General features: G+C 58.7%; 5 protein-coding genes, 1 long non-coding RNA gene and 1 pseudogene across 8 annotated transcripts; 4 read left to right on the forward strand and 3 right to left on the reverse strand.

Annotated features, from left to right (window-relative positions):
- Nucleotides 1–792: 792 nt before the first annotated feature.
- TET3 (tet methylcytosine dioxygenase 3) lies at nucleotides 793–28,079 on the forward strand. 2 transcript variants are annotated; one of them, XM_088068290.1, is made up of 10 exons: nucleotides 793–903; nucleotides 16,959–19,188; nucleotides 20,483–20,573; nucleotides 21,157–21,250; nucleotides 21,561–21,769; nucleotides 22,450–22,600; nucleotides 22,950–23,039; nucleotides 23,141–23,278; nucleotides 23,623–23,959; nucleotides 24,276–28,079. In XM_088068290.1, exons 2-10 carry the CDS (start codon nucleotides 17,004–17,006, stop codon nucleotides 26,006–26,008), a joined length of 5,028 nt encoding a protein of 1,675 aa, XP_087924416.1. In that variant the 5' UTR covers nucleotides 793–903; nucleotides 16,959–17,003; the 3' UTR covers nucleotides 26,009–28,079. The 2 variants fall into 2 exon arrangements, with proteins under 2 accessions (XP_087924416.1, XP_087924415.1); XM_088068289.1 differs by lacking the exon at nucleotides 793–903 and having other exon boundaries at nucleotides 16,929–19,188.
- Nucleotides 7,138–15,773, forward strand: LOC148182432 (uncharacterized; annotated as a pseudogene).
- A 2,295-nt stretch (nucleotides 28,080–30,374) lies between the features above and the next one.
- Nucleotides 30,375–34,318, forward strand: LOC148182433 (uncharacterized). The gene is given in 2 exon segments (XM_088068205.1): nucleotides 30,375–33,321; nucleotides 33,324–34,318. Coding segments are annotated over 2 exon segments (3,042 nt in total). The 5' UTR covers nucleotides 30,375–31,274.
- A 2,987-nt stretch (nucleotides 34,319–37,305) lies between these two features.
- On the forward strand, nucleotides 37,306–39,639 carry BOLA3 (bolA family member 3). Its single transcript, XM_014261520.2, has 4 exons — nucleotides 37,306–37,383; nucleotides 38,314–38,437; nucleotides 38,586–38,674; nucleotides 39,522–39,639. Exons 1-4 carry the CDS (start codon nucleotides 37,354–37,356, stop codon nucleotides 39,585–39,587), a joined length of 309 nt encoding a protein of 102 aa, XP_014116995.2. The 5' UTR covers nucleotides 37,306–37,353; the 3' UTR covers nucleotides 39,588–39,639.
- A 65-nt stretch (nucleotides 39,640–39,704) lies between these two features.
- Nucleotides 39,705–43,961, reverse strand: MOB1A (MOB kinase activator 1A). The gene is made up of 6 exons (XM_005532965.3): nucleotides 43,634–43,961; nucleotides 42,849–43,015; nucleotides 42,152–42,245; nucleotides 40,993–41,126; nucleotides 40,749–40,912; nucleotides 39,705–40,285 (listed from the first exon to the last, which is right to left on the reverse strand). Exons 1-6 carry the CDS (start codon nucleotides 43,645–43,647, stop codon nucleotides 40,208–40,210), a joined length of 651 nt encoding a protein of 216 aa, XP_005533022.1. The 5' UTR covers nucleotides 43,648–43,961; the 3' UTR covers nucleotides 39,705–40,207.
- A 15,698-nt stretch (nucleotides 43,962–59,659) lies between these two features.
- Nucleotides 59,660–61,348, reverse strand: LOC148182434 (uncharacterized). The gene is made up of 4 exons (XR_015774733.1): nucleotides 61,249–61,348; nucleotides 60,872–61,163; nucleotides 60,487–60,782; nucleotides 59,660–60,406 (listed from the first exon to the last, which is right to left on the reverse strand). It is a non-coding gene; the product is annotated as an uncharacterized LOC148182434 (long non-coding RNA).
- A 568-nt stretch (nucleotides 61,349–61,916) lies between these two features.
- Nucleotides 61,917–65,314, reverse strand: LOC148182435 (uncharacterized). 2 transcript variants are annotated; one of them, XM_088068431.1, is made up of 5 exons: nucleotides 64,928–65,314; nucleotides 64,744–64,840; nucleotides 62,483–62,591; nucleotides 62,083–62,399; nucleotides 61,917–61,993 (listed from the first exon to the last, which is right to left on the reverse strand). In XM_088068431.1, exons 1-5 carry the CDS (start codon nucleotides 65,027–65,029, stop codon nucleotides 61,989–61,991), a joined length of 630 nt encoding a protein of 209 aa, XP_087924557.1. In that variant the 5' UTR covers nucleotides 65,030–65,314; the 3' UTR covers nucleotides 61,917–61,988. The 2 variants fall into 2 exon arrangements, 1 of the variants encoding a protein (XP_087924557.1); XR_015774732.1 differs by lacking the exons at nucleotides 61,917–61,993; nucleotides 62,083–62,399; nucleotides 62,483–62,591 and adding an exon at nucleotides 64,105–64,659 and having other exon boundaries at nucleotides 64,744–65,314.
- Nucleotides 65,315–66,135: the final 821 nt, after the last annotated feature.

The following is a 66,135-nucleotide window of genomic DNA, read 5'->3' on the forward strand; positions in this document are numbered from 1 at the left end:
TCTGTGTCCTCTCTGTGTCCCCCTCGTGTCCCCCTCAGTGTCCTCCCCGTGTCCCCCACTTGTCTTCCTCCGTGTCCCCCTCGTGTCCCCTCAGTGTCCCCCCCCGTGTCCCCCCCGTGTCCCGCTCATGTCCCCTCATGTCCCCCTCAGTGTCCCACTCATGTCCCCCCCGTGTCCCCCCCCGTCCCCCTCATGTCCCCCCCCCGTGTCCCCCTTATGTCCCCCTCAGTGTCCCCCTCATGTCCCCCCGTGTCCCCCCGTGTCCCCCTCATGTCCCCCCAGTGTCCCCCTCAGTGTCCCCCTTATGTCCCCTCAGTGTCCCCCTCATGTCCCCCCCCCCCCCCGTGTCCCCCCGTGTCCCCCTCATGTCCCCTCAGTGTCCCCCCCGTGTCCCCCTCATGTCCCCTCATGTCCCCCCCCGTCCCCCCGTGTCCCCCTCATGTCCCCCCTGTGTCCCCCTCATGTCCCCTCATGTCCCCCCTCATGTCCCCCCTGTGTCCCCCTCATGTCCCCCCTCATGTCCCCCCCGTGTCCCCCCCGTGTCCCCCCCCGTGTCCCCCTCATGGTCCCGCTCCTGCGCAGCGCAGGGAGCGGGCGGGCGGTGCCACTGCGTGGGGAAGGGGGGGGGGCTGCGCGTGGGGGGAAGAGGAGGAGGAGGAGGAGGAGGAGGAGGAAGGAGGAGGAGGAAGAAGGAGGAGGAGGAGGAAGGAGGGCAAGAAGAGGAGGAGGAGGAGGAGGAGGAGAGGGGGGGAGCAGGGATGCGGCGCTCATTCCCCCCCCCGGCTGCAGCGGGGCGGCGGTGAGGGAGCGCGGAGGAGAGGGAGACAAGATGGCTTCCTCCTGAGGGCCGGCGCCGTGCGGGGCCGGCGGGGGCTGCGGGGGCAGCGCGGGGGCAGCGGCGAGGTAAGCGCACCCCTTCCCCACAAAAAACACTCCCTGTGCACCCCCCGACACCCCCAAAAAACCCCGATCGAGCCCCGGCTTTGCGGGGCGCTGCGGGGGAGGTTAAAGGCCGCCTCCCCCCCCCCCCCCACCCGCGGTGCGGCCGGCCCCGGGTGGCCGCGAGGCCACAGCGGCGGGGCCGGGGGAGGGCCCCGCGCCCCCGCCCCCGTTTTGGGGCTGTTTTTCCTTCTTTTATCCTTTTCCTTTCCCTCCGGCATCGCGTCGTGGGGAGTGGGGGGGGGGGGGAGGGGAAGGTGGGGGGGTGGTGTTAGGTAGGGGTGGGAGGGCCACACACCGTAAGGTGCACCCCCCTTCACCCCACATCGCTATTCCCCCGTGTGCTCCTCGCCTTTATTAACCATTATTTCTATAAACCCATCCCGGCCGTCCCCCAAAATGTGCTGAGCTCAGAGGTGCGGCGGGGTGATGCCAACAAGGGCGATGAGGCTCCCCGCCGTGACGTCACCGTGACGTCACCGGTGGCAGCTGTCATCCCTCGGTGTGACGAGGGACCGGGGGTCCGGCTCGGGCTCCCCCCGCTTTTTCCACCACGGAGGTGGCCACAAAAAAAAAAAAACCAGCTCCTCCTCAAGGTGGGGGTATCATTATTTTGGTTATCCCATCGCCAAGAGCGGCGCGGTTTTGGCAGTTTTGGCACCCGAGCGGCTGCGGGTGCTGGTGGCTTCCAGGGGACGTCGCCGAGGTCAGGGGGACGGCATTGCCAAAAAATAAAAATAATCGTGCGGCCGGCACGAAGTTTGGAGTCGGCGGTGAGCGGCTTTTGGCAGCACGTGTTTTCGCAGGGATGGGGATGCTTTTGGATGCGGCCGCCAACGCCGGAGCTGCCTCCGGAGCGGCAGATGCTGTGCCAAAAAAATAATCAGAAATCGTATTAAGAGCCCGTGGCAGGTGCTGGGGCGGTGGGTTCCCAGCTGGGATGAGGTCGGTTCTGAGCTGGGATGCGGTGGGTTCTGAGCCGGGATGAGGTCGGTTCTGAGCTGGGATGAGGTCGGTTCCCAGCCGGGATGAGGTCGGTTCCCAGCCGGGATGAGGTTGGTTCCCAGCCGGGATGAGGTCGGTTCCAAGCTGGGATGAGGTCGGTTCCCAGCCGGGATGAGGTCGGTTCCGAGCTGGGATGAGGTCGGTTCCCAGCCGGGATGTGGTCGGTTCCAAGCTGGGATGCTGTCGGTTCCCAGCCGGGATGTGGTCGGTTCCGAACTGGGATGAGGTCGGTTCCCAGCCGGGATGAGGTCGGTTCCCAGCCGGGATGCTGTCGGTTCCCAGCTGGGATGAGGTCGGTTCCGAGCCGGGATGAGGTCGGTTCCAAGCTGGGATGCGGTGGGTTCTGAGCCGGGATGCTGTCGGTTCCGAGCCGGGATGCTGTCGGTTCCAAACTGGGATGAGGTCGGTTCCGAGCTGGGATGCTGTCGGTTCCGAGCCGGGATGCTGTCGGTTCCGAACTGGGATGAGGTCGGTTCCCAGCCGGGATGAGGTCGGTTCCGAGCCGGGATGCTGTCGGTTCCGAACTGGGATGAGGTCGGTTCCGAGCCGGGATGCTGTTGGTTCGAGGTCGGTTCCGAGCCGGGATGCTGTCGGTTCCGAACTGGGATGAGGTCGGTTCCGAGCCGGGATGCTGTCGGTTCCGAACTGGGATGCTGTCGGTTCCAAGCTGGGATGCTGTCGGTTCCGAACTGGGATGCTGTCGGTTCCAAGCTGGGATGAGGTCGGTTCCGAGCCGGGATGAGGTCAGTGAGCGATCCCGAGGTTGCATCATGCTGGGAAGGGCTGGGAGCAGAGTCCTCGCAGGTTGTTACGGTGGCCCCATAAACGAGGCCCGCTCTTGGCCTTTGGCACCTCGTTAGCTGCGAGGAGGTTTGTTTTGCGGATTGCCCGACATGGACTCTTTTTCGCAGGTAATTAAGGGGGAAGGTGGCTCCAAAGAGGAGACGGTGGGGTCTGGGGAAGTGTGTTTCCCCAGAATTTTGGCCTTTCCTTTGAGGAGCTTTGCTGGCCCAACTGGGAATGGAGATGGCAAAGTGGTGGCACGATGGCTCTGGGACACATGGTTGTGCTTTGGGTCTGTGTCCCAAAAAGCCCTAGCTGGGGTGTCCCTGGTGCTGGCACACTGGGAGTGAGCTGTCCCCATGGCACTGGGGTCCTCAGTCCCCTGCCTGCATATGCTGAAATCCCCAGTCCCTGTCCCCATGGCACCGGGGTCCTTAGTCCTGGTTCTGCATGTGCTGCAGTCCCCAGTTCTTGTCCCCCATGGCATTGAGGTCCCCAATCCCCTTCTGGCATGTGCTGCAGTCCCCAGTTCTTGTCCTCACGGGGTCCCCAGTGCCCTGTCTGCATGTGCTGGGGTGCCTGGTCCCTGTCTCCATGCCGTTGGGATATTCAGACTCCTTCCTGCACGTACCAGTGTTCCCAGTCTCCCTTCCCACATTATCGGAGTCCTTTGCTGGTGTGTGCTGGGATCCCTGCTCCCCATCCGTGTGACATCGGTGTGCTCAGTCCCCTGCCTGTGTGTCCCCTGTCCCTGTGGCACTGTGTGTCACTGTCCCCATAGCACTGGGGTTCCCTGTGGCACTTTCCCAATCCCTATCCCTGCTCCATCAGGATCCCTGGTCTCGTTTGTGTGTGTGTCCCCATCCCTATGGCAGCGTGTCCCTTGTCCCCCACCTGTGCACGTGTGGGTCCCTGCTCCCTGTTTCTGCAGTGCTGGCATTCCTAATCCCTTTCCTTGTCCCCATTCCCATGCCATTGGTGTCCCCAGTCCCTTCCCATGCCATTGATGTCCCCAGTCCATTCCCTGAGTGGACAGGGCTCCCCTGTCCCCATTCCCATGCCATTGGTGTCCCCATTCCCCTGCCATTGGTGTCCCCAGTCCCCATTCCCCTGCCATTGGTGTCCCCAGTCCCTTCCCTGCGTGGACAGGGCTCCCCTGTCCCCATTCCCCTGCCATTGGTGTCCCCAGTCCCTTCCCTGCGTGGACAGGGCTCCCCTGTCCCCATTTCCATGCCATTGGTGTCCCCAGTCCCTTCCCATGCCATTGGTGTCCCCTGTCCATTCCCTGAGTGGACAGGGCTCCCCTGTCCCCATTCCCCTGCCATTGGTGTCCTCATTCCCCTGCCATTGGTGTCCCCAGTCCCTTCCCTGCGTGGACAGGGCTCCCCTGTCCCCATTCCCCTGCCATTGGTGTCCCCATTCCCATGCCATTGGTGTCCCCTGTCCCCATTCCCCTGCCATTGGTGTCCCCAGTCCCTTCCCTGTGTGGACAGGGCTCCCTTGTCCCCATTCCCCTGCCATTGGTGTCCCCATTCCCCTGCCATTGGTGTCCCCAGTCCCTTCCCTGCATGGACAGGGCTCCCTTGTCCCCATTTCCATGCCATTGGTGTCCCCAGTCCATTCCCATGCCATTGATGTCCCCAGTCCCTTCCCTGCGTGGACAGGGCTCCCCTGTCCCCATTCCCCTGCCATTGGTGTCCCCTGTCCCCATTCCCCTGCCATTGGTGTCCCCAGTCCCTTCCCTGCGTGGACAGGGCTCCCCTGTCCCCATTCCCGTCCCCCTGGGGTCCCGGTGCTCTTCCTGCCTGTGCTGGGCTCCCTTGTTCCTGTGACATTGGGGTTCTCGGTCCCAGCACGTGCCAGCTGTCCCTGTGGCACTGGGGTCCCCATTCCCTGTCCCCACCATGTCCCTTGCTCCACGTGTGCTCGGGGAGTCCTCTCAAGGGGATGTCACGAAGGGGCCAGCACCAAAACCCACTGTCCCCGTCCCCTGGCTGTCCCCAGTGCAGGTGGGGATGAGAGAGATGCCCCCAGATCCCTCCTGGGGACATCCCTCTGCTCCCTCCTCTGCCAGCGCTTTAATCTCGGTGCTTTGAGCTCTGTGTAAAAGGGTGCCAGACCATTTCTGAGGATGAAAGAGCTTTTTTTATTTATCCACCCCGCTCCCCGGGCCGGCATCCAAGGGGAGATGAAATGAAACGGGAAGAGGCTGGAGGTGAAACAGCTGCGATCAGCTCCGTCCCCGCTCCACATCTGCCCGCCACACCGCTGCCAGCCCCGCAAACCCAGCTCAGCCCCAATTTTCTCCTCTGTCCTGGGGCCAAAATCCCGTTTTCCTGGCCTGGGATTTGCAGGCAGGGCTGTCGGAGGGAGCTGTGTCACGGGGACAATGCAGCGTGTTTGTTTGCTACAGCTAAAATGGCAGTTCTTAAGAGGAAAAAAAAAAAAGAGAGCGAGAGCGAAGTGCTTCTGTACATCCAGTCACCGCATCTTTTGATTAAATGAGATTTTGCTGTCGAAGGGGGGAGCTGGGGACCACGAGCTCCTGAGCCTGCAGTTCCCATCGCAGCCAAGTGAGGGGAAAAAAAAAAATTCTGAACCACCCTGAGCCATGAAAATGCTGTTTAAAGAAAATAAAAAAGGATTGGAGCGAGTTGTGGTGGGATGGAGCAGGGAATGGGGAGCTGGAGGAGGAGGAGTGAGGGGCTCCGAAGATCCTGAGCCTCTGAGGAGCCTGGTGGTGTCGTAATTAAAGCCTCTGCACTTCAGGCCTTGCGTTGAAGCCACTGCAGTTAAAGCTCAGGCGCCTAAATCCGCACCAATTAACGCCGTTGCAATTAAAACCCTGGCACTTAATTAACGCCGTGGCTGTACCAGCCCTGGTGGCAGTGCTGGCTTCTCCCAGCCGTGCCAGGCGTCTCCATGAGTCTCCCTGGTGTTGGAGCAGACTGGGAACGCGTTGCTGGCACACTGGGAACAGCCTGTCTGTCCTTTGGATCACACCGGGATCACACCGGGATCACACCGGGATCACACTGGGAACAGCCTGTCTGTCCTTTGGATCACACCGGGATCACACCGGGATCACACCAGCATCACACTGGGAACAGCCTGTTTGTCCTTTGGATCACACCGGGATCACACTGGGAACAGCCTGTCTGCCCTCTGGATCACACTGGGATCACACCAGGATCACACTGGGAACAGCCTGTCTGCCCTCTGGATCACAGCGTGATCACAGCGTGATCACACCGGGATCACACCGGGATCACACTGGGAACAGCCTGTCTGTCCTTTGGATCACACTGGGATCACACTGGGAACAGCCTGTCTGCCCTCTGGATCACACCGGGATCACACTGGGATCACACCGGGATCACACCGGGATCACACCGGGCTCACACCGGGCTCACACCAGGATTCACACTGGGATCACACCGGGATCACACCGCCTGCTCTCTGGATCACACCGGGATCACACCAGGATCACACTGGGAACAGCCTGTCTGTCCTTTGGATCACACCAGGATCACACCGGGATCACACCAGGATCACACCGGGATCACACCGGGATCACACCGGGATCACACCGGGATCACACCAGGATCACACCGGGCTCACACCAGGATCACACCGGGATCACACCGGGATCACACCGGGCTCACACCGGGATCACACCAGGATCACACCGGGCTCACACCGGGCTCACACCGGGATCACACCGGGATCACACCGGGATCACACCGGGATCACACCGCCTGCTCTCTGGATCACGCTGCCTGCCCGCACACGGCTTTTTTTAGGTTTGCAAACACGACGGCCCCGTGCACGCGCCGCTTCCCCCGCTCCTTCCCTGTGAGTCATCACCCACCGGGGCCGGGGAATCATCACCGGGGAATCATCACCGGGACCGGGGAATCATCACCCCCCGTGTCACCGGGGCTGGGGAACCATCACCGGGGAATCATCACCCCCCGTGTCACCGGGACCAGGGAATCATCACCGGGGAATCATCACTGGGACCGGGGAATCATCACCCCCCGTGTCACCAGGAAATCATCACCGGGGCCGGGGAATCATCACCGGGACCGGGGAATCATCACCCCCCGTGTCACCGGGGCCGGGGAATCATCACCGGGGAATCATCACCGGGACCGGGGAGTCATCACCCCCCGTGTCACCGGGGCCGGGGAATCATCACCGGGGAATCATCACCGGGGCCGGGGAATCATCACCCCCACCACCGGGGCCGGGGAAGCCGGAGGCGGCATTGGCGCTTTCCCCCCCGTGGTGCCGCTGACCCCAGCGAGGAGGGGAAGGAAAAAAAAAAAGGCCAAATCAGACTCTTTTTTTTTTTTTCTGTTTTTTCTGTTCTTTCACCGTTCCCGTTTCTGTTTTTCTCTGCGGAGGATGCGGGTGGCGACCGTGGCTGTGGGTGGTCCGTGGTGAGGTGTTTTTGGAGAGGACCCGGCGCTGGTTGGAGTGTGGGAAGAGTTGAAACATCCCCGGATTCCCCGTTTTCCTCCCCCTTTGTCGGTTGCATTCGTGTAGCGTTGGACCGAAGGCGATGCCGGTCGGTGCGGTTTTGGGGGATGGCTGTGAAAAAGCTAAATGAGACCCCAAAATGTTGGCAGAGGTGCTGGCAGGAGATTCCCGGGGGCCCGGCAGTGCCAAACCCCCGCGCTGAGCTCATGGGCTGAGGTGGCTCTGGTGACTCAGCAGTGCCGGTGCTGACTCAGCAGCCCCAGCCCCCAGGGAAGCAGTGGGATAACGGGAGAGCTTGGAATTTTTGGGTAGAAAAAGGGACTTCTTTGTACGGCGCTCTGCGGTTTGCTGATGCCGAGCCAATATCCGCGCTGCCAACACGTTTTCCTCCCCGTGCGCTTTCCTCCAGCTTTGGGAAAGTGATTTCATCCAAAGGGGTCGCTTCTCCCACCTGCCGCGAGATGTTTTTCCCCCACGGGAAAACGGGTCGTGGTGGCAAAACCAGCTCCGGGTTTGGCAGGGGCGGCGTTTTCCCTTGCTCCCAGATGGGGCAGGGCCCGGCTCCCACTCATCTCCCGGCTCCTGCCCGCCGGCCGTCGCGCCGCCGACTTGCCCGTGCTTGTGGGAGGGCGGCGGCACACGCGGTTCCTCTCCTCCTCCTCCTCCTCCTCCTCCTCTGCAGAAGGTCGGGCTCTGCGGCGGCGTGAGGAACCCCACGTCCTGGGGAGGGTGGGCACGGCAGCATCCCCCAGGTATGAGAGGATGGGGGAGACCTGGAGTGGGGCTGAGCACCCGTGGGTGGCACATCCCTGACTGGTACCTGGGGACCAGGAGGGTGCAGGGGCTCCTCCTCCTCTGTTCAAATCGCGGGGGTAAAGCCTTGAAAAGCGGGGTGCAGTTTGGTCAGCGCGTGGCTGTGGAAAACCTTTCCTCCTTGCTCCTCAAAATGTGCCTTTTTCTCCTGAAAAGTGCAAAGCCGTCGGTGGGGTGGACATGTCCCTGCTGGGGCTGGAGGGGCCAGGAGGGGACACAGCCTGCTCCTGTGGGGAATGCTGGCAGCAGGGCTGGGAAATTGGGCTGGAGGGGATGGGAAATGGAGCTGGGCCGGGTGAGAGATGAGGAGAGGCCCCAGACCTTTCCTGTGCAGAGCCCATGTGCTTCCACTTCCTTTCCATGTGGGTCCTCTTCCTTCCCTGCCCCTGTCGCCTTCCTCCTTGCCCCTTTCCCGTTCTTCCCCTTGTTTCCCTTCCTCCCCATCCCCATCTTCCTTTCCTATCCCCACTTCCCCTCCTTGCCCATCCCCTTTCTCCCATTTCTTCTTTTCTTTCCTTCCCTTTTTCCTTTCTCCCCATTTCTCTTCATTCCCTTCTTCTCCTTCCCTATCCTCTTTTCCCCTTCTTTCCCTTCACCTTGCCTTTCTCCTTTCCCTTCATCTCCTTCCCCTTATTCTCCTTCCACTTCCCTCTTCCCCTTCCTCTGCCTCCTCCCCTTCCTCTTCCCCTTCCTCTCCATCCCTCCTTTCCCTTCCCCAGGCCCGGAGCAGGCGCGGTGATTCAGCCTTGCCAATCTGGGAGCCGGCACGAGAGGAGCCAGCTGTGTTTAGGGGGAAAAAAAAAACCGCTTCAAGAAACAAAAATAGTCCCGTCGGGTTTTGTTGGCTTTTTAAAACTCCTCCTTTACCCTTTCAAGAGCTCGGCTCCCTCGCTGTCCGCCCGGAGCCGGCAGCCTGACGCGGCTCCGAGCTGTGCCAAGCCTTTCCCCCTGCCCTGGCCAGCTGGCGGCTCCTGGCTCGGCTCCGTGCCACTGCTGGGGACACACGCCGCGGCTTGGCCGCGGTACCCGGCTTCCCAAAATCCGCTCCGCTGGGAGCATCCGCTGGGAGCATCCGCTGGGAGCATCCGCTGGGAGCATCCGCTGGGAGCAGTCTGCAGTGCTGAGCATCCCTGAGTGTGCCTGTCCTGAGTGTCCCTGCCCTGAGTGTGCCTGTCCTGAGTGTGCCTGTCCTCAGGGTCTGTGTCCTGAGTGTCCCTGTCCTGAGTGTGCCTGTCCTGAGTGTCCCTGCTCTGTGTCCCTGTCCTGAGTGTCCCTGCCCTGAGTGTGCCTGTCCTCAGGGTCCCTGTCCTGAGTGTCCCTGTCCTGAGTGTCCCTGCCCTGAGTGTCCCTGTCCTGAGTGTCCCTGCCCTGAGTGTGCCTGTCCTGAGTGTCCCTGCTCTGTGTCCCTGTCCTGAGTGTCCCTGTCCTCAGGGTCTGTGTCCTGAGTGTCCCTGTCCTGAGTGTGCCTGTCCTGAGTGTCCCTGCTCTGTGTCCCTGTCCCGAGTGTCCCTGTCCTGAGTGTCCCTGCTCTGTGTCCCTGTCCCAAGTGTCCCTGCTCTGAGTGTCCCACTCCCAGTGTCCCTGTCCCAAGTGTCCCTGTCCTGAGTGTCCCTGTCCTGAGTGTCCCTGTCCCAAGTGTCCCTGTCCTGAGTGTCCCTGTCCCAAGTGTCCCTGTCCTGAGTGTCCCTGTCCTGAGTGTCCCACTCCCAGTGTCCCTGCTCTGTCCCTGTCCTGACTGTCCCTGCCCCAAATGTCCCTGCCCTGAGTGTCCCTGCTCTGTGTCCTGACCCCAAACATCTTCACTCTGAGCATCCCCCCTCCAAACATTCCAACCCCAAGCCCTCACCAAGCATTCCCGCTTCCAACATCCCCTTGCTGAGCGTTCCTGATCGCAAGAACCCTCACCCCGAACACCCCAACCCCGAGCATCCCCACTGTCGAGCGTTCCCACCCTGAGCATCCATTCCCCAGCCCTCCTGACCCCGAACATCCCACCTCAACCATCCCTTCCAAAAGGAAATTACTTTTCCTGGAGGAAACGAGGCGGTTGGAGGTGGGAACAAATCCTTTTTTCCACCTTGGAAAAAATCCTCCATCTCTCTCGGAAGCCCCCGGTACTGGTGGGATGTCGGTGCAGGAGCTGGGAGTGGGACAATGTCACGTTTGACCGGCTCATCACACCCCAAAGGAGAAGGGAAAGGGGGTGGAATGGTTGCTCCAGCGCTGTCCAGAGAGGGTTGTGATCATGGGGGTCCCCCAAAATTGCTCCTGGGACTGGAGTAAAGCAGAGCCGAGCTTCCCACAGCGTAAATGAGCTCAGCTCCCTCAGCATCGCCGTTATTCCGGCTTTTCTCCAGGCTAAATGAGGACAGGAGCGAGCAGCTCAGCCCCAGCGCTGGGGTCAGCCGGGGCCATGGAAACAGCTTGGAAAACAAGGCGGGAGAGGCGGCTGCGGCCGCTCGCGGCGGCGAGAGGCAGCGGGACCGCGAGCCGTGGGTACCCCGGGGGAGCCAGGGGGGGAACCGGGGGGCTCTCACCGCTTGGCCTTCCCAGATTTCCTTAAATTTCCCTTTCCAGAGGCATCGAGTTGGATGTAGGTCACCTGCTCCTCTCCGGCTGGCAGCTGGGGGTTGTGCTGATGGGTTGGGATCGGGAAGGGGTTTCCCATCTCTTGGGGTCTGGAGGTGCAGCACGGTGTTCACCAGGAGAATCATTCCTGGTGGGATTGTGCGTGTGATTCCTGCAGTGCTCGCCAGGAGAGTCATTCCTGGTGGGAATGTGCGTGTGATTCCTGCAGTGCTCGCCAGGAGAATCATTCCTGGTGGGATTGTGCGTGTGATTCCTGCAGTGCTCGCCAGGAGAATCATTCCTGGTGGGATTGTGCGTGTGATTCCTGCAGTGCTCGCCAGGAGAATCATTCCTGGTGGGAATGTGCGTGTGATTCCTGCAGAATTCCCGTCCCTGGCACGGCCCTCTGGAGTCAGCAGCACCGCGGGTTGTTATTGTAGGGTCTCCAGCGTTCAGGGCTTCCCCCGGCGGTGCCCCCAAGCCGCCATCCCAAGCGAGGATGCCCGGGGTTGTTGCCAGAGGAGGAAAACCACAATCCGAGTGCCGGAGCTGGCCGGGCTCCACCGGAGCGGGGCCGGCAGCCAAAATTCCCTCTTGGCCGGCCCGTGCCGCCGGCTGGCAGCGGCTCCCGGTGACCTCCGCAGCTGCCGGCCGTGCCCTCGCCGCAGCCCCGGCACACGGTGCCCCCAAAGCCACGCCGGTGCCACCAAGGTGGCTCAGCATTCCCACCGAGCTTCCTCCGCGCTCCTCTGGCCCCCAAACTCTTCACTTTTATTCAAACCGTGGGGTTTTCGCAGTGGGGTGACATCAAACGTCCGCTGTGCGTGCGCCGAGCTGCTCCGTTCTCCGCTGGCTCCCGACCCGTTTGGCTCCCGCCGAGGGGTTTAACAAAATCCCAAAAGATTTATTTTTGGGGAGTTTTTGGGGTCCTGGCGTGGGGAATCACATTTGGGAGGATGAGGGATTTAAAATCCATTTCCCTGCTGGTTTTGGGTGGGTTTAGTTTGGTGTTTTGTACCAGCAAAGGGTTGAAAGGAATCATTTGGAAAAGTGAAAAAGGGGAAAAATAAAGGGATGTGAGGAGGATGGATGGATGGATGGACGGACGGACAGGGTGTCTGTCTGTCCCACCAGGGACACAACTTCTCCCTGTTTTTTGGCTCAGTTTGATCCTGCTTTGGGATTTGGATTTATAGGGCTGTGGAATATCCAGATTCCTGACCATATAGGATGTCTGGGTCGCTGGATCTATAGGGTTGCTGGCTATATAGGACTCAGGAATTTAGGGCTGCTGGTTGTTTAGGGTGGGTATATGGGATTGTGGAACATGTTTTGCTGGATATATCGCTTCCTGGCTTGCTGGATGTATAGGATTGCTGATTTTATAGGGCTGATGGATATATAGGGTGCTGGATGGATAAAGCTGCTGGATGTTGTTGCATATATGGACTGTTGGCCATATAGGATTGTTGGATGTGTAGGTCCCTCGCTTGGCTGCACAGGATGTTTAGGGTTGCTGGATATGTGGGATTGTGGAATATTTAAGGCTATATAATATTTATATAATATATATATATATATAATATTTAACGAATGATTAAGCTGCTGGATATGCAAGAGATTGCTGATTGTGTAGGGGTTTTGTGGATGTACGGGTTCCTGGTTGTATAGGTTATATAGGGTGGGGGGATGTATAGGATCGCTGGATTTGTGGGTCACTGGATCTATGGGGCAATTGGATCTATAGGGCAGTGGATCTCTGGGGCAGTGGATCTGTGTGTCCGTGTGTCCATCCGTGTGTCCGCGTGTCCGTGTGTCTGTGTGTCCGTGTGTCCATCCGTGTGTCCGCGTGTCCGTGTGTCTGTGTGTCCGTGTGTCCATCCGTGTGTCCGTGTGTCTGTGTGTCCGTGTGTCCGTGTGTCTGTGTGTCCGTGTGTCCATCCGTGTGTCCGTGTGTCTGTGTGTCCGTGTGTCCATCCGTGTGTCCGCGTGTCCGTGTGTCTGTGTGTCCATGTGTCCATCCATGTGTCCGTGTGTCCATCCGTGTGTCTGTGTGTCCATGTGTCCATCCGTGTGTCCGCATGTCTGTGTGTCCATGTGTCCATCCGTGTGTCCGTATGTCCATCCGTGTGTCCGCGTGTCCGCGTGTCCGTGTGTCCGTGTGCCCATTGGTCTGTGTGTCCGTGTGTCCGTGTGTCCACGTGTCCATCCACCCGCGTGTCCGTGTGTCCATCCGTGTGTCCGCGTGTCCGTGTGTCCGTGTGTCCGTGTGCCCATTGGTCTGTGTGTCCGTGTGTCCGTGTGTCCACGTGTCCATCCACCCGCGTGTCCGTGTGTCCATCCGTGTGTCCGCGTGTCCGTGTGTCCGTGTGTCCGTGTGCCCATTGGTCTGTGTGTCCGTGTGTCCGTGTGTCCACGTGTCCATCCACCCGCGTGTCCGTGTGTCCACCCGTGTGTCCGCATGTCCGTGTGTCTGTGTGTCTGTGTTCCCATTGGTCTGTGTGTCCATGTGTCCGTGTGTCCATCCACGTGTCCGCGTGTCCGTGTGTCCATCGGTCCGTGTGTCCGTGTGTCCGTGTGTCCGTGTGTCCATTGGTCTGTGTGTCCGTGTGTCTGTGTGTCCATCCACCCGCGTGTCCGTGTGTCCATCCATGTGTCCGTGTGTCCATTGGTCCGTGTGTCCGTGTGTCCATCGGTCCCTGTGTCCCTGTGTCCCTGTGTCCGCGTGTCCGCGTGTCCGTGTGTCCGCGTGGGCGTGTGTCCATCCGTGTGTCCTTCCATCCGCATGTCCGTGTGTTCACCCGCGTGTCCGCGTGTCCGTGTGTCCATCGGTCCGTGTGTCCCTGTATCCCTGTGTCCGCGTGTCCGTGTGTCCGCGTGTCCGTGTGTCCGCGTGTCCCTGTGTCCGTGTGTCCGCGTGTCCGCGTGTCCGTGTGTCCGTGTGTTCACCCGCGTGTCCGCGTGTCCGCGTGTCCGTGTGTCCGCGTGTCCGTGTGTCCATCCGTGTGTCCATCCATCCGCATGTCCGTGTGTTCACCCGCGTGTCCGCGTGTCCGTGTGTCCATCGGTCCGTGTGTCCCTGTATCCCTGGGTCCGCGTGTCCGTGTGTCCGCGTGTCCCTGTGTCCGTGTGTCCGTGTGTCCCTGTGTCCGTGTGTCCGCGTGTCCCTGTGTCCCTGTGTCCGTGTGTCCGTGTGTCCGCGTGTCCGTGTGTCCGTCCTTGGCCGGCCGGTCCGTACGTGCGCTGTGTCCCGGCACTAATGGCTCCCGCAGCCGGTTTGGCAGGGGAGGGGGGCGGGGAGGGCCGGGGCTGCCGCGGGGGCTCCCCGGGCCCCGCCCCTTCTCTCCTCCCGGGACGGTCCCGCCGCCGCCCGCGGCTTCTCCCTGCACACCCGTGAGTGCCGGAGCCGTCCCGAGCCCCGGCAGCGCGTCCGTCCGTGCGTCCGTCCGTGCGTCCGTCCGTGCGTCCGTCCGTGTGTCCGTCCGTGTGTCCGTCCGTGTGTCCGTGTGTCCATCCGTGTGTCCGTCCGTGCGTCCGTCCGTGCGTCCGTCCGTGTGTCCGTCCGTGTGTCCGTCCGTGTGTCCGTGCATCCATCCGTGTGTCCATCCGTGTGTCCATCCGTGTGTCCGTCCGTGTGTCCATCCGTGTGTCCGTGTGTCCATCCGTGTGTCCGTCCGTGTGTCCGTCCGTGTGTCCATCTGTGTGTCCGTGTGTCCATCCGTGTGTCCGTGTGTCCATCCATGTGTCTGTGTGTCCGTGTGTCCATCCGTGTGTCCGTGTGTCCGTGTGTCCATCCGTGTGTCCGTGTGTCCATCCGTGTGTCCGTGTGTCCATCCGTGTGTCCGTGTGTCCGTGTGTCCATCCGTGTGTCCGTGTGTCCATCCGTGTGTCCGTGTGTCCGTGTGTCCATCCGTGTGTCCATCCGTGTGTCCGTGTGTCCGTGTGTCCGTCCGTGTGTCCGTGTGTCCGTGTGTCCATCCGTGTGTCCGTGTGTCCATCCGTGCGTCCCGGCCGAGCCGGGAGCGGCTCCGGACCATTCCCAGGGAGCTGGAAACGCTCCAAGCCTTGCTCAGCCTCTGCGCTTATTCATTTATTTTGTATTTTTTTTTATTATTATTTTTTTCCCATCCTTCCCTCCGTTTCAGCCGTTTAAACTCGGAGGGGGATGGTGTGGGTGGAGAGGGGTGAAAGTAAAAACAAAATAGAGGGAAAAAATAAATGTTTTTGTCCTCACGGGGGTTTTTCTCCCCTTTTATAGCGCCCCGAGGATGCAGAAGGGGATGTGCGGGAGCACCTGAGTTAACCCGAGCCATATCGCTTGGTTTTCTTTATTTGAATTAATTTCCTCCCCGGTTTTTATCCTTTCCCGGGGCGAATGGAAGGAGGTTTTTGAACAGGCAGGACTCTTTTCCGAGGAAAATAAGGCGGAGGAATTGTTACCCACGGCAGCGAAGGGGGAGATTGCTGCGGATGCCTCGGGATGGGGAGGGGGGATCGATTTTTGGGGAAAAGCTGCGAGGTGTTTCCATCTCCCAGGAACAAAAGGAGCTGGATGGCAGAGCCAGGGAAAAAAAAATTATATATATATATATATTTTTAGTGGATATATTGTATATGTGTGTGTGTGTTTGTGTGTGTGTGAAGTTTTGTTTCCCTCCACTGATGTGGGGAAGGTTGTGGCTTTCGGGTTAACCCCTTAGGAGCAGCGGGGGATGTTTTCTCTCTCCTTTAATTCACACCACGAACTATTTTCCGGCATTCCCAGCCCGCTTCCATAACCCAGTTTACGCCATGGAGCAGTGCAAAGGTGCCTCGGCTGATTTTTGGGGCTCCCCCTTCCCTTTCCCAGCAGGTTCCTCCTTGGGGAAACCCTTGGGGCCGCAGGTTTGCCATCCTTTCCCCGAGCTGGCATCAGCCCCGCGACTCTTCGGGGCACCACCGTGTCCCCCCGAGCCCTTGGGGGGGTTCATCTCCCCGGCACTTGGGGAAAATCCCCTTTGGCTGGGCAGGAGGAGGAGGAGGAGGAAGATGACGGCGTGGGAAGGCCGGGCGAGGCTGGCTTTGCAAAGGAGAGCGGAGGCGTGCTGTCCCCACCCTGCCCGGGCTGCGCTTTCTCCCCAGACCTGCCGGACCGGTCCCATCGCTGCCGGCTCCGCCGAAAGGCACCGGAGCCCCTCTAAAAGCCCCACGGGGCGATGCCGGAGTGGAGACGGAGCGATCCGCAGCAGCGCTGTGTTCCCCCGGGGGTTTTCACCGCCGGGGAAGAAGGGGATTTTTGGAAAGAGTCGCGCTGGGAGTGGTTCCTCCGCGGTTTCGCCGGAGTCAGCAGCGTTCTTATCTCTCCAGCCTAGCGTTCTTATCTTTCCAGCGTGGCTCTGCTCACGCTCTCACCGCCAAGGGTGAAGGACTCTGCGCCGAAGCCGTGGTGCTTGAAGGGTTAAAAAGGGCACTTTTGGACTCCGGCTTAACTCGGAGCTGCAACTTTGTATTTCGGGTCTCCCCACGAGTCTGAGCCGCGATCCTTCCCACCAGCCAGCGCCGTCCAGAGGCAGGAAACTCTGCCCACAGCCTCTGCTTGCTTTGGCGTGGTTTTTCCAGTGAACTTTGCCGTATTTTTAGCTTGCCGGAAGCTCCCCCTGGTTATCACAAACGGCTCGATGCGCTGCTCAAATCCCCGCTGCCGAGGTGGGACAGAAAGAGCCCCTCCATCCCTGGTGGATCCCCTTGGAGGGTGTTCATCGGGGTGTCCAGCGCACATTTGGGGTGTTGGGTTCCCTGGGTGCCACCACCTGGCTCTGGGTGGGTTTTCTGTGTGTCCCTGGCGCGGCAGCGGTGCCACCAGCACTGCCGGGAGCCCTGGCCAGCCGTGTTCATACAGACACGAGGTTATTTGAGGTGAAAGAACCCCTGGCACCGGCGTAGCCAACTCGGCGTCTTCCTGCCGTGCCGCGGCTCCCCGGCGCAGGGCTGCTCCCGGCCAGGATGTTCACTCCTGGCAAGGCTCCAAAATCCCCCCTTTCCTCCTTCTCTGGGGGCAAACCGTGTCACCGCAGCCAGGGACGCCCTCGCTGGGTGATGGAAATCCCGAACGCTGCCGTGAGCGATTTCGAAAGCCGGTGGCGGGGTGGGGACGTGGGTGGAGAGCGGCCGCCTTCCGAGCCGAGCTGCTCCTCGCTCAGCCGGGCAGACCCCGCTTGGCTTTGCCGGTGACGATCGGTTTCTCGCGTGGCTCGTCTGTGTTTTCATCCCCCCAGTCAGAAAAAAAGAGACTGGGAAAAGAGAACTAAAGGGAACAGAGGGGAAAAAAAAAGGTTTGGGGGCGATGGCACGTGGGGATGGATATTCACATCTGTCTCTCCTCGCAGACAGGTTCGGCGGGCGACGCGTTTGATGGACCCAGCAGAAGCCAAATGGAAGAAGGGCCAATTAATTATGTGGAAGAAAGGCGGCTGAAGGAGGGCAGCGGGCTCAGCCTGGCGAATGGGGGCCGGCCGGAGGTGGGGGGTACGGTGCTGATGGAGCCCAGCGGCTGGTCGCCGGGCCAGCCGCCCGCCACTGGCAAAGCCCACTTGGAAGACGTCCGGAACCTGGTGGCCTTTTCAGCGGTGGCCGAAGCCGTTTCCTCCTACCGGCTCCCGCTGCCGGGGTCGCCGTCGCTGCTGTACGAGAAGTTCGACTCGGAGATGAGCCGGGGCGGGCTGGGCACGGCAGACGGGGTGCCGCGGGGAGAGGACCTGCACGCCCTCAAGGCCGCCCTGGCTTTGGCCAAGCACGGTGTGAAGCCCCCCAACTGCAACTGCGACGGCCCCGAGTGCCCCGACTACCTGGAATGGCTGGAGCAGAAAATCAAGACGGCTCTCGGAGAAGAGCTGGCATCACCGCGGCCCCGCTCCGCCGCCGTCCCACCGCCTCCTCCTCCCCCAGAAGGTGCTATCGACCCCCAGCCGGTGCCTGAGGCTGCCGAGCCGTGCCCGCCCGACGGCCTCCCCTTTTCCCAGAGCGCGTTGACCATCGCCAAGGAGAAGAACATCAGCCTGCAGACCGCCATCGCCATCGAAGCCCTCACGCAGCTCTCGGCCGCTCTGCCCCAGCCCGCGGGCGATGGGCAGCCCCCGCCGCCGCCGCCGCCGCCCGCCGTCCCCTTCGCCCCCGGCCCCCTCGGCCCGCCGGGGGCCGCGTGGCAGCGAGGGGACGAGCCCCGATACCCGCCAGAACCGGGAGCAGCACCTGAGCCATTTTTCGGCGCGGCACCTCCGCGGGGGAACTTCGCGGCCTCTTGGGGGCTGGAGGCCGAGGGGGCAGCGGGGGCTGGAGACCCCATGGCAGAGCTGGAGCAGCTGCTGGGTAACGCCGACAACTACATCAAGGCGGCTTTCAAGAGACCCGAAGCGACGGCCGGCAAAGTGACAGCCCCCAAAACGGAACCCCCCGAGCGAGCAGCCAGCAAAGAAGCACCGGGCGGCCCCCATTTGCCATCGGCACCGCCGGAGCCCGACCTGCACAAGAAGACGCAGCTGGTCCTGCAGCAGCATCTCCACCACAAGCGCAGCCTCTTCCTCGAGCAAAGCCTGGCGACGGCGGCGGTGGCACCCCCAGACCGGCCCGGCGGCTGGTGGGCTCCCGGCACCCCGGCCGCGCCCCCCAAACCCTTCGAAAAGCAGCCCAAAGAGAAGAAGAAGAAAACGCCGCCCGAAAAGCCCCCACCGGCCAAACCTCTCCGCAAGCAAGTGCAGATCAAGAAGGCGAAGCAGAAGGACTCGCAGCCGCTCTTCCCGCCCCTCTGGCAGATCAGCCTGGAGGGGTTTCGGGCGCCCGCCGAACCCCCCGCCGAACCCCCCGCCGAAGAGATGCAAACGGAGCCGCCGCCGCCGCCGGCCTTCCCGCACCAGCCTCTTGCACTACCCCTGCCCTCCGCATGCCCCCCGCCACCAAAACCCCTGGACGGCGTCCCCCCGGCTTCCGACTCTCAGGAAAGGGGTGCCCCCGGGGGGGGCCCCCAAATTCACTCGGCGCCGGCGGGCTCGGCCGGCTCGGAGGAAGCGCCGGCTGCACCCCCGGCGGCCACCTCAGCCCCCATCATGGTGGATGACAAGTTGGAAGAGCTGATCCGACAATTTGAAGCTGAGTTTGGGGAGAATTTCAACCTGCCGCCCCCCGAAACGCCTGCGCTGCTCGCTCCTGGGGCTGCTGAGCTGCCGGGGGAGCCAGCACCAGCGCCTCAAGGGTCCCCCGCCGCCGCCGCCGCCGCCGCCCCGGCCCCGAGCAGCGCTCCCCAAGCCGGACCCAAAAGCATCTCTCCAGGGAAGGGGCTGCTGTCAGAGCCACCCTTCACTGCCCGCTCCCCCAAACAGATCAAAATCGAGTCTTCTGGTGCTATCACCGTGGTGTCTACCACGTGTTTTTACTCTGAGGAAAGCCAAAACCCGGACGTGGACGACGTCGACAGAACACCCACCAAGGACGAGGTGCCGCTGACGCCCACCCTGAGCGGCTTCTTGGAGTCTCCGCTGAAATACCTGGACACGCCGACCAAAAGCCTCCTGGACACCCCGGCCAAGAGGGCGCAGGCTGAGTTCCCCACCTGTGACTGCGTTGGTGAGCGAGCGGCCGCGCTGGGGGGTGGTGAGGAGGTGGCTTTGCAGGGTGGGATTATTGACCGTGGCACCAGCAAAGACCCCGTTTTTGGGGAGGTGAAACCCTGGTGCTGTGGAGCTCCCTTTTGTTTTCTTTTCTCCTCTCTTACATTTGGATGGAAATCTCGAGTCACTGCAGGGGTGGTGCTGGTGCGGGGTGCCGGTGCGGGGTTTGGATGAGCAGCAAAACCAAAGGAACGTTGGGTTTTCCTTCTATTTAACTTAAACCAGCTGAATCTCATGAATCCATGGTGGCCCCAGTGCCAAAATCCACCTAAACCTCCCTCTCACCTGGTTATTCCTGGTACTTTCAGCCAAATTAGCTGGTTCAGGTTGCTTTGAGTAACCCAAACTTTGATGCTTGTGCTTATCACTGGAGAAATACTTGCTGCTGCCTTCTTCGCTGGCCAATCCCACCGGGATGCATCGGAAAATCACCAAACTTTTGGATTTGTGGGGTTTTTTTTTGTGGTTTTTTCTTCGCTGCGTATTGGCATTTGTTAGACTTTGCAGCAAGTGCTAGAGAATTCCTACCCAGTCTGAGGGAGCTGGATATTCCCTCCCCAATATTTAGATTGGACCTGTGGGCTCCCCTGGGAGGATTTGGGGCATCCAGCTGGAAAAACGACCCTCTCACTGCTGGGAAGAGGAGGCCCAAGCTGCACTTGATTAGTGGGGTTTATGATTATTTATTTATTTGCTTGTAAATGGCAGCAGGAATGAGCCCAAACTCGGCAGAGAGGAGTTTCTGAAGCCGCCCAAACCCAGTCTCGGAGTTTGCCAGGAAAAGGTTTTGTTTAGGGGCTGGCAGAGGGGGGATTCCCCCCCTTCCCCTTCTCTGTTTTCTCAACTGTGGAAGAAATGCAGCAGGAGCCGGGCTCGCTGCTTTATTGGGTGCGGGTGCTGTAATAAAATGAGCCTTTTCCACACACCCCGTATTGATCCCTGTCTGGACAGCTGCAGCCCAGCTGAGCCCGGCTTTCTCCTCAGCCTGGCTCCTGGCCAGCTGGACACGACAGGAATGAAAATCAGGGCGGTGAGAGCAGCGATCAGCCCCAGCCGGCAGCACATCCCCGTGGGCTGGATGCTCGGCGCATCCCTCGCTTCCCCTTCGTGCCCTGGAAGCCGCCAGGGGTTTGGGGGCTGTTGGTTCTGGGGCTGTATCCCCGGTGTCCTGTATCCCCTGCATCCTTCGGGACAGCCAGCAAAGGTGCAAAGCCCAAAATCTCTGTCTGTCCCCGCTCCTGTGTCTGCAGAGCAAATCGTGGAGAAGGACGAGGGGCCGTATTACACCCACCTGGGCTCGGGGCCCACCGTGGCCTCCATCCGGGAGCTGATGGAGGAGCGGTAAGAGCCCCTCGCCGCAGGGCCCGGCACGGGGGCTGCGAGTGCAGGAGGGGCTGGGGTCCTGTCAGGGGTCTGGGGGCTTCAGAGAGTGAGTGGGGTCCTGTCAGGGGACTGGGGGCTTCAGAGAGCGAGTGGGGTCCTGTCAGGGGACTGGGGGCATGAGAGAGTGAGTGGGGTCCTGTCAGGGGAATGGGGGCTTCAGAGAGCGAGTGGGGTCCTGTCAGGGGACTGGGGGCTTCAGAGAGTGAGTGGGGTCCTGCCAGGGGTCTGGGGGCTTCAGAGAGCGAGTGGGGTCCTGCCAGGGGTCTGGGGGCTTCAGAGAGCGAGTGGGGTCCTGTCAGGGGTCTGGGGTCCTGTCAGGGGACTGGGGGCTTGAGAGAGCGAGTGGGGTCCTGTCAGGGAAGTGTGGGTTTGTGAGGGTGAGTGGGGTCCTGTCAGGGAAGTGTGGATTTGTGAGGGTGAGTGGGGTCCTGTCAGGGAAGTGTGGATTTGTGAGGTGAGTGGGGGCTCCTGAGAGGCCCACGAAGGCGAGTGGGGCTCCCGTGCGTGTGGGGCCGTGGGGCTGACGGCCGTCCCCCGGCAGGTACGGCGAGAAGGGCAAGGCCATCCGCATCGAGAAGGTCATCTACACGGGCAAGGAGGGCAAGAGCTCCCGGGGCTGCCCCATCGCCAAGTGGGTGAGTGCCTCTCGTCCCCGTGGCAGCCTCCCCGAGCTTGTCCCCTCCTGGGGACCAGGGCACCCCCGGCTGCCGTGGCCACAGTGGGCAGGGGAGGAGTTTTCAGGGCGACAGTGTCCATCCCCAGGGAAACCTGGCTTCCCACCCTCGGCACCTGTGGAACGGCAGCTCCCCAATCCCATGGTGGGAACGCAGCCTGGGGAACATGCCCAGCTCTGGGGAAGGCCCCAGGTCATCCTGGACACCCTTGTGGGACCCTCCCCGCCCCGGGAGGTGTTTACTGGTCTGACTCGGCCCCTCTGGTTGCCAGGTGATCCGCAGACACAACCAAGAGGAGAAACTGCTGTGCCTGGTGCGGCACCGGGCCGGCCACCACTGCCAGAACGCCGTCATCATCATCCTCATCCTGGCCTGGGAGGGCATCCCCCGCACGCTGGGGGACACGCTGTACCAGGAGCTCACCGACACCCTCACCAAGTACGGCAACCCCACCAGCCGCCGCTGCGGCCTCAACGACGAGTGAGTGACACCAGCCCGGGCTGGGGACGCGCGGCGGGAACGGGATGTGGGAGTGGGATGTGGGAATGGGATGTGGGAGTGGGATGTGGGAACGGGATGTGGGAATGGGATGTGGGAATGGGATGTGGGAACGGGATGTGGGAATGGGATGTGGGAATGGGATGTGGGAACTGGATGTGGGAATGGGATGTGGGAACGGGATGTGGGAATGGGATGTGGGAACGGGATGTGGGAATGGGATGTGGGAACGGGATGTGGGAATGGGATGCAGGAACAGGGTGTGGGAATGGGATGCAGGAATGGGATGTGGGAATGGGATGCAGGAAGGGGATGTGGGAACAAAGTGTGGGAACGGGATGTGGGAATGGGATGCGGGAACGGGATGTGGGAACGGGATGTGGGAATGGGATGCAGGAACAGGGTGTGGGAATGGGATGCAGGAACAGGGTGTGGGAATGGGATGCAGGAATGGGATGTGGGAACGGGATGCAGGAATGGGATGTGGGAATGGGATGCAGGAAGGGGATGCAGGAACAGGGTGTGGGAATGGGATGCAGGAACAGGGTGTGGGAATGGGATGCAGGAACAGGGTGTGGGAATGGGATGCGGGGTTCCCTCCCATTCCCAGACACCGCACGGCACCGGTGCTGACGCTCCTGCGCCGTGTCCCCCCTCCGCAGCCGGACCTGCGCGTGCCAAGGCAAGGACCCCAACACCTGCGGCGCTTCCTTCTCCTTCGGCTGCTCCTGGAGCATGTACTTCAACGGCTGCAAATACGCCCGCAGCAAAACTCCCCGCAAGTTCAGGCTGGTGGGAGACAATCCCAAAGAGGTGGGTGATGGGGTGGACAGCACCGGTGGGGTGGTGGTTTGGAGCTCCTTTCCTTTCAGGTCTCTGAAAATTGGATTCCTTGTGGGGTGTTTTATGGGCTAGAGAGATGAGGAGGAGAAAGGTGGAAAGAATGGGGCTTTTTTAGAATCCCAGGGAAGAGCCAGAGGGCTCTTTGGTCGAGTGGGTCGAAGCACAACAGACTTTGAGGCTGGAGGTTGAGCGGCCAGATCCTCACGAGGAATTTAAGATACCGTGGGAAGTGTTGGGTGCCGTGTGGTGTCTGTGGGCTCTGTCCCCAGTTCCATCCCTGAATCCCCCGGGTAATCTCCTCCCCTTTTCCCTACCGCAGGAAGAGCTGCTTCGGAGAAGCTTTCAGGACTTGGCCACCGAGGTTGCTCCGCTTTACAAGAGGCTGGCACCGCAAGCCTACCAAAACCAGGTCCTGGTCATGCCATCCCTCGGCGACGGCGGCCCCACGGCTGGAATGGGTGCGGGGTGGTGGCGTTGGGGATTTTGGGTGACCGGCTCCTCCTTCCACAGGTCACCAACGAGGACGTGGCGATCGACTGCCGGCTGGGCTTGAAGGAGGGGAGGCCGTTCTCGGGGGTGACAGCGTGCATGGACTTCTGTGCTCACGCTCACAAGGACCAGCATAACCTCTACAACGGCTGCACCGTGGTAAGCAGGAGCTGGGCAGGGCTGTTCGAGGTGCTCCCCACTTAATTTGGGGTGCTCCTGTTCGTGGGGCGTCATCCCCAGCTGTCCCACCCTCGTGGCTCCGTGTCTTCGGTGTGGGCACAGCTCACATGAGCTGCTCAGGTCTAACAGGAGCCAGCACCGACTTTTGTCCGACCCAAACCCCATGGGAGGTTTCCAAATTCCGGCTGGGATCAGAGCGGGCTGGGGGGATGCCAGGCTGGTGTGGCTTCACGCCAGTGTCGGGGAGAAATGGGAGGAGGTTTGGCTCGTCCAGCACGGGCCACATCCATCAGCATCCCACTGACAACACCTGCTCCGGCCAGGTCTGCACGCTGACGAAGGAAGACAATCGTGTGGTGGGGAAAATTCCCGAAGATGAGCAGCTGCACGTCCTCCCCCTCTACAAGATGTCCAGCACGGATGAGTTCGGCAGTGAGGAGAACCAAAACGCCAAGGTGGGCAGCGGGGCCATCCAGGTGCTCACATCCTTCCCCCGCGAGGTCCGCAAGCTGCCCGAGCCCGCCAAGTCCTGCCGGCAGCGGCAGCTGGAGGCCAGGAGAGCTGCTGCCGAGAGGAAGAAGCTGCAGAAAGAGAAGCTGATGACGCCGGAGAAGATCAAGCAGGAAGCGCTCGAGCTCCCCACACTCCAGCCAAATGCAGGTAACGGGGGCAGAGGTGAGGTGCTGCTGCCCCGAGCCGCCCGGAAAGCGCGTGAGGGGATGGGGACGCGGTCGGGGACTTTCTTGGGCTGCTGTGCCGTGCTCGTGGTGCTGGACGGCTCCTCTGTGGGTTTTTCACAAAGGTGCGAATCGATGCCGCTGCACCAGGTGATGGCAAGCGATGCCAACCTCTGCAGTTGGCTGCAAACCCATCACCGTGGCGCTTCCGAGTCTGGCCGAGTGCTTTGGGGTCCTGGCTCCCCTCCGGTGTCTTCCTCGGCCGGCGGGTCACAGGGGCTGTGTGTGCTGTCCCACAGGTATGGCGTTGAAAGGCGGGCTACCCCCGCAGCCGCTGAAACCTTCCATCAAGGTGGAACCCCAGAGCCATTACAACGCCTTCAAGTACAACGGCAACGCGGTGGTGGAGAGCTACTCGGTGCTGGGCAGCTGCCGGCCCTCCGACCCGTACAGCATGAACAGTGTTTACTCTTACCATTCCTACTATGCACAGCCCAATCTGCCTTCCGTGAACGGGTTTCATTCCAAGTTCGCGCTCCCCTCCTTCGGGTATTACGGCTTTTCCAGCAACCACGTGTTCCCCTCGCAGTTTCTCAATTACGGGGCGCCCGAGAGGAGCGGGAGCGGCTGGGTGAGCAACGGCTACGAGAAGAAGCCCGACGTGTCGGCGCTGCAGGAGAACCTCAACCACACCTATGGGAGCGGCAGTTTCCCTGAGCCCATCCCGCACGGCGTGCGGAGCAAAAACCATCACCAGCGCACCTACGAGCGAGCCAACCGCTACGCCAGCCAGCAGAAAGCAGCGGCGGCAACGGCCGGGGCGCACAGGACTAGCTCGGGCTCGGAGGAGGCGCCGTCGTTTGCACAGAACTGTTTCGGCAGCCGGCCCATCAAGCAGGAGCCTCCAGACCCCCCGCCCGCCATCGAGCCCCTTCCCAGCGCCGCGGCCGCGGCCGGCGCCGGCTTAACGCTGCCGGCCGTCCCCGCGCACGGCGCGGCACCGGAGCAGCGCTGGAGCCCCTTCAAGGCGCCGCGGGGCGCGGCTTCCCCCGAGAGGACTAGCACGGCCGAGGGCTCGTGGAGCGGGCTGGCGGCGGGCTCGGGCGGGCGGGAGAAGCTGAGCGCCTTCGACGCTGCCGTGCGCTTGCCGCCGCCGGAGAAGCAGTGGTCCAACGTCCTGGCGGGAGAGGCGGCGGCGCACGGCTCGGGCTTGCTGCCGAAAGCGTGGAGCCCCTGCAAGCTGGGAGAGACGGCGCTGGCTGGCACGGGCACCCCCAGCCTGCTGGGGTCACTGGGGTTCAGCTCGGCTCTGCCAGGGCTCCCCGGCTTCCCCGAGGAGCCCTGGGGCTCCGTGAAGGTGGAGGAGAGGAGGACGCCGGCACCCAGCCCGGGGCTGCCAGAGAAGCCGTGGGAGGCAGCGGCGGGCGAGAAGGGGGTGGCGGGACCCCGCCGGGAGAAGCCGTGGGACCCTTTTGGCCTGGAGGAGGATCTGCCTCCAGAGAAGGCGGTGAAGGAGGAAGAGGAAGAGGAGGAGGAAGAGGAGGAGGAAGAGGAAGAGGAGTGGTCGGACAGCGAGCACAACTTCCTGGATGAGAACATCGGCGGCGTGGCCGTGGCGCCAGCCCACGGCTCCATCCTCATCGAGTGCGCCCGCCGCGAGCTGCACGCCACCACCCCGCTGAAGAAACCCAACCGCTGCCACCCCACCCGCATCTCCCTCGTCTTCTACCAACACAAGAACTTGAACCAGCCCAACCACGGCCTGGCGCTGTGGGAGGCCAAGATGAAGCAGCTGGCGGAGCGGGCTCGGGCCCGGCAGGAGGAGGCGGCGCGCCTGGGGCTGCCGCCGGACGCCAAAGCCTTCGCCAAGAAGCGCAAGTGGGGCGGCGCCTTGGCGACCGAGGCGCCCAGCAAGGAGAGGAGGGACTCGGTCCCCACGCGGCAGGCGGTGGCCATCCCCACCAACTCCGCCATCACTGTGTCCTCCTACGCCTACACCAAGGTGACGGGCCCCTACAGCCGCTGGATCTGAGACGGAGGCGACCACCGTGGCCCCATCTTACCTCAACCCTCGGCGGCGCCGGAGCCCGGCGTTGCTTCGTGGTGCTTTCTCCTCGGGCGTGGGGGAGAAGAAAACAAAAAGTAAATAGACGAAAGCGAAGCGAAAACACAACAACCAGAAAAATAAAAATAAAAAAATAAAAATCAAAAAAAATCCAACCCCATAGGAAACGAACCCAACGGGAGCGGCGGAGCTGGCGCGGGCTCAGGCCGTCGGAGAGCTGCGCCCGGCGAGGAGTTGGCAAACCAAGCGAAAACTTGGTTGGAAAACCCAAGAGGAAAGATGCTGTTTGATGATTTTAGGTAATCTCATATTTATATCTCCATGTTTTTTAATCTAGCCTCGGATGAATTTCCTAGCGTCCTTTCGCAAAGGAGAGGTTTTTAATTCCACTTGAAACGGCCTGTTTGTTGGGTTTTATTTTATTTCATTTTTTACTCCGATGACAACGACGAAGCCGATCTTCAAAAGAGAAGCCAACATCGAAAAACCACCCTAATCATGAATCCAAACCAACCCGAACACCAAACCAGCTCAAAGGCAAGAGGTGACCCCCTCCAGCTCCGCCGCGGGGGCTGCAGGGACCGTGTGCTTTACCGTAAGCCGGACACGCTGAACATCCAATTATTTTTATTCCTAAAGGACCTAGAAAACACCAGTTTTGCAGCTGGAGGAATCCTTTCTCACAGCCAGCGGGCTGTCCCGGGACGGCGCGTCTCCGCTGGGTTCTGCCGCCCCGGCGGGATCGGTTCTGCCGCCACGGAGCAAGCCGGCGTCTCTCCCGGCGCCGGAGACCTCAGGACACGTCCGGGCTGGGGAACGCCGCTGCCGGGGGGCCGCGCTCGGGCTCGGACTTGGGGCTTCTTTGCCCACGGCCCCAGGGCGAGCGGCAGCGGCGGCGTCTCCGTAAGAGCCGACAGGACAAAAACAGAAGAAAAAAAAAAAAAAATATATAAAAAAAAATACAAAAACCAGGAAAAAAACCCCCACAAACCAACCCCAAACTGTGAATAGCGAGTGTTGCTCTCTGTACATCACTGTTGCTAAAGTCTGGTGCTTTCCGTCTCCGGGGGACTTTCTCCGTGCAATCGGCTCCGGGAAGAGCGAATCCCAAGACTTGACTGGCCAAAACCCCGCCGGGTCTGCCTTCCCTGCCGGTGCCGGCGAGCCGCGGCCAGCGCCGCCGGGGCTCGGTGCTCTTTCTCTCCCCGGGTGCCATCCCTCCTTCCTACGGATCACCGTTCTTCCCGCAAAAAAAAACAAAAAACAAACGAAACAAACCCAGAAACCCAACCCAGCAACGACAACAACCACGTGGTGCTTTTGGAACACTCTCAGTCCAGACTTCCCGCCCGGCGCTCGGCACCGGAGCCGCGCCGGGACAGACGGAGCGCGGCCGAGCTGCCCCGCGGCTCACCCGGGAGCGCGGCGTGGCCGGAGCCGTGGGGCCGGCGTCCCCCCGGGGTTTTTGTGGGGGGAGTCGTTGCTTTTGCACTTTTTGGTGCCTTTTGGAGAGCCAGCGAAGGCAGCGCCGACGCCGTCACCGTGCCGGGATCACCTCGTGTTTACTGTCACCCCTCCTTCCCTCGCGGCACGGATCAGCAGGATCTCGGTAAAACAGCCTGAACGTTTATGTGGTCTGATTTTAAACCTGTAAATAGGGAAAGAAATTTTTTTAAAAGCACTTTCACCTAGATTTAAAAAAAAAAAAAAAAAAAAAAGGAAAAAAAAAAAAAATGAAAGCGAAACTTAAAAAGCAAACAACTCCCCTCTTTCCTCTCCCCCCCACTCCCCCCAACTTGAAGCAGTATGTTTTAAACAAGATTATCGTGGGAGAACTGTAAATACTGGCAGAATATTTAACATGCTTCGTCCGTCCTTCATCATTAATTAATTTTTTTTTTAATTTTTATATTTTTTTTTTGGGGGGGGGTTCGTTTTTTAACCGTAATCTGTAAAATCGCGTATATTCGACAAGGAAACTCAACGAGCTATTCCCGCTTTTCTTATAAATACCCAATAGCATATCAGGATTGTAAGAGTCAACGGCAAGTCAGATTTTAGGGGTGCGATGCCGGGGACCCGCCGTGTCGCTGTGGTTGGGAGCGTGGAGAGGGGACCCGGCCCATCCGGGGCCGGATTCGGGTGCCGGGGCCAGATTCCGGTGCCGGATTCGGGTGCCAGGGCCAGATTCCTGTGCCAGATTCGGGTGCCGGGGCCAGATTCCTGTGCCAGATTCGGGTGCCGGGGCCAGATTCCTGTGCCAGATTCGGGTGCCGGGGCCAGATTTCGGTGCCGGATTCGGGTGCCGGGGCCGGATTTGGGTGCCAGATTCAGGTGCCGGGGCCAGATTCCGGTGCAGGATTTGGGTGCCGGGGCCAGATTCCTGTGCCAGACTCGGGTGCCGGGGCCAGATTTCGGTGCCGGATCCGGGTGCCGGGGCCAGATTCGGGTGCCGGATTCAGGTGCCGGGGCCGGATTTGGGTGCCGGATTTGGGTGCCGGGGCCAGATTCCTGTGCCAGATTCGGGTGCCGGGGCTGGATTTGGGTGCCAGATTCGGGTGCCGGGGCCGGATTTGGGTGCCAGATTCGGGTGCCGGGGCCAGATTCCGGTGCCAGATTCAGGTGCCAGGGCCAGATTCTGGTGCAGGATTCGGGTGCCGGATTCGGGTGCCGGGCTGGATTCGGGTGCCGGCCCGGTTGGCGTCGCCCGGGCTCTCTGGCTGGCGTGACGGGGGTGCCTTGGAGCTCTGCCCGGCGGGGCGAGCGTCAGGAGGAGAAGGAGCGTTCGGAGAAGCCGATGGTCCGTGTAACCTGTCTAAGTCCTGCTTCCTCAGAGGTTTTTATTTTGGTGCAGGGAGGGGTCGGTCCGGCGCGGCGTCGGCTCCGGCGGGTTCAGCCTGGGAGAGCGGGGAGCTGCCGGCGCCGCGGGTCGGGGAGCGAGAACTGCTGCAGTCTCACGTTTTTACACTACATAAACGTCTAACCTACCTCAACTCTCAGTCATTACAAATTAGCACGCTTCAGACTTCTACACAAACTCGAAATCTATGCACAGCTCTTTACCCCTTGCTGCTGAGAGGCTGTTTCCAAGCAAAATCTTTTTCCCCTTTACCCGTCCCGGCGGCCGCGCTCGTGCCGAAGCCGCGGGGCTCGTGGAGCTCGGTGGGGAGGGAGGGATGTTCTCGATGAGTGGGATGTGGGGACCTGATTTTTGCAGCAGGTCGTGGCCGCAATGGTGCTAGAACAGCCGTGGTGGAAACCCCAGGGGGGGCTCGACGCGGGGAGCCCCCGGCCGGCTCCTTGGTCCCGCTTCGGTTTTTTCTGGCCGCGATGCTTCGCCTCGGGCAGGAAACGGGGGGTGCAGTTTGGGTCCCCCCCTCCCATCTCGATGCTCTCGAGATGAGGCATGGGAAGGAGAAGGAAACCAGAATCCCTGAGGTGCCTCAATTGCTGATTTTTTTTTCCTTTTAATACTGGAGTACGCTTTGTGGGCTCTATAAGGCATATTTTTATTAAATGAAATCTTGTAATACAAACGGTGCTATGGTGTTTTAACAAACTGTATCACGCTTCTGCCTGATTCCATCTCGCTGAGGTGCTACTAATGTATATATCAAATTAAGGAACCAAGATATAAAAAAAAGAAAAAAACCAACCAACATTAAGCAATGTCGTTAAGAAGGAAGTTTACTTTTCCGGAGCGACAGCTCGAGGCGTGCCGGGAGCCGGTTGGGTTTATGCAAACTGAAAGAGGCGCCGCGTCCGAGGTGTGCCGGGGTCGTGGTGGAGCTGTTCCCTGCGGAACCGGGCGCGGTCCCGGGATGAGGTGCTCGGAGGTGACCTCTGGGGCTCGGCCAGGTGCGTGGTCGCGGCGCTCGGCCGCGGCGCTCGGCCGCACGCGGTGGGTGCGGCGCTCGGACGCGGCGCTCGGTCACGCGTCGTAGGTGCGGTGCTTGGACTCGGTGCTCAGGCTCGGTGCTCGGCCCTCCATCACGGACGTGGTGCTCAGGAACGGTGCTCGGCCACACCTTGCGCGGTGGTGCTCGGACGCGGCGCTCGGACGCGGTGCTCCACGCGGTGCTCGGACTGACGCTCGGCAGTGTGCTCGGAGTGGTGCGCGGTGCTCGGGCACGGTGATGGCCACACACGATGGACGTGGTGCTCGGACATGGTGCTTGGACAGGGGTGCTTGGACAGGGGGGCTTGGACAGGGGTGCTCGGACACCCATCGTGGACAGGGGTGCTCAGACATGGTGCTCAGACAGGGGTGCTCGGACAGGGGTGCTCGGACAGGGGGGCTCGGACAGGGGGGCTCGGACACGGTGCTCAGACACCCATCGTGGACATGGTGCTCGGACATGGTGATGGCCACGCACGATGGACGTGGTGCTCGGACAGGGGTGCTCGGATATGGTGCTTGAACACCCATTGTGGACATGGTGCTCGGTCTCGGTGATGGCCACGCATGATGGACGTGCTGCTCGGACAGGGGTGCTCGGACAGGGGTGCTCGGACACGGTGCTCAGACACCCATCGTGGACATGGTGCTTGGTCCTGGTTATGGCCACACATGATGGACGTGGTGCTCGGGCACGGTGCTTGGATGTGGTGCGTGGACATGGTGCTGTGTTTGGTGCTTGGACTTGGTGCATGGACATGGTGCTGGGGCACGGTGCACTGCTGTGGTGCTCGGACACGATGTGTGGACATGGTGCTTGACCACAGTGCTCGGACACGGTGCTCGGATGCGATGTGTGGACATGGTGCTCGGACACGATGTGTGGACATGGTGCATGGACATGGTGCTCGGGCATGGTGCTCAGCCATGCACCATGGACGTGGTGCTCAGCTGTGAACATGATGTGTGGACATGGTGCTTGGCCGCGGTGCTCGGACATGGTGAGTGGACATTGGTGCTCGGACATGGTGCATGGACATTGGTGCTCGGACATGGTGGGTGGACATTGGTGCTCGGACATGGTGGGTGGACATTGGTGCTCGGACATGGTGCATGGACATTGGTGCTCGGACATGGTGGGTGGACATTGGTGCTCGGACATGGTGGGTGGACATTGGTGCTCGGACATGGTGCATGGACATTGGTGCTCGGACATGGTGGGTGGACATTGGTGCTCGGACATGGTGCTTGGACATTGGTGCTCGGACATGGTGCATGGACATTGGTGCTCGGACATGGTGAGTGGACATTGGTGCTCGGGCACGGTGCTCAGCCATGCCACCATGGACGTGGTGCTTGGACATGACGTGTGGACACTGGTGCTGCACCAGGGTGTGTGGACATGGTGAGTGGACATTGGTGCTCGGACATGGTGGGTGGACACTGGTGCTCAGACATCGGTGCATGGACATGGTGCTTGGACATGGTGAGTGGACGCTGGTGCATGGACATGGTGAGTGGACATTGGTGCTCGGGCACGGTGCTCAGCCATGCACCATGGACATGATGGGTGGACTCGGTGCTCAGATGTGGTGGGTGGACACTGGTGCTCAGACATGGTGCTCGGACATGGTGAGTGGACACTGGTGCTCAGCCATGCACCGTGGCCATGGTGGGTGGACTCGGTGCTCAGACGTGGCACACGGCCATGGGTGCTCTGCTTGGTGCTTGGACCTGGCGCGTGGACTCGGTGCTGGGCCGTGGTTCCTGGACTCGGTGCTCAGCCGTGGTTCATGGACATGGGCCGTGGCCATGGTGCTGGGCCACGATGTGATTGACCATGTGTTGTGGACGTGGTGCTTGAGCACGGTGCTCAATGGTGGTGCTCAGGCACGGGGCTGGACACAGCACGCGGCCACACGCCCTGGACACAGTGCTTGGCCGTGGGGCTTGGACACGGCGTGTGGACACGGTGGTTGGACATGGACATGGACATGGTGGTTGGACATGGACATAGACACAGTGGTTGGACATGGACATGGACATGGTGGTTGGACATGGACATGGAGCATGGACATGGTGGTTGGGCATGGACATGGACATGGACACAGTGGTTGGACATGGACATGGTGGTTGGACATGGACATGGACATCGTGGTTGGACATGGACATGGACATAGTGGTTGGACATGGACATGGTGGTTGGACATGGACATGGACATGGACATGGTGGTTGGACATGGACATGGACATGGTGGTTGGACATGGAGCATGGACACGGTGGTTGCCCACCCTGCAGAGCACAGCACACAGCTCGGTGCTGCTCAGGCACTGGGCACCCCCGGCACTGCCCGGCCAGGCCCACTCCTGGCACCGTTCCCCTACAGCACCAACCCAGAGCTCCCAGTGCTCAGCACCGTGTCCATCCCATGTCCATCCCCGTGTCCATCATTGTGTCCATCACTGTGTCCATCCCATGTCCATCACTGTGTCCATCGCTGTGTCCATCGCTATGGTCATCCCCATGTCCATCACTGTGTCCATCGCTGTGTCCATCACTGTGTCCATCCCATGTCCATCACTGTGTACATCGCTGTGTCCATCGCTGTGGTCATCCCCATGTCCATCCTATGTCCAGCTCGTGTCCAGCTCATGTACAGCTCATGTCCATCCCCATGTCCATCCCCATGTCCATCCCATGTCCATCCCCATGTCCATCACTGTGTCCATCCCCGTGTCCATCCCTTGTCCATCCCATGTCCATCCCCGTGTCCATCCCCGTGTCCATCCCTTGTCCATCCCTTGTCCATCCCTTGTCCATCCCATGTCCATCCCATGTCCATCCCCGTGTCCATCCCCGTGTCCATCCCGTGTCCATCCCTGTGTCCATCCCTGTGTCCATCCCGTGTCCATCCCGTGTCCATCCCATGTCCATCCCATGTCCATCCCCGTGTCCATCCCCGTGTCCATCCCGTGTCCATCCCTGTGTCCATCCCTGTGTCCATCCCATGTCCATCCCTGTGTCCATCCCGTGTCCATCCCGTATCCATCCCCGTGTCAATCCCGTGTCCATCCCCGTGTCCATCCCTGTGTCCATCCCATGTCCATCCCGTGTCCATCCCATGTCCATCCCCGTGTCCATCCCGTGTCCATCCCATGTCCATCCCCGTGTCCATCCCGTGTCCATCCCGTGTCCATCTGGTGTCCATCCCTGTGTCCATCCCGTGTCCATCCCGTGTCCATCCCCGTGTCCATCCCGTGTCCATCCCCGTGTCCATCCCATGTCCATCCCCGTGTCCATCCCCGTGTCCATCCCCGTGTCCATCCCTGTGTCCATCCCGTGTCCATCCCGTGTCCATCCCGTGTCCATCCCCGTGTCCATCCCGTGTCCATCCCGTGTCCATCCGGTGTCCATCCCCGTGTCCATCCCCGTGTCCATCCCATGTCCATCCCCGTGTCCATCCCCGTGTCCATCCCTGTGTCCATCCCTGTGTCCATCCCGTGTCCATCCCGTGTCCATCCCGTGTCCATCCCGTGTCCATCCCCGTGTCCATCCCGTGTCCATCCCCGTGTCCATCCCGTGTCCATCCCGTGTCCATCCCGTGTCCATCCCGTGTCCATCCCTTGTCCATCCCGTGTCCATCCCGTGTCCATCCCGTGTCCATCCCTTGTCCATCCCCGTGTCCATCCCTGTGTCCATCCCATGTCCATCCCATGTCCATCCCGTGTCCATCCCGTGTCCATCCCTTGTCCATCCCCGTGTCCATCCCTGTGTCCATCCCATGTCCATCCCATGTCCATCCCGTGTCCATCCCGTGTCCATCCCTTGTCCATTCCATGTCCATCCCATGTCCATCCCGTGTCCATCCCGTGTCCATCCCTTGTCCATCCCATGTCCATCCCCGTGTTCATCCGCGTGTCCATCCCCGTGTCCATCCCGTGTCCATCCCATGTCCATCCCGTGTCCATCCCGTGTCCATCCCGTGTCCATCCCATGTCCATCCCATGTCCATCCCCGTGTCCATCCTGTGTCCATCCCGTGTCCATCCCGTGTCCATCCCGTGTCCATCCCGTGTCCATCCCGTGTCCATCCCTTGTCCATCCCGTGTCCATCCCGTGTCCATCCCGTGTCCATCCCGTGTCCATCCCGTGTCCATCCCGTGTCCATCCGCGCACTGTCCAGGCTCAGCTCCCACAGCTCCTCGCTCTCATCCCTCCCCGCCTCTCCCGTCCCGCTTCCGCCCGGCTTTTCCTCTTCCCCCCCTTTTATTGGGTTTATTTTACATTTTTTTGGGGTTCATTGGTGCTACTTCCTCCCCCCGCGCCCCCCCAGGCAAATACCTCAGCGCCCCCAGCCCCCTGCAGCGAGTCCGGGGTGAAGCTTTTCCGAAATCAGGGATCCTTTCGCAGCGGTGTTTCCTCCTTCATTTCCCCCTCTTCATTTCCCACCCTCCTCTTTTTCCCCCCTTTCCGCCCGGGTTTTTCCTCATTTCTCCGCATCCTTCAGGGATTTATGAAACCGCCGGAATTTCAGCCTCATTTTGTTTCTGGGAGCGAGGAGGTTTTGGTTTTTGGTTTTTTTTGTGTGGTGTTTTTTTTTGTTGTTTTTTTTTTCTTTTGTGGGATTTTTTAAAATTTTATTTTATTTTATTTTATTATTTTATTTTATTTTATCTTATTTTATTTTTTATTTTATTTTATTTTATTTTATTTTATTTTATTTTATATTTTATTTTATTTTATATTTTATTTTATCTTATTTTATTTTATATTATTTTATCTTATTTTATATTTTATTTTATTTTATTTTATATTTTATTTTATTTTATTTTATATTTTATTTTATATTTTATTTTATTTTAATTTAATTTTATTTTATTTTATATTTTATTTTATTTTATTTTATTTTATATTTTATTTTTTATTTTATTTTATTTTATTTTATATTTTTATTTTATTTTTATTTTATTTTACTTTACTTTATTTTATTTATTTTATTTTATTTTTTATTTTATATTTTATTTTATTTTATTTTATTTTATATTTTTATTTTATTTTTATTTTATTTTACTTTACTTTATTTTATTTATTTTATTTTATTTTTTATTTTATATTTAATTTAATTTTATTTTATTATTTTATTTTATATTTTATTTTTTATTTTATTTTATTTTACTTTACTTTATTTTATTTATTTTATTTTATTTTATATTTTATATTTTATTTTTTATTTTATTTTACTTTACTTTACTTTATTTTACTTTACTTTATTTCATTTTATTTCACTTTATTTCATTTCATTTTATTTACACCGCAGCGCGCAGGAATAAAGAGGTGAAAATTCCAAATTTAAAAAACCGAGCGCCGTTTCTTCTCGGATTCGGGAATTTGGTCGGAGGCGGGGAGGGCGTTTGGGCGTTTTTTGGGCTTTTTTTTGGGATAATGGAGATGGGGAGCTGGGACGGCGGCAGCTGGAGCCGGGAGACACCGCAGCCTTGTCCCGGCAGCTCCGAAAAATTCACACTTGAAGATTTCTTGGTCGGCTCGGGACTGTGGTTACTTGAAATGAAGTTTTTTTCCGGGGCGGATTGAGGACCGGTAGATTTTTTTTCCCATGTCTCAAGGCAATAGGATTAATGTGTATTAAACTGTAGATACTTCTAGGACAGTAAATTTATGCTGATAATTTTATTTTGTATAATTTTCCCTTTTTCTTTTCCCACCCCTTCTTTGTGTTGTTTTTTTCCCCCCCTTAACCTTTTCTTTTCCCCCTTCCCCCAGTGTTTCGGTAAATTTATTTTTTAGGATGCCTAAAAATTGCAGGTTTGGATCCTCCCCCTCCCCTCTGGTTTTGGTTTTGTTTATTTTTTTTCTTTTTTTTTTTTTTGTTCTGTTGTTGTTTTTGTTCTTTTTTTTCTTTTTTAATTTGTATTTTATTCTGAGTTGGCGCGGCCGCGGGGCCGTGGGCTGTATTATTCCTGATATCTTTAAAATATTGTGGGTGTTTTAATAAATTTTATATTTATTTTTTGCACTCAACACGAGGCTGGTGTGGCTTTTTCTGCTGGAATTCCTGCTGGGATGTGGGGGGAGAGGGGTGGGATGGGAATGGGGGCAGGATTGGGGTTTTTTGGGATCGGGAGGGCTCAGGGTGTGGGAATGGGGGCAGGATTGGGGTTTTTGGGGGTCTGGGTGTGGAAATGGGGGCAGGATTGGGGTTTTTGGGGGTCTGGATGGGGTTCTGGGTGTGGAAATGGGGGCAGGATTGGGATTTTGGGGTTCTGGGTGTGGGAATGGGGGCAGGATTGGGGTTTTTGGGGCTCAGGGTGTGGGAATGGGGGCAGGATTGGGGTTTTTGGGATTTTGGGGGTCTGGATGGGGTTCTGGGTATGGAAATGGGGGCAGGATTGGGGTTTTTGGGGGTCTGGATGTGGTTCTGGGTGTGGGAATGGGGGCAGGATTGGGGTTTTTGGGATTTTGGGGGTCTGGATGGGGTTCTGGGTGTAGGAATGGGGGCAGGATTGGGGTTTTTGGGATTTTGGGGGTCTGGATGGGGTTCTGGGTGTGGGAATGGGGGCAGGATTGGGGTTTTTGGGATTTTGGGGGTCTGGATGGGGTTCTGGGTGTGGGAATGGGGGCAGGATTGGGGTTTTTTGGGGGTCTGGATGTGGTTCTGGGTGTGGGAATGGGGGCAGGATTGGGATTTTGGGGGGTCTGGGTGTGGAAATGGGGGCAGGATTGGGATTTTGGGGGGTCTGGGTGTGGGAATGGGGGCAGGATTGGGGTTTTGGGGGGTCTGGGTGTGGGAAAGGCGGGGGCAGAGCAGAACGGGGTCATTTTGGGGTGGGGATCAGGATGGGGATCATCCGTGGGATGGGAACCTTGGTGGGGTCGGGATGGGATCCTGGATATGGGAAGGGAGGGGGGGCAGGACGGGTCTGTCTTAGGGACACGGAGGGGACAGGAGGGGACCCTTGGGGGGTCAGGAGGGGACCCTTGAGGGGTCTGGGGGGATCCTTTTTGGGGTCGGGGGGGACCCTTGGCGGGGATCAGGAGGGGACCCTTGAGGGGTCTGGGGGGACCCTTTTTGGGGTCGGGGGGGACCTTAGGGGGGGACAGGAGGAGACACTGCGGGGGGGACAGAATGAGACCCTTTGTGGGGACCGGATGAGGCCCTTGGTGGGGACAGGAGGGGACCTTTTGTGGGGTCAGGGGGGGATCCTTTGTGGGGTCGGGGGGGGACCCTCGGGGGGGGTCGGGGGGTCAATCCGGGGTCCTCCGGTCCGCCAGGGGGCGCTCGGGGGAAGGGAGGGGGGGGGGGGAAGGAAGGAAACGTAGCGTTGGCCCCGCCCACTTCCGCGATCGGCGCGCGCTGATTGGCTGAGCCGGGGGTGACCCCAGCGCGCGCCCCGGAATGGCGGCGGCGGGGCTGGGCCGGGGCCCGGTGAGTGTCCGTCAGTCCCGGGTCTGTGTGTCTGTGTGTCCGGCAGTCCCGTGTCCGTCAGTCCCGGGTCTGTGTGTCTGTGTGTCCGTCAGTCCCGTGTCCGTGTGTCCGTCAGTCCCAGGTCTGTGTGTCTGTGTGTCCGTCAGTCCCAGGTCTGTGTGTCCGTGTGTCCATCAGTCCCGTGTCCGTGTGTCCGTCTGGCCTTGTCCCTGTGTCCTTCCCGCTGAGCCCTCCCCGGGGCCCGCTCGGGGCGAGTTCCCCACCCTGGGAGCCGCTGTGCCGGTGCCGGGGGAAGGCAGCGCCCGTTTCCATCCCTCCTTTCCCCGCTTCCCCACCGTCTCCCGGTTTTCCCCGGCTCCTTGTGCCCCCCTTCAGTGCTGGCAGCTTTCCCTTCCCTTCCCTTCCCTTCCCTTCCCTTCCCTTCCCTTCCCTTCCCTTCCCTTCCCTTCCCTTCCCTTCCCGCACCTTCCCTTCCCTTCCCTTCCCTTCCCTTCCCTTCCCTTCCCTTCCCTTCCCTTCCCTTCCCTTCCCTTCCCTTCCCTTCCCTTCCCTTCCCTTCCCTTCCCGCACCTTCCCTTCCCTTCCCTTCCCTTCCCTTCCCGCACCTTCCCTTCCCTTCCCTTCCCTTCCCTTCCCTTCCCTTCCCTTCCCTTCCCCCATCCCCGTGTGTGTTTTAGGGTTCCCCCCATCCCCGTGTGTGTTTTTGGGGTCCCCCCATCCCCGTGTGTGTTTTTGGGGTCTCTCCCCCATCCCCGTGTGTGTTTTTGGGGTCCCTCCCCATCCCCGTGTGTGTTTTTGGGGTCTCTCCCCCATCCCCGTGTGTGTTTTTAGGGTCCCTCCCCATCCCCGTGTGTGTTTTTGGGGTCCCTCCCCATCCCCGTGTGTGTTTTTGGGGTCCCCCCGGGTTTCTCAGGGCCGTCTCTCCCCCAGCTCTTGCTGCGCTGCTGCTCCTGGCGCGGTTTCTCCTCTCAGACGGACGGGGAGTCGCGGCTGGCGCGGCTGCTGCGGGAGAAGTTCCCGCGGGCATCGGCCATCAAGGTGCTGGACATCTCAGGTACGGGAAAAGCTCCTCGTTGTCCTGAACCACCCCGTGGTTTAAACCGGGTCTCAGTCTCCAGCCCCCCCGGGGGCTGCGGGGACCCCCAGAAGGGTCGGGAGAGTGAGGGAGCTCGAGCTTTAATTAACTCTAATGAATTTCTCAGGAGGCTGCGGTGCCATGTACGAAATCCACATCGAGTCAGAGGAGTTCCGGGAGAAGCGCACGGTGCAGCAGCACCAGATGGTCAACCAGGTCTGGGGGCTCCGGGGGCTGAGGGTGGGAGAGGGGGAAAGGGAGAGGGGGAAAGGGAGAGAGGGAAAGGGAGAGAGGGAAAGGGAGAGAGGGAAAGGGAGAGAGGGGAAAGGGAGAGGGGGGAAAGGGAGAGGGGGAAAGGGAGAGAGGGAAAGGGAGAGGGGGAAAGGGAGAGAGGGAAAGGGAGAGAGGGAAGGGGAGAGAGGGAAAGGGAGAGAGGGAACAGGAGCAGCACCCACAGCTGGAATGGGAAAGAGGGACCCATCAATCCAGCTCCAGGCCCTGCCCAGACACCCCAAAACCCCACCCTGGGAGCAGCGCCCAAACATTCCCGGAGCTCCTGGGGGAGCCTGGAGCAGCCTCTGGGGGCAGAACATCGCTGGGGTGTTGGGCAGGGTCCCCAGACTCATTGGATTTGGTGTAAAAACCCTGCAGGGTTTGGTTTGTGCACGTGGAACACCGGGAGAGAGCCAGCGGAGCAGAGCCAGGAATTAATTTGGTGACTCTGCACAAGGGCCACGCTTTTTGTCTGGTCCCAAACCCGTGGGGCTGAGGGTGCAGCAGCTCCAAACCTGTGGGGCTGAGTCTGGAGGTGCAGCAGAGCTCTGGGTGTGGGGCTGAGGGTGCAGCAGAGCTCTGGGTGTGGGGCTGAGGGTGCAGCAGAGCTCTGGGTGTGGGGCTGAGGGTGCAGCAGAGCTCTGGGTGTGGGGCTGAGGGTGCAGCAGAGCTCTGGGTGTGGGGCTGAGGGTGCAGCAGAGCTCTGGGTGTGGGGCTGAGGGTGCAGCAGCTCCAAACCCGTGGGGCTGAGGGTGCTCACCCACCCCTGAGAGCCGTGCTTGCCTTGCAGGCCCTGAGCGAGGAGATCAAGCACATGCACGGCCTGCGGATCTTCACCTCGGCCCCCAAGGCCTGAGGCTGCTCCAGCAGCAATAAAACGCCCCAGGAGGGGCACCCAGGGATGTGAATTCCACCCAGAGTTGTGTGTTCAATCAGGGCCCCGTGGGGCAGGGAAAGGAGAGGAGAAACCCTCTTCCTCTGAAAGAAGAGCAGGAAGAAACTTTATTATTATTATTATTATTGTTGTTGTTATTATTATTATTGCCTTTGCCACACAGGAGGGACCCGTGGGACATCCCAGAGCTGCTCCTCCCACCCACCCAGGGACAGGGACAGCCCACCCTGGGGCCAGGCACTTCTCCTCCTCACCCCTGCTTAAGGCTCTGGGCCAAAGTGCACCTCTTTTATCCAAAAAAAAAAAATAAAATAAAAAAACCCAAGAAAAAGCACTTCCAAAAATAAGCTGAGCCTCTCCGGGCGTGCTCTCGGGCTGGAGAGTCCAGAGAGGAGCTCTGGGAGCAGAAAGCGGCCGGGCAGCACCTGGAACATCCAGAGCAGGGCAGAACCTGCTCCACCTGCGGCCAGCCCAGGGCAAGGAGAGCCCAGCGGGGGCTGCAGAGCAGCGCTGAGGCCGCTCGCTGCCGGCTGAAGAAGAAGCGGAAAAGGAGCAGCCAGAAGGGTCCTCCCGGGGGGGTTTTATCTGTCCTTGGAGCCCAACTTCTCAATCAGCTCGTGCAGAGGAGCCAGCTCGCGCCTGTCGATCAGGCTGAACTCCTGGCAGGAGGAAAAGGAGACACCAAAAAGTGAGGGAAGATGGAAAAAGCGTCACCCTGCACGGGCTGGGGGCAGCACCGCTCCTGGTCCTCGTGGAGAAATCAAATTTCAGGGCAGCAAAACTCCTGCCACGTTGCTGCACACAGCAAGGCACAGACCAGGCTTGAAAAGTAAAAGAAAGGTGCTGGTGCTGCTCTTTCTGAGTCGGTTCCTGAGCTACAAACCCTCTGAGTTCTCCTCCAGTTCTGGATTTGTTGGCTGCAGATTGGTAATTAAAACCCGAGAGAGAAATTGGAGCGCTTACAGCCAACAGAACAAAAAAACCCCCAGAAAAGCCCGGCAGCACGAAGGGCTCAGCTGGGTGTGGAGGGGGAGCTGGGTGTTAACAGAGCAGATCTTGGAGATTTCCACCCAGAATCCTCCAAAAGCCAAGAGAGAAGATGAGATCCCCCCTCCAGCTCACCTGCACGAAGAAGATAAAGTGCTTGAAGGAGGTGTTGAGGTGAGCCTCCTCCTGCAGCCGCATCACCGAGTCGAAGTGCTGGTGGTAGATGTGGGCATAGACCCGGAACAGCCGCTTCAGGATGGTCTTGGCCACCGACATGAAGTTCTTGGGAAAGGGGACACCTGGAAAAAGGGGGGACAGACAGGGATCAGGGCATGGCCCAGCCAGGAGGGGCCGTCCCGGGGCACGTGGCTGCACCCACCGATCTTGGAGGGGAAGAGGGTCTCGTCATCCAGCTGGTCCTGCACCCACGTCATCAGGTAATCGATGTACTTGGGCGCCGAGCACTTGATGGGCTTCTTGATGTTGGTGCCGTCGGCCCAGTGGTACTCGTACCTGTGGGAGGGGGGATTGGGGAAATCCCGCAGGAAAAACGGGATTCAGGATCCCTGCTGATCCCAGGAGTCGCTCAGGGCTGAGCAGAGCTCGGCCTGTTTGAGTTTCCTGAGCCCAACAGTCAGGGCCGACCCCTCTGGGGGTGTTTTTTTGGGACAACCCTGCCCTGAGATCTCCATCCCAAATTCCCCTGGAACAGCTCCAGCCATTCCATGGGATCCTGTCTCTGCTCCCAGAGATCAGATGTTAAAAATGACCCTCAGCTCTGTGGCTGCCTCCTCTGACATCATCATTTCCTTAAAACAAACCAAAAGGAGCGTCAGGGCCATCACCCCTCCCTGGACTAACTCCCCTCTGTGGCTTTCAGATCCAGGAGATTGGGTCACACCAGGCTTTTCCCCCAGGGCTGGACACGAGCCAAAGGCTTTTGGAGGCTCTGGAATTCACGGCAGACCCTGCTCCCACCCCTCTTCTCTGAGGTGTTTTACAAGATCCCTGAAAAGCAGCAAAGCCCTCTGTGTTTTTCAGCCGGCCACAAGCGCGAGCGGTGCCACTCGAGAGGAAGCTGTGACAGGAAATGGCCCCAAAAATAGAGGCAGGAACTGGCAGAGAGCAGATCCTGCAGGGTAGGAGAGCAGGGCAGGAGGTTCCACGGCAGCCACAGGGTGCTGGGCTCACAAACAGAGCCTTGGCAACCTCCCGGAGAGGATTCCCACCTGTGGCAAAATCCGTGAGTGCAGAACCAAGCCCTGGCAGGAATTCACACCTAAAATCAACAAGGTGGCCCCAAAAAGGGTTCACTCTCTTCTTTCCACCTCCCCCGAGGCCCCAGCCTTCTCCTGCAGAGCAGTGCCACCACATTATAAAATTAAAATTAAGAAATAAAATGAAAAGCTGATTAAATGTGCCTCCTGAAAATCCACCACATCCCCTGAGGATGACACCAGAGGAACAAAACGTGGCAGCTGGACCCTGCCTGGGGTCCCTGCAGCTCCTCCCTGCCCCAGCTGGGGCTGCCCCCTCACCTGGGCCCTGCAGACATCACGGGGCAGCTGCTCTCGGTGCAGAACTCCGTGATGGTGCCGTACAGCATGTTGATCTGGTTGAAGAAATCCACAGCTGCAAAGGAAACGCCGTGGGGTGAGCCAGGCGTGAGCCCAGCACCTCCCAGGATGCTCAAAAACCTGATGGATTTGGTAATATCCAAGGAGAGACCTTCCTCAGGCTGAGCACTCCTGACCTGAATCTGAATCTCTACATTCCTTGCTTTAAATTGCATTTTTTCCCCCCCTCTGACCTCCAAAGAAGCAAAGGTCAAGGCCAGGGGGAGCAGCTGCTGAAACCAAATTGGATCTGGAAATAGAAAACAACAAAAAAAGAAACTCCACAATCCTGGAGTCTGGGGGAAATAGAGCTCCACTTTCTCCCTGGATCATTTGTGCCGCAGCTTTTACAGCCAACGGTGCCGATCTCCCAAAGGTAACCATTCACAAACCAAAATCCCCTCCACGAGCCTGAACTGGTAAAAAACCACCCCAAAACCACAGGGGAGCAGCTTTGGTGCAGCTTTGTCTCTTCCTCCTTGCACAACACCCCCCCTTGACCTGCACCCTGCTTCCGCTGCTTTTATCCCACCTCAGCTACCCCAGCCTGGGGAATTTGGGGGTTTGTTTGAGGATAAACCCCGGGTTTTGGGGGTTTTCCCTCTCTCAGAGGACTCACTGTTCACAGCAATCCACTCGTTGAGGTCCTCCCCCTCGGGCAGCATCACGGCCTGCCGCAGGTTGCCGCTGCCCAGCGTGGCCTCGGCGTGTTTGAGGAGCTCGTACTGGTGGGATCCTTCTGGAATGTTCTTCTTTGGCTTGAATGTTTTCGAAGAGCGGCTTCCACTGAGGAGGGGAGAAGCGTTTCCATTTTGCCACGGAAGCGGGGAGCCGACGAGGATGGAAAAGATCCCCGAGAGCAGCACCATCCCCACGGTCAGCACTCCTCGTGAGCCACATCCACCCGTGGCTGGGATGCTCCCAGGGATGGGGACTCCCATTTTCCCTAAAATCCAACCTAAACTTCCCCTGGTGCAACTTGAGGCCCTTTCCTCTGGTTCTGTCACAGTTTCCCACAGGGGAGGAAGCCCCTCCTTGTGCATTCCCAAGGATTCTTTTCAAGGGTTTCCCCTCCCCACACACACACAGGAATCCCCCAAGCACAAACCACTCCACGATCCCCCTTAAACCTTCCCCCAGGAGCCCTCCTGTGCCTTCCTCAGCTCCTGGAGTTCCCAATCCTCCCCTCAAAGCTCAGGATTCCCCTCACGAATCCCTTCACCCCTGCCCCATGGCACTCAGCAGCCCCCTCAGAGCCTCCCCAAAATCCTTTCCCTCCTCAAGCCCCTCAGAGAGCAGCTCTCCATCCCTCCATAAACCTCTCTGCCACAAATAACCTTCCTAGGTCCTTTTCCCCCCTGGGGCCGCCTCAGGACCCTCCCTCAGGAGAACCCGGACACTCACAAGAGGAAGCTCATGGCGAGACGGGCTGAGAGGAGCCGGAACGGGCTGAGGGAGCGAGAAGAGCTGGGGGAAGCGGGAACGGACTGAGGGGAGAGGAAATGGGCTGAGGGAGAGGGAAGGGCTGAGGGATCGGGGACTGGGAAGGGTTGAGGGAGCGGGCGGAAGGAAGAGGGGCCGGGATGCGAGAGCGGAAAGGGCTGAGGGAACGGACTGAGGGGGCGGGAAGGGCTGAGGGAAGCGGGAACGGGTGGAGGGAGCGGATGGAGCCGAACCGGGCCGGGCCGGGCCGGGGTGCGCTGAGGGAGCGGCGGAGGCTCCGGGCGGGACCCGCCCGCGCCGCCAACTCTCGCGAGAGCTCCGTGAAGGGGCGGAACCCTCGCTGAGGGGGCGTGGTCTCGTCTTCAGCCCCACAGTGGAGCACCCGAGCCCAACTTGTTCACACTTTAATAATTAATTACTCCAAGCCTGTTATGTGTTGCCACATTTTGATCAACTTTATTTCACGTGGAAGCCGGGGGACGCTCGCGGGGTCTCTGTTCGTCTCATAAGGGACGTTGGAGATGGACTCGGGGGGTTGTACCTGTGCCTTTAATGGCGCCCCAGGGAATGATGGGGATGGAGGTGATGTCGGGCTCTCCAGTGCTCCTCGTCCTGGGGAATGCCGTGAGGGGATCCCTGCAGGATTAGCGGGGCAGCCTCCAACATTCTCATCCTGGAGGATTGCCGGGGGTCTCCATCTTTCATTTGGGGGCACCGGGAGGTCTCCGTCCCCCTCACCTTACTGAGCGGGCCGTGTCGCTCTCCTCCGGGCCGGAGGGGCCGGGCTGCCTCCGCCCTCACCCTGTGTGGGGATGAGGAGTCATTTCCGTCTCTCCTCCGCAATGGAGGGGGACGTGAGGGTCTCTGTGCTCACCTAGGTGAGGGCTGGGGGAGCGCTCTGTGGAGCGGAGAAATCTCTGTCGGGGCCTCCGCACCCTCCATTGTCGATTCTCGGTAAGGATCACTTCTAACCTTGTTTTCTGTGGGAATTAGGGGGGGTGTCATATCTGTCCTCCCTTACAGAGGGGTCAGGGGCTGGATATCTCCACTCTTACTCCCCTTGTTGAGGGCTGGGGGAGGTCTGTGTGGAGCAGAGGAGTTGAGGCCTCCGCATCCTGGTTTCCAACTCCTCTGTGATGGAGGGGTTGGATTGTGTCCAGCCTCATCCTGTGTGGAGATGAAGGCTCAGGTTAACTCTGTGCACTTCCCATTACTGGGGAGGGTGGGGAGATTGTCTCTGTTTGTGCTCACCTTGGTGACGGCTGGAGGAGATCTCCATGGAGCGGAGTAATCTCTGTCGGGGCCTCCGCACCCTCCAATGTCGATTCTCAGCAAGGATCATTTCTGTGCTTGTTTTCTGTGGGAATTAGGGGGGGTGTCATATCTGTCCTCCCTTACAGAGGGGTCAGGGGCTGGATATCTCCACTCTTACTCCCCTTGTTGAGGGCTGGGGGAGGTCTGTGTGGAGCAGAGGAGTTGAGGCCTCCCCATCCTTGCTTCCAACTCCTCTGTGATGGAGGGGTTGGATTGTGTCCAGCCTCATCCTGTGTGGAGATGAAGGCTCAGGTTAACTCTGTGCACGTCTCATTACTGGGGACAGTGAGGGGAGAGGATCATCTCTGTGCTCACCTTGGTGAAGGCTGAGGGAGGGCTCTGTGGAGCGGAGTAATCTCTGTTGGGGCCTCCGCACCCTTTGTCGTTGCTGCTTTGCAGTGAGGATAATTTCTATCCTCATTTTCTGTGGAGAAAAGAGAGGAAAAGCAAGATCTGCCCTCCTCCCCTTATGTGGGGTGGGGAGGGGGACAGGGGATAAATTTGGTGGGGTCTGGGGTAGGGTAGGGCAGGGTAGGGTAGGGTAGGGTAGGGTAGGTGGAGCGGAGGAGTTGAGGCCTCCGCATCCGTCGTTCCAGCTCCTCTGTGATGGAGGGGTTGGATTGACTCCACCCTCAACCTGTGTGGGGATGAAGGCTCAGATTAACTCTGTGCACTTCCCATTAATTGGGACAGTGAGGGGAGAGAATCATCTCAGTTTGTGCTCACCTTGGTGAAGGATGGAGGCGAGGGCTCTGTGGAGCGGAGTAATCTCTGTTGGGGCCTCCGCACCCTTTGTCGTTGCTGCTTTGCAGTGAGGATAATTTCTATCCTCATTTTCTGTGGAGAAAAAAGAAAAGAAAAGCGAGATCTGCCCTCCTCCCCTTATGTGGGTGGTCGGGGAGGTGGACACCTCGTTGTTGCTGCTTTGCAGCGAGGATGTCAGCGAGGATAATTTCTATCCTCATTTCCTGTGGAGAAAAGAAAAGAAAAGTCAGGTGTGTCCTCCTCCCCTTATGGTGGTTGGAGAGGAGGTCACCTCTTTGCTGCTACATTGCAGCGAGGATAACTTCTATCCTCATTTCCCGTGGGGAAACAAAAAGAAAAGAAAAGAAAAAAGAAAAGAAAAGTCAGGTGTGTCCTCCTCCCCTTATGGTGGTTGGACAGGAGGTCACCTCTTTGCTGCTACTTTGCAGCGAGGATAACTTCTATCCTCATTTCCCGTGGGGAAACAAAAAGAAAAGAAAAGAAAAAAGAAAAGAAAAGTCAGGTGTGTCCTCCTCCCCTTATGGTGGTTGGAGAGGAGGTCACCTCTTTGCTGCTACTTTGCAGCGAGGATAACTTCTATCCTCATTTCCCGTGGGGAAACAAAAAGAAAAGAAAAGAAAAAAGAAAAGTCAGGTGTGTCCTCCTCCCCTTATGGTGGTTGGAGAGGAGGTCACCTCTTTGCTGCTACTTTGCAGCGAGGATAACTTCTATCCTCATTTCCCGTGGGGAAACAAAAAGAAAAAAAAAGAAAAGTCAGGTGTGTCCTCCTCCCCTTATGGTGGTTGGAGAGGAGGTCACCTCTTTGCTGCTACTTTGCAGCGAGGATAACTTCTATCCTCATTTCCCGTGGGGAAACAAAAAGAAAAAAAAAGAAAAGAAAAGTCAGGTGTGTCCTCCTCCCCTTATGGTGGTTGGAGAGGAGGTCACCTCTTTGCTGCTACTTTGCAGCGAGGATAACTTCTATCCTCATTTCCCGTGGGGAAACAAAAAGAAAAAAAAAAGAAAAGAAAAGTCAGGTGTGTCCTCCTCCCCTTATGGTGGTTGGAGAGGAGGTCACCTCTTTGCTGCTACTTTGCAGCGAGGATAACTTCTATCCTCATTTCCCGTGGGGAAACAAAAAGAAAAGAAAAGAAAAGAAAAGTCAGGTGTGTCCTCCTCCCCTTATGGTGGTTGGAGAGGAGGTCACCTCTTTGCTGCTACATTGCAGCGAGGATAACTTCTATCCTCATTTCCCGTGGGGAAACAAAAAGAAAAAAAAAAGAAAAGAAAAGTCAGGTGTGTCCTCCTCCCCTTACGGTGGTTGGAGAGGAGGTCACCTCTTTGCTGCTACTTTGCAGCGAGGATAACTTCTATCCTCATTTCCCGTGGGGAAACAAAAAGAAAAGAAAAGAAAAAAGAAAAGTCAGGTGTGTCCTCCTCCCCTTACGGTGGTTGGAGAGGAGGTCACCTCTTTGCTGCTACTTTGCAGCGAGGATAACTTCTATCCTCATTTCCCGTGGGGAAACAAAAAGAAAAAAAAAAGAAAAGAAAAGTCAGGTGTGTCCTCCTCCCCTTATGGTGGTTGGAGAGGAGGTCACCTCTTTGCTGCTACTTTGCAGCGAGGATAACTTCTATCCTCATTTCCCGTGGGGAAACAAAAAGAAAAAAAAAAGAAAAGAAAAGTCAGGTGTGTCCTCCTCCCCTTATGGTGGTTGGAGAGGAGGTCACCTCTTTGCTGCTACATTGCAGCGAGGATAACTTCTATCCTCATTTACTATGTACATAAGAGAGGAAAGTCAGATCTGTCCTCCTCCCCTTATGTGGGGTGGGGAGGGGGACAGGATATCTCTGAGATAAATTTGGTGTGGTTCTGTCATAGAGTAGGATAAGGTAGAGTAGGATAACGTAGAGTAGGATAACGTAGAGTAGGATTGGTGGAGCGGAGGAGTTGGGGTCTCCGCATCCATCGTTCCAACTCCTCTGATGGAGGGGTTGGATTGTCTCCAGCCTCAACCTGTGTGGAGATGAAGGCTCAGGTTAACTCTGTGCACGTCCCATTATCGGGGAGGGTGGGGGGAGAGGATCATCTCTGTTTGTGCTCACCTTGTTGAGGGCTGGAGAAAGTGATGTCTATGTGGATAATTTCCACATTTTGAGGATAATATCCTTATTAACTTAATTATATAGACTTATTATCTATGTAATTATATATATATATATATATATAACTAATATAAGAGAGGAAAGTCAGATCTGTCCTCCTCCCCTTATGTGGGGTGGGGAGGGGGACAGGGGATAAATTTGGTGGGTTCTGGGGTAGAGTAGGGTAGGGTAGAGTAGGGTAGGGTAGGTGGAGCGGAGGAGTTGAGGCCTCCGCATCCGTCGTTCCAACTCCTCCGTGATGGAGGGGTTGGATTGTCTCCACCCTCAACCTGTGTGGAGATGAAGGCTCAGGTTAACTCTGTGCACTTCCCATTACCGGGGAGGGTGGGGGGATTGTCTCTGTTTGTGCTCACCTTGGTGAGGGCTGGAGGTTTGCTTGGGGCGGAGTTTGTGGTGGGGTCTCCGCACCCATCGTTGCTGCAGGTCTTCGGCTAGGATCAGTTTTGTGTTCTGTGGGGATCAGAGGAGCAGCTCAGATCTGTCCTCGTTCCCTTATGGGAAGGGTGGGGGGACACGGTGGTTTCTGTTTGTGCTCACGTTGGAGATGGCTGGAGGAAGTTGGGAGCGGAGAAATCTTTGTTGGGGTCTCCGCACCCTTTGTCGTTGCTGCTTTGCAGCGAGGATAATTTCTATCCTCATTTCCTGTGTAATAAATAGAAGAAAGTCAGACGTGTCCTCCTCCCCTTATGTGGGGAGGGGGACACCTCTCTGTTGTTGCTGCTTTGCAGCAAGGGTAACTTCTGTCTTCATTTCCTGTGGAGAACAGAGAAGAAAAAAGAAAGAAGAAAAAAGAAGAAAAAAAGAAGATCTGTCCTCCTCCCCTTATGTGGGGCGGGGAGGGGGATAGGATATCTCTGAGATTAATTTGATGGAACGGAGAAGTTGCAGTTCCATTCCTGTTGTGCGCGTCAAAGCAGCGCACTCCACTAAGTCCGGGCCCGGACTGAGCGACGCCCCCCCAACACCCGCGTTTTATAGTCCGCCCAAGCCCCGCCCCTTAGCAACAGCCAATAGGAGCTCAGAAACAGCCTGGGGGGCGGAGCAACCAGCGTTCCACATTGTGAACTAACAGGGGGGGCGTGGGCAGAACGTAACCGAGCGATCTGATTGGTCGGGAGGTGGAGGGTTCGAAAAGGGGCGTGGCCCGGGTTGGGGGCGGGGACAGGTTTTACCGGGGAAGGGCCGGGGTCTCCCCGCGATTTTGGGAGCAGCTCCCGGTGCTCCTCACCCCCTCCCCAGCTCTCCACGGAGCCCTGGAAGGGGCTCGGAGTTCTCCTCGGCGATCTCTAACTCAGACCATTCGGTTCTCCTCTCAATTTCCTCTTTCTGCCAGTTTTATACTGGCCTCGGTGCCGCAGGGATGCTCGAGGGGTCTCCATCCCCCTGGATCTGGGAAATAGTGGGGGGGGGCCGGGGCCCGCTGTCCCTCTCCCTGCAGGGGGTTTGGGGGCGGGGGGGTCTCTGTCCCTGTCCCTGCAGGGGATGTTTGGGGCCGGGGGTCGCTGTCCCTCTCCCTGCAGGGGATGTTTGGGGCCGGGGGTCGCTGTCCCTCTCCCTGCAGGGGGTTTGGGGCCGGGGGGGTCTCTGTCCCTGTCCCTGCAGGGGATGTTTGGGGCCCGGGGTCTCCATCTCCCTGGACCTGGGAAATGCTTGTGGGGGGCCGGGGGAGGGTCTCTGTCCCTCTCCCTGCAGGGGATGTTTGGGGGCGGGGGGGTCTCTGTCCCTGTCCCTGCAGGGGATGTTTGGGGCCGGGGGTCTCTGTCCCTCTCCCTGCAGGGGATGTTTGGGGCCGGGGGTCTCCATCCCTCTGCTGCCAGGGGACACCCAGAGGGGTCTCGGTCCCTCTCAGCCCTGGGAGACGGAGACAGCCCCGCACCATCCGTGCTCCTCTCCCCGCCTCAGGGCCGGGGGTCTCCGTCCTCCTGAGTCCCGGGGAGGGCTTTGGGATTTGTTTGCGGCGCTAGGGACTCGTTGGGAAAGCAAAGCTCGGTCACAACACTTGATGGGATTTTTTTTTTTTGCCAATTTTATTTTGTCCGTGCCTCGGGCAGCCCGGAGCCATGGCCAAAGCCCTCGGATTTTGGGGAGCGGCGGAGGTGCCCGTGAAAGGCGGCGGAGAGAGGCGGAGCATCGGTGTCCGAGGGGCAGCGCGGTGTCCCCGTTGTCCCCCGGAGGACGCTCCCCGGTGTCCGCCGTCCTGCGCCCGGGGGATGCTCTGTCCGTGTCCGTCCCTGTCTCCCCGGGGGATGCCCCGGCCGGAGTCCGCGGTCCTCTGCGCCCGATCCCGGCACCGTCGTCCTCATCCCACGGGGATTTCCCGCCCGTGTCCGTCCTCCCTAGCCCGCCGGGGGATGCTCTCCGGTGTCCATCCTCCTCACCCTGCCGGTATCCCAGCCTTCCTCGCCGGGGGGAATGCGCTCGCCTGTGTCCGCCCGTCTCGTCCGGGCGGCGCGGTGTCCCCGTCGTCCTCGCCCCGGGGGATGCTCCGGCCGATGTCCGTCCGCCCGGACAGGGATGCCCTGCCCGGTGTCCGCCCTCTCGCCCCGAGGAGGTCCTTGCCCCGGTGTCCGTCCTCCTTGCCCCGGGGATGCTCCGGCGGTGTCCGTCGCTGCCCCGGCCCTGCCCAGGTAACCCGGCCGCCTCTCCCCTTCCACATCCCGCCGCGATCCGGGACTGGACGCAGAGGAGCCGTCCCCCGCTCCCGCCTCCTTCCCAACCACCCTCCCCTGGGGAGTGCGGAAGCGGGGGCGGCCCCTCCTGGGCCCGGGGGATGCTCTGTCCGTGCCCGTCCTTCCCCCGGCCCGGCCCGGTGGCGGCGCTGAGGGTGCTGGGGCGCTCCCGGGGCTCCGGGTTCTGTCCTCGTCGGCCCTGGGGATGCGGCGGCGGTGCTCCGGGCGGGCGATGCCGAACTCCGGGCGGGCGATGCCGGAGCTCGCGGGCGGTGCCGAACTCCGGGCGGGCGGTGCCGGAGCTCGCGGGCGGTGCCGGAGCTCCGGGCGGGCGGTGCCGAACTCCGGGCGGGCGATGCCGGAGCTCGCGGGCGGTGCCGAACTCCGGGCGGGGCGGTGCCGGGGCTCCGGGCGGGCTGTGCCGGTGGTCCTCGGGGGCGGGGTCGGGGCTCCGGGTGGGCGGGGCTGGGGCTCGGGGGCGGGACCGGTGGTCCTCGGGGGCGGTGTCGGAACTGCCGGCGGGCGGTGCCGAAGCACCGAGGCGGTGTCGGAGCTCCGGGCGGGCGGTGTCGATGCCCGGGAGCGGTGCCGGAGCTCCGGGAGGGCGGTGCCGGAGCTCCGGGAGGACGGTGTCGATGCTCGGGGGCGGTGCCGGAGCTCCCAGAGGGCGGTGTCGATGCTCGGGAACGGTGCCGGATCTCCGGGAGGGCGGTGTTGTCGATGCTCGGGGGCGGTGTCGGAGCTCCGGGCGGGCGGTGCCGGGGCTCCGGGAGGGCGGTGCCGGGGCTCGGGGGCGGTGCTGGGCCTCCCCCGCTCCCTTTGGGCTCCGCTTCGCTTCCCCCGCTGTCCCAGGACCGGTCGGAGCAGTAGCGCCCGCCGCCGCTCTTTATAGTCCGGCTGAGCCCCGCCCACTCGGCCACAGCCAATGGGAGCCGCGGGACAGCAATGACGGGCGGGACTAAGCTAATTTCGCATTGTGATGAAACAATGGAGGGCGGGGTCACAGCGAGACCGAGCGATCTGATTGGTCGAGAGTCTGAGGGGTCAATGAAGGGCGGGGCTCGGGGCGGGGCGGGAGAGGGGCCGCGGTAAATCCAGGATTTGGGAGCAGCTCTAGGTGCTCCCCGTTCCCCCCCGCAGCTCTCCTGGAGCCCCTTCAGGCCCTGCAAGGGGCTCTGAGCTCTCCCTGGATCCTTCCCCTTCTCCAGGGGAACATTCCCAGCTCTCCCAGCCCGGCTCCAGAGGGTCTCCAGTTCCTCTGGGCTCTCCCCAGCAGCTCCACATCCTCCAGGTGCGGTCTCACCTGAGCGGGGCTGAGGGCTTCAGAATCCCCCCGGAGCTGGGGGTCAGCCCAGAGCACCTTTGGTGTCCTGTCCAGCCCCTCAGCGCCCCTGCACTCTGCCCATTGCGGCAGCTGTGGAAATGACTTCAGTTACCCAAAATATCCAACCTTATGGCGTTTATGTTTTTGTTTTTTATCCCGTTTTGGGAAGGTAAAAACCTGAATAAACCATTTTTTGGCACTGAACCCCATTGGTTATCGCTGGAGGGCGGGCGGGGCTTACGGGGCTCCATAAAGGCGGGAGCCTCGCTCCCCTCAGCGCCGCTCCCGCCGCCTGTGAGGCCCAGCCCCGCCATGGCCGCCGCGCTCCGGCCCCTCCGCGCCCTCAGCCGAGCCGCGCTGGAGGTCTGTGTGGAGCGGAGAACTCTGAGTTGAGGCCTCCACATCCTTGCTTCCAACTCCTCTGTGATGGAGGGGTTGGATTGTGTCCAGCCTCATCCTGTGTGGAGATGAAGGCTCAGGTTAACACTGTGCACTTCCAATTAATGGGGACAACAGGGGGATTGTCTCTGTGCTCACCTTGGTGACGGCTGGAGGGGATCTCCATGGAGCGGAGTAATCTCTGTTGGGGCCTCCGCACCCTCCATTGTCGATTCTTGGCAAGGATCATTTCTGTGCTTGTTTTCTGTGGGGATTAGGGGGGGTGTCATATCTGTCCTCCTCCCTTACAGAGGGGTCAGGGGCTGGATATCTCCACTCTTACTCCCCTTGTTGAGGGCTGGGGGAGGTCTGTGTGGAGCAGAGGAGTTGAGGCCTCCACATCCTGGTTTCCAACTCCTCTGTGATGGAGGGGTTGGATTGTGTCCAGCCTCATCCTGTGTGGAGATGAAGGCTCAGGTTAACTCTGTGCACTTCCCATTACTGGGGAGGGTGGGGAGATTGTCTCTGTTTGTGCTCACCTTGGAGATGGCTGGAGGAGATCTCCATGGAGCGGAGTAATCTCTGTTGGGGCCTCCGAACCCTCCATTGTCGATTCTCAGCAAGGATCATTTCTGTGCTTGTTTTCTGTGGGGATTAGGGGAGGTGTCATATCTGTCCTCCCTTACAGAGGGGTCAGGGGCTGGATATCTCCACTCTTACTCCCCTTGTTGAGGGCTGGGGGAGGTCTGTGTGGAGCAGAGGAGTTGAGGCCTCCACATCCTTGCTTCCAACTCCTCTGTGATGGAGGGGTTGGATTGTGTCCAGCCTCATCCTCTGTGGAGATGAAGGCTCAGGTTAACTGTGTCCATTTCCCATTAATGGGGACAGAGAGGGGAGAGGATCATCTCTGTTTGTGCTCACCTTGGTGAGGGCTGGAGGGGATCTCCATGGAGCGGAGTAATCTCTGTTGGGGCCTCCGCACCCTCCATTGTCGATTCTTGGCAAGGATCATTTCTGTGCTTGTTTTCTGTGGGGATTGGGGGGGTGTCATATCTGTCCTCCCTTACAGAGGGGTCAGGGGCTGGATATCTCCACTCTTACTCCCCTTGTTGAGGGCTGGTTGAGGTCTATGTGGAGCAGAGGATTTGAGGCCTCCGCATCCTGGTTTCCAACTCCTCTGTGATGGAGAGGTTGGATTGTGTCCAGCCTCATCCTGTGTGGAGATGAAGGCTCAGGTTAACACTGTGCACTTCTCATTACTGGGGACAGTGAGGGGAGAGGATCATCTCTGTGCTCACCTTGGTGAAGGCTGAGGGAGGGCTCTGTGGAGCGGAGTAATCTCTGTTGGGGCCTCCGCACCCTTTGTTGTTTCTGCTTTGCAGTGAGGATAATTTCTATCCTCATTTTCTGTGGAGAAAAGAGAGGAAAAGCAAGATCTGCCCTCCTCCCCTTATGTGGGGTGGGGAGGGGGACAGGGGATAAATTTGGTGGGGTCTGGGGTAGGGTAGGGTAGGGTAGGGTTGGGTTGGGGCCTCCACATCCGTCGTTCCAGCTCCTCTGTGATGGAGGGGTTGGATTGACTCCACCCTCAACCTGTGTGGGGATGAAGGCTCAGATTAACTCTGTGCACTTCCCATTAATTGGGACAGTGAGGGGAGAGAATCATCTCAGTTTGTGCTCACCTTGGTGAAGGCTGAGGGAGGGCTCTGTGGAGCGGAGTAATCTCTGTTGGGGCCTCCGCACCCTTTGTCGTTGCTGCTTTGCAGTGAGGATAATTTCTATCCTCATTTTCTGTGGAGAAAAGAGAGGAAAAGCAAGATCTGCCCTCCTCCCCTTATGTGGGGTGGGGAGGGGGACAGGGGATAAATTTGGTGGGGTCTGGGGTAGGGTAGGGCAGGGTAGGGTAGGGTAGGGTAGGGTAGGTGGAGCGGAGGAGTTGAGGCCTCCGCATCCGTCGTTCCAACTCCTCCGGGATGGAGGGGTTGGATTGTCTCCACCCTCAACCTGTGTGGAGATGAAGGCTCAGGTTAACTCTGTGCACTTCCCATTACCGGGGAGGGTGGGGGGATCGTCTCATTTGTGCTCACCTTGTTGAGGGATGGAGGCGATCTCCATGGAGCGGAGTAATCTCTGTTGGGGCCTCCGCACCCTTTGTTGTTGCTGCTTTGCAGTGAGGATAATTTCTATCCCCATTTTCTGTGGAGAAAAAAGAAAAGAAAAGCGAGATCTGTCCTCCTCCCCTTATGGTGGTCGGGGAGGTGGACACCTCGTTGTTGCTGCTTTGCAGCGAGGATAATTTCTATCCTCATTTCCTGTGGAGAAAAGAAAAGAAAAGTCAGGTGTGTCCTCCTCTCCTTACGGTGGTTGGAGAGGAGGTCACCTCTTTGCTGCTACATTGCAGCGAGGATAACTTCTATCCTCATTTCCCGTGGGGAAACAAAAAGAAAAAAAAAGAAAAGTCAGGTGTGTCCTCCTCCCCTTATGGTGGTTGGAGAGGAGGTCACCTCTTTGCTGCTACTTTGCAGCGAGGATAACTTCTATCCTCATTTCCCGTGGGGAAACAAAAAGAAAAGAAAAGAAAAAAGAAAAGAAAAGTCAGGTGTGTCCTCCTCCCCTTATGGTGGTTGGACAGGAGGTCACCTCTTTGCTGCTACATTGCAGCGAGGATAACTTCTATCCTCATTTCCCGTGGGGAAACAAAAAGAAAAGAAAAGAAAAGAAAAGTCAGGTGTGTCCTCCTCCCCTTACGGTGGTTGGAGAGGAGGTCACCTCTTTGCTGCTACTTTGCAGCGAGGATAACTTCTATCCTCATTTCCCGTGGGGAAACAAAAAGAAAAAAAAAGAAAAGAAAAGTCAGGTGTGTCCTCCTCCCCTTATGGTGGTTGGAGAGGAGGTCACCTCTTTGCTGCTACATTGCAGCGAGGATAACTTCTATCCTCATTTCCCGTGGGGAAACAAAAAGAAAAAAAAAGAAAAGAAAAGTCAGGTGTGTCCTCCTCTCCTTACGGTGGTTGGAGAGGAGGTCACCTCTTTGCTGCTACTTTGCAGCGAGGATAACTTCTATCCTCATTTCCCGTGGGGAAACAAAAAGAAAAGAAAAGAAAAGTCAGGTGTGTCCTCCTCCCCTTATGGTGGTTGGAGAGGAGGTCACCTCTTTGCTGCTACATTGCAGCGAGGATAACTTCTATCCTCATTTCCCGTGGGGAAACAAAAAGAAAAAAAAAAGAAAAGAAAAGTCAGGTGTGTCCTCCTCCCCTTACGGTGGTTGGAGAGGAGGTCACCTCTTTGCTGCTACATTGCAGCGAGGATAACTTCTATCCTCATTTACTATGTACATAAGAGAGGAAAGTCAGATCTGTCCTCCTCCCCTTATGTGGGGTGGGGAGGGGGACAGGATATCTCTGAGATAAATTTGGTGTGGTTCTGTCATAGAGTAGGATAACGTAGAGTAGGATAACGTAGAGTAGGATAACGTAGAGTAGGATTGGTGGAGCGGAGGAGTTGGGGTCTCCGCATCCGTCATTCCAACTCCTCTGATGGAGGGGTTGGATTGTCTCCAGCCTCAACCTGTGTGGAGATGAAGGCTCAGGTTAACTCTGTGCACGTCCCATTATCGGGGAGGGTGGGGGGAGAGGATCATCTCTGTTTGTGCTCACCTTGTTGAGGGCTGGAGGAAGTGATGTCTATGTGGATAATTTCCACATTTTGAGGATAATATCCTTATTAACTTAATTATATAGACTTATTATCTATGTAATTATATATATATACATATATAACTAATATAAGAGAGGAAAGTCAGATCTGTCCTCCTCCCCTTATGTGGGGTGGGGAGGGGGACAGGGGATAAATTTGGTGGGTTCTGGGGTAGAGTAGGGTAGGGTAGAGTAGGGTAGGGTAGGTGGAGCGGAGGAGTTGAGGCCTCCGCATCCGTCGTTCCAACTCCTCCGGGATGGAGGGGTTGGATTGTCTCCACCCTCAACCTGTGTGGAGATGAAGGCTCAGGTTAACTCTGTGCACTTCCCATTACCGGGGAGGGTGGGGGGATTGTCTCTGTTTGTGCTCACCTTGGTGAGGGCTGGAGGTTTGCTTGGGGCGGAGTTTGTGGTGGGGTCTCCGCACCCATCGTTGCTGCAGGTCTTCGGCTAGGATCAGTTTTGTGTTCTGTGGGGATCAGAGGAGCAGCTCAGATCTGTCCTCGTTCCCTTATGGGAAGGGTGGGGGGACACGGTGGTTTCTGTTTGTGCTCACGTTGGAGATGGCTGGAGGAAGTTGGGAGCGGAGAAATCTTTGTTGGGGTCTCCGCACCCTTTGTCGTTGCTGCTTTGCAGCGAGGATAATTTCTATCCTCATTTCCTGTGTAATAAATAGAAGAAAGTCAGACGTGTCCTCCTCCCCTTATGTGGGGAGGGGGACACCTCTCTGTTGTTGCTGCTTTGCAGCAAGGGTAACTTCTGTCTTCATTTCCTGTGGAGAACAGAGAAGAAAAAAGAAAGAAGAAAAAAGAAGAAAAAAAAGAAGATCTGTCCTCCTCCCCTTATGTGGGGCGGGGAGGGGGATAGGATATCTCTGAGATTAATTTGATGGAACGGAGAAGTTGCAGTTCCATTCCTGTTGTGCGCGTCGAAGCAGCGCACTCCACTAAGTCCGGGCCCGGACTGAGCGACGCCCCCCCAACACCCGCGTTTTATAGTCCGCCCAAGCCCCGCCCCTTAGCAACAGCCAATAGGAGCTCAGAAACAGCCTGGGGGGCGGAGCAACCAGCGTTCCACATTGTGAACTAACAGGGGGGGCGTGGGCAGAACGTAACCGAGCGATCTGATTGGTCGGGAGGTGGAGGGTTCGAAAAGGGGCGTGGCCCGGGTTGGGGGCGGGGACAGGTTTTACCGGGGAAGGGCCGGGGTCTCCCCGCGATTTTGGGAGCAGCTCCCGGTGCTCCTCACACCCTCCCCAGCTCTCCACGGAGCCCTGGAAGGGGCTCGGAGTTCTCCTCGGGGATCTCTAACTCAGACCATTCGGTTCTCCTCTCAATTTCCCATTTTTGCCAGTTTTATACTGGCCGCGGTGCCGCAGGGATGCTCGAGGGGTCTCCATCCCCCTGGATCTGGGAAATACTTGTGGGGGGCCGGGGACCGCTGTCCCTCTCCCTGCAGGGGATGTTTGGGGCCGGGGGTCGCTGTCCCTCTCCCTGCAGGGGGTTTGGGGGCGGGGGGGTCTCTGTCCCTGTCCCTGCAGGGGATGTTTGGGGCCGGGGGTCGCTGTCCCTCTCCCTGCAGGGGGATGTTTGGGGCCGGGGGGGTCTCTGTCCCTGTCCCTGCAGGGGATGTTTGGGGCCGGGGGTCTCTGTCCCTCTCCCTGCAGGGGATGTTTGGGGGCGGGGGTCTCCATCCCTTAGGACCTGGGAAATGCTTGTGGGGGGCCGGGGGGGTCTCTGTCCCTCTCCCTGCAGGGGATGTTTGGGGCCGGGGGTCTCCATCCCTCTGCTGCCAGGGGACACCCAGAGGGGTCTCGGTCCCTCTCAGCCCTGGGAGACGGAGACAGCCCCGCGCCATCCGTGCTCCTCTCCCCGCCTCAGGGCCGGGGGTCTCCGTCCTCCTGAGTCCCGGGGAGGGCTTTGGGATTTGTTTGCGGCGCTAGGGACTCGTTGGGAAAGCAAAGCTCGGTCACAACATTTGATGGGATTTTTTTTTTTGCCAATTTTATTTTGTCCGTGCCTCGGGCAGCCCGGAGCCATGGCCAAAGCCCTCGGATTTTGGGGAGCGGCGGAGGTGCCCGGGAAAGGCGGCAGAGAGAGGCGGAGCATCGGTGTCCGAGGGGCAGCGCGGTGTCCCCGTTGTCCCCCGGAGGACGCTCCCCGGTGTCCGCCCTCCTGCGCCCGGGGGATGCTCTGTCCGTGTCCGTCCCTGTCTCCCCGGGGGATGCTCCGGCCGGAGTCCGCGGTCCTCTGCGCCCGATCCCGGCACCGTCGTCCTCATCCCACGGGGATTTCCCGCCCGTGTCCGTCCTCCCTAGCCCGCCGGGGGATGCTCTCCGGTGTCCATCCTCCTCACCCTGCCGGTATCCCAGCCTTCCTCGCCGGGGGGAATGCGCTCGCCTGTGTCCGCCCGTCTCGTCCGGGCGGCGCGGTGTCCCCGTCGTCCTTGCCCCGGGGATGCTCCGGCCGATGTCCGTCCGCCCGGACAGGGATGCCCTGCCCGGTGTCCGCCCTCTCGCCCCGAGGAGGTCCTTGCCCCGGTGTCCGTCCTCCTTGCCCCGGGGATGCTCCGGCGGTGTCCGTCGCTGCCCCGGCCCTGCCCAGGTAACCCGGCCGCCTCTCCCCTTCCACATCCCGCCGCGATCCGGGACTGGACGCAGAGGAGCCGTCCCCCGCTCCCGCCTCCTTCCCAACCACCCTCCCCTGGGGAGTGCGGAAGCGGGGGCGGCCCCTCCTGGGCCCGGGGGATGCTCTGTCCGTGTCCGTCCTTCCCCCGGCCCGGCCCGGTGGCGGCGCTGAGGGTGCTGGGGCGCTCCCGGGGCTCCGGGTTCTGTCCTCGTCGGCCCTGGGGATGCGGCGGCGGTGCTCCGGGCGGGCGGTGTCGGAGCTCCGGGCGGGCGGTGTCGGAGCTCGGGGCGGGCGGTGCAGCACTCCGGGCGGGCGGTGCCGAACTCCGGGCGGGCGGTGCCGAACTCCGGGAGGGCGGTGCCGGAGCTCGCGGGCGGTGCCGGGGCTCCGGGCGGGCTGTGCCGGTGGTCCTCGGGGGCGGTGCCGGGGCTCCGGGTGGGCGGGGCTGGGGCTCGGGGGCGGGACCGGTGGTCCTCGGGGGGGGTGTCGGAACTGCCGGCGGGCGGTGCCGAAGCCCCGAGGCGGTGTCGGAGCTCCGGGCGGGCGGTGCCGGAGCTCCGGGAGGACGGTGTCGATGCTCGGGGGCGGTGTGGGAGCTCCGGGAGGGCGGTGCCGGAGCTCCGGGAGGACGGTGTCGATGCTCGGGAGCGGTGCCGGAGCTCCCGGAGGGCGGTGTCGATGCTCGGGAACGGTGCCGGATCTCCGGGAGGGCGGTGTCGATGCTCGGGGGCGGTGTCGGAGCTCCGGGCGGGCGGTGCCGGGGCTCCGGGAGGGCGGTGTCGATGCTCGGGGGCGGTGTCGGAGCTCCAGGCTGGCGGTGCCGGGGCTCGGGGGCGGTGCTGGGGCTCCCCCGCTCCCCTTGGGCTCCGCTTCGCTTCCCCCGCTGTCCCAGGACCGGTCGGAGCAGTAGCGCCCGCCGCCGCTCTTTATAGTCCGGCTGAGCCCCGCCCACTCGGCGACAGCCAATGGGAGCCGCGGGACAGCAATGACGGGCGGGACTAAGCTAATTTCGCATTGTGATGAAACAATGGAGGGCGGGGTCACAGCGAGACCGAGCGATCTGATTGGTCGAGAGTCTGAGGGGTCAATGAAGGGCGGGGCTCGGGGCGGGGCGGGAGAGGGGCCGCGGTAAATCCAGGATTTGGGAGCAGCTCTAGGTGCTCCCCGTTCCCCCCCGCAGCTCTCCTGGAGCCCCTTCAGGCCCTGCAAGGGGCTCTGAGCTCTCCCTGGATCCTTCCCCTTCTCCAGGGGAACATTCCCAGCTCTCCCAGCCCGGCTCCAGAGGGTCTCCAGTTCCTCTGGGCTCTCCCCAGCAGCTCCACATCCTCCAGGTGCGGTCTCACCTGAGCGGGGCTGAGGGCTTCAGAATCCCCCCGGAGCTGGGGGTCAGCCCAGAGCACCTTTGGTGTCCTGTCCAGCCCCTCAGCCCCCTGCACTCTGCCCATTGCGGCAGCTGTGGAAATGACTTCAGTTACCCAAAATATCCAACCTTATGGCGTTTATGTTTTTGTTTTTTATCCCGTTTTGGGAAGGTAAAAACCTGAATAAACCATTTTTTGGCACTGAACCCCATTGGTTATCGCTGGAGGGCGGGCGGGGCTTACGGGGCTCCATAAAGGCGGGAGCCTCGCTCCCCTCAGCGCCGCTCCCGCCGCCTGTGAGGCCCAGCCCCGCCATGGCCGCCGCGCTCCGGCCCCTCCGCGCCCTCAGCCGAGCCGCGCTGGAGGTCTGTGTGGAGCGGAGAACTCTGAGTTGAGGCCTCCACATCCTTGCTTCCAACTCCTCTGTGATGGAGGGGTTGGATTGTGTCCAGCCTCATCCTGTGTGGAGATGAAGGCTCAGGTTAACACTGTGCACTTCCAATTAATGGGGACAACAGGGGGATTGTCTCTGTGCTCACCTTGGTGACGGCTGGAGGGGATCTCCATGGAGCGGAGTAATCTCTGTTGGGGCCTCCGCACCCTCCAATGTCGATTCTTGGCAAGGATCATTTCTGTGCTTGTTTTCTGTGGGGATTAGGGGGGGTGTCATATCTGTCCTCCTCCCTTACAGAGGGGTCAGGGGCTGGATATCTCCACTCTTACTCCCCTTGTTGAGGGCTGGTTGAGGTCTGTGTGGAGCAGAGGAGTTGAGGCCTCCCCATCCTTGCTTCCAACTCCTCTGTGATGGAGGGGTTGGATTGTGTCCAGCCTCATCCTGTGTGGAGATGAAGGCTCAGGTTAACTGTGTCCATTTCCCATTAATGGGGACAGAGAGGGGAGAGGATCATCTCTGTTTGTGCTCACCTTGGTGAGGGCTGGAGGGGATCTCCATGGAGCGGAGTAATCTCTGTTGGGGCCTCCGCACCCTCCATTGTCGATTCTTGGCAAGGATCATTTCTGTGCTTGTTTTCTGTGGGGATTAGGGGGGTGTCATATCTGTCCTCCCTTACAGAGGGGTCAGGGGCTGGATATCTCCACTCTTACTCCCCTTGTTGAGGGCTGGTTGAGGTCTATGTGGAGCAGAGGATTTGAGGCCTCCGCATCCTGGTTTCCAACTCCTCTGTGATGGAGGGGTTGGATTGTGTCCAGCCTCATCCTGTGTGGAGATGAAGGCTCAGGTTAACTCTGTGCACTTCTCATTACTGGGGACAGTGAGGGGAGAGGATCATCTCTGTGCTCACCTTGGTGAAGGCTGAGGGAGGGCTCTGTGGAGCGGAGTAATCTCTGTTGGGGCCTCCGCACCCTTTGTCGTTGCTGCTTTGCAGTGAGGATAATTTCTATCCTCATTTTCTGTGGAGAAAAAAGAAAAGAAAAGCAAGATCTGCCCTCCTCCCCTTATGTGGGGTGGGGAGGGGGACAGGGGATAAATTTGGTGGGGTCTGGGGTAGGGTAGGGTAGGGTAGGGTAGGGTAGGGTAGGGTAGGGTAGGGTTGGGGCCTCCACATCCGTCGTTCCAGCTCCTCCGTGATGGAGGGGTTGGATTGACTCCACCCTCAACCTGTGTGGGGATGAAGGCTCAGATTAACTCTGTGCACTTCCCATTAATTGGGACAGTGAGGGGAGAGAATCATCTCAGTTTGTGCTCACCTTGGTGAAGGCTGAGGGAGGGCTCTGTGGAGCGGAGTAATCTCTGTTGGGGCCTCCGCACCCTTTGTCGTTGCTGCTTTGCCGTGAGGATAATTTCTATCCTCATTTTCTGTGGAGAAAAAAGAAAAGAAAAGCAAGATCTGCCCTCCTCCCCTTATGTGGGGTGGGGAGGGGGACAGGGGATAAATTTGGTGGGGTCTGGGGTAGGGTAGGGTAGGGTAGGGTAGGGTAGGGTAGGGTAGGGTAGGGTAGGGTAGGTGGAGCGGAGGAGTTGAGGCCTCCGCATCCGTCGTTCCAACTCCTCCGGGATGGAGGGGTTGGATTGACTCCAGCCTCAACCTGTGTGGAGATGAAGGCTCAGATTAACTCTGTGCACTTCCCATTAATTGGGACAGTGAGGGGAGAGAATCATCTCAGTTTGTGCTCACCTTGGTGAAGGCTGAGGGAGGGCTCTGTGGAGCGGAGTAATCTCTGTTGGGGCCTCCGCACCCTTTGTTGTTTCTGCTTTGCAGTGAGGATAATTTCTATCCTCATTTTCTGTGGAGAAAAGAGAGGAAAAGCAAGATCTGCCCTCCTCCCCTTATGTGGGGTGGGGAGGGGGACAGGGGATAAATTTGGTGGGTTCTGGGGTAGAGTAGGGTAGGGTAGGGTAGGGTAGGGTAGGTGGAGCGGAGGAGTTGAGGCCTCCGCATCCGTCGTTCCAACTCCTCCGGGATGGAGGGGTTGGATTGTCTCCAGCCTCAACCTGTGTGGAGATGAAGGCTCAGGTTAACTCTGTGCACTTCCCATTACCGGGGAGGGTGGGGGGATCGTCTCATTTGTGCTCACCTTGTTGAGGGATGGAGGCGATCTCCATGGAGCGGAGTAATCTCTGTTGGGGCCTCCGCACCCTTTGTTGTTGCTGCTTTGCAGTGAGGATAACTTCTATCCCCATTTTCTGTGGAGAAAAAAGAAAAGAAAAGCGAGATCTGTCCTCCTCCCCTTATGGTGGTCGGGGAGGTGGACACCTCGTTGTTGCTGCTTTGCAGCGAGGATAATTTCTATCCTCATTTCCTGTGGAGAAAAGAAAAGAAAAGTCAGGTGTGTCCTCCTCCCCTTATGGTGGTTGGAGAGGAGGTCACCTCTTTGCTGCTACATTGCAGCGAGGATAACTTCTATCCTCATTTCCCGTGGGGAAACAAAAAGAAAAGAAAAGAAAAAAGAAAAGAAAAGAAAAGTCAGGTGTGTTCTCCTCCCCTTACGGTGGTTGGAGAGGAGGTCACCTCTTTGCTGCTACTTTGCAGCGAGGATAACTTCTATCCTCATTTCCCGTGGGGAAACAAAAAGAAAAGAAAAGAAAAGAAAAGTCAGGTGTGTCCTCCTCCCCTTATGGTGGTTGGAGAGGAGGTCACCTCTTTGCTGCTACATTGCAGCGAGGATAACTTCTATCCTCATTTCCCGTGGGGAAACAAAAAGAAAAGAAAAGAAAAGTCAGGTGTGTCCTCCTCCCCTTATGGTGGTTGGAGAGGAGGTCACCTCTTTGCTGCTACTTTGCAGCGAGGATAACTTCTATCCTCATTTCCCGTGGGGAAACAAAAAGAAAAGAAAAGAAAAAAGAAAAGAAAAGTCAGGTGTGTCCTCCTCCCCTTATGGTGGTTGGAGAGGAGGTCACCTCTTTGCTGCTACTTTGCAGCGAGGATAACTTCTATCCTCATTTCCCGTGGGGAAACAAAAAGAAAAAAAAAAGAAAAGAAAAGTCAGGTGTGTCCTCCTCTCCTTACGGTGGTTGGAGAGGAGGTCACCTCTTTGCTGCTACATTGCAGCGAGGATAACTTCTATCCTCATTTCCCGTGGGGAAACAAAAAGAAAAGAAAAGAAAAAAGAAAAGAAAAGTCAGGTGTGTCCTCCTCCCCTTATGGTGGTTGGAGAGGAGGTCACCTCTTTGCTGCTACTTTGCAGCGAGGATAACTTCTATCCTCATTTCCCGTGGGGAAACAAAAAGAAAAGAAAAGAAAAAAGAAAAGAAAAGTCAGGTGTGTCCTCCTCCCCTTATGGTGGTTGGACAGGAGGTCACCTCTTTGCTGCTACTTTGCAGCGAGGATAACTTCTATCCTCATTTCCCGTGGGGAAACAAAAAGAAAAGAAAAGAAAAGAAAAGTCAGGTGTGTCCTCCTCTCCTTACGGTGGTTGGAGAGGAGGTCACCTCTTTGCTGCTACATTGCAGCGAGGATAACTTCTATCCTCATTTCCCGTGGGGAAACAAAAAGAAAAAAGAAAAGTCAGGTGTGTCCTCCTCCCCTTATGGTGGTTGGAGAGGAGGTCACCTCTTTGCTGCTACTTTGCAGCGAGGATAACTTCTATCCTCATTTACCATGTACATAAGAGAGGAAAGTCAGATCTGTCCTCCTCCCCTTATGTGGGGTGGGGAGGGGGACAGGATATCTCTGAGATAAATTTGGTGTGGTTCTGTCATAGAGTAGGATAACGTAGAGTAGGATAACGTAGAGTAGGATAACGTAGAGTAGGATTGGTGGAGCGGAGGAGTTGGGGTCTCCGCATCCATCGTTCCAACTCCTCTGATGGAGGGGTTGGATTGTCTCCAGCCTCAACCTGTGTGGAGATGAAGGCTCAGGTTAACTCTGTGCACGTCCCATTATCGGGGAGGGTGGGGGGAGAGGATCATCTCTGTTTGTGCTCACCTTGTTGAGGGCTGGAGGAAGTGATGTCTATGTGGATAATTTCCACATTTTGAGGATAATATCCTTATTAACTTAATTATATAGACTTATTATCTATGTAATTATATATATATACATATATAACTAATATAAGAGAGGAAAGTCAGATCTGTCCTCCTCCCCTTATGTGGGGTGGGGAGGGGGACAGGGGATAAATTTGGTGGGTTCTGGGGTAGAGTAGGGTAGGGTAGAGTAGGGTAGGGTAGGTGGAGCGGAGGAGTTGAGGCCTCCGCATCCGTCGTTCTAACTCCTCCGTGATGGAGGGGTTGGATTGTCTCCACCCTCAACCTGTGTGGAGATGAAGGCTCAGGTTAACTCTGTGCACTTCCCATTACCGGGGAGGGTGGGGGGATTGTCTCTGTTTGTGCTCACCTTGGTGAGGGCTGGAGGTTTGCTTGGGGCGGAGTTTGTGGTGGGGTCTCCGCACCCATCGTTGCTGCAGGTCTTCGGCTAGGATCAGTTTTGTGTTCTGTGGGGATCAGAGGAGCAGCTCAGATCTGTCCTCGTTCCCTTATGGGAAGGGTGGGGGGACACGGTGGTTTCTGTTTGTGCTCACGTTGGAGATGGCTGGAGGAAGTTGGGAGCGGAGAAATCTTTGTTGGGGTCTCCGCACCCTTTGTCGTTGCTGCTTTGCAGCGAGGATAATTTCTATCCTCATTTCCTGTGTAATAAATAGAAGAAAGTCAGACGTGTCCTCCTCCCCTTATGTGGGGAGGGGGACACCTCTCTGTTGTTGCTGCTTTGCAGCAAGGGTAACTTCTGTCTTCATTTCCTGTGGAGAACAGAGAAGAAAAAAGAAAGAAGAAAAAAGAAGAAAAAAAGAAGATCTGTCCTCCTCCCCTTATGTGGGGCGGGGAGGGGGATAGGATATCTCTGAGATTAATTTGATGGAACGGAGAAGTTGCAGTTCCATTCCTGTTGTGCGCGTCGAAGCAGCGCACTCCACTAAGTCCGGGCCCGGACTGAGCGACGCCCCCCCAACACCCGCGTTTTATAGTCCGCCCAAGCCCCGCCCCTTAGCAACAGCCAATAGGAGCTCAGAAACAGCCTGGGGGGCGGAGCAACCAGCGTTCCACATTGTGAACTAACGGGGGGCGTGGGCAGAACGTAACCGAGCGATCTGATTGGTCGGGAGGTGGAGGGTTCGAAAAGGGGCGTGGCCCGGGTTGGGGGCGGGGACAGGTTTTACCGGGGAAGGGCCGGGGTCTCCCCGCGATTTTGGGAGCAGCTCCCGGTGCTCCTCACACCCTCCCCAGCTCTCCACGGAGCCCTGGAAGGGGCTCGGAGTTCTCCTCGGCGATCTCTAACTCAGACCATTCGGTTCTCCTCTCAATTTCCCATTTTTGCCAGTTTTATACTGGCCGCGGTGCCGCAGGGATGCTCGAGGGGTCTCCATCCCCCTGGACCTGGGAAATATTTGTGGGGGGCCGGGGGTCTCTGTCCCTCTCCCTGCAGGGGATGTTTGGGGCCGGGGGTCGCTGTCCCTCTCCCTGCAGGGGGTTTGGGGGCGGGGGGGTCTCTGTCCCTGTCCCTGCAGGGGATGTTTGGGGCCGGGGGTCGCAGTCCCTCTCCCTGCAGGGGATGTTTGGGGCCGGGGCTCGCTGGCCCTCTCCCTGCAGGGGATGTTTGGGGCCGGGGGTCGCTGTCCCTCTCCCTGCAGGGGGATGTTTGGGGCCGGGGGGGTCTCTGTCCCTGTCCCTGCAGGGGATGTTTGGGGCCGGGGGTCTCTGTCCCTCTCCCTGCAGGGGATGTTTGGGGGCGGGG

Source organism: Pseudopodoces humilis, chromosome 30 (genome assembly GCF_049639895.1).
Source record: "Pseudopodoces humilis isolate 2021_Gansu_Grassland_sample_001 chromosome 30, ASM4963989v1, whole genome shotgun sequence".
NCBI classification, from domain to species: domain Eukaryota; kingdom Metazoa; phylum Chordata; class Aves; order Passeriformes; family Paridae; genus Pseudopodoces; species Pseudopodoces humilis.

What these genes read in the sequence shown, in the direction of transcription:
- TET3 (XM_088068289.1), top strand. Translation starts at nt 16,929, where the DNA reads ATGGATATTCACATCTGTCTCTCCTCGCAGACAGGTTCGGCGGGCGAC. An exon ending in CCCCACCTGTGACTGCGTTG is followed by an intron (nt 19,189 to 20,482) that starts GTGAGCGAGCGG and finishes CTGTGTCTGCAG; the next exon opens with AGCAAATCGTGGAGAAGGAC. An exon ending in GCTGCCCCATCGCCAAGTGG is followed by an intron (nt 21,251 to 21,560) that starts GTGAGTGCCTCT and finishes TCTGGTTGCCAG; the next exon opens with GTGATCCGCAGACACAACCA.
- BOLA3 (XM_014261520.2), top strand. Translation starts at nt 37,354, where the DNA reads ATGGCGGCGGCGGGGCTGGGCCGGGGCCCG. An exon ending in CGGGGCTGGGCCGGGGCCCG is followed by an intron (nt 37,384 to 38,313) that starts GTGAGTGTCCGT and finishes TCTCTCCCCCAG; the next exon opens with CTCTTGCTGCGCTGCTGCTC. An exon ending in AGCACCAGATGGTCAACCAG is followed by an intron (nt 38,675 to 39,521) that starts GTCTGGGGGCTC and finishes CTTGCCTTGCAG; the next exon opens with GCCCTGAGCGAGGAGATCAA.
- MOB1A (XM_005532965.3), bottom strand. An exon ending in GTGATGTCTGCAGGGCCCAG is followed by an intron (nt 41,127 to 42,151) that starts GTGAGGGGGCAG and finishes CCCCTCCCACAG; the next exon opens with GTACGAGTACCACTGGGCCG. An exon ending in CCTCTTCCCCTCCAAGATCG is followed by an intron (nt 40,913 to 40,992) that starts GTGGGTGCAGCC and finishes CCCTTTTTCCAG; the next exon opens with GTGTCCCCTTTCCCAAGAAC.
- LOC148182435 (XM_088068431.1), bottom strand. Translation starts at nt 65,029, where the DNA reads ATGAGGATAGAAATTATCCTCGCTGCAAAGCAGCAACGACAAAGGGTG. An exon ending in TTCCTCCAGCCATCTCCAAC is followed by an intron (nt 64,841 to 64,927) that starts GTGAGCACAAAC and finishes TGATCCCCACAG; the next exon opens with AACACAAAACTGATCCTAGC. An exon ending in AACCTCCAGCCCTCACCAAG is followed by an intron (nt 62,592 to 64,743) that starts GTGAGCACAAAC and finishes TTTTCTCCACAG; the next exon opens with AAAATGGGGATAGAAGTTAT.